This window comes from Rhamphochromis longiceps, linkage group LG7 (assembly GCF_057381845.1).
Source record: "Rhamphochromis longiceps isolate RC_006_pf linkage group LG7, R_longiceps_female_GT1.1, whole genome shotgun sequence".
In the NCBI taxonomy this organism is placed as follows: domain Eukaryota; kingdom Metazoa; phylum Chordata; class Actinopteri; order Cichliformes; family Cichlidae; genus Rhamphochromis; species Rhamphochromis longiceps.
Window position 1 is genome coordinate 56526999 of NC_140563.1, and position 59261 is coordinate 56586259.

Here is a 59261-nt window from a genome sequence, read left to right on the forward strand (position 1 = left end):
TTAGTGAGGAAGTCCACAATCCAGTTGCACAGAGAGGAGTTAAGTCCCAGTTGGTGGAGTTTGGGACGGAGTTTGTATGGCCGGATGGTATTAAAAGCCGAGCTGTAGTCTACAAAGAGGAGCCGTGCATAGGTGTTCCTGTGTTCCAAGTGCTTCAGTAATGTGTGCAGCACTGTGGCGATCGCATCCTCGGTTGACCGGTTCTCCCTGTGTGCAAACTGGTGCGAGTCCAGGGATGGTGGAAAAGCAGCTCTGATGTGTTTAATGACCAGTCTCTCCAGGCATTTGGCGGGAATGGGGGTGAGTGCCACAGGTCTGAAATCGTTCAGACATGTGACATTTGACTGTTTTGGGATGGGAACGATGGTTGCTGCTTTGAAACAGGATGGTACCAGTGAACAGGACAACGAGGTGTTATATATAGAGGTGAAGACGTCCGCCAGGTCCGCAGCACAGTCTTTTAGCACCCGGCCCAGCACTCCATCCGGCCCGGCCGCCTTCCTGGTGTTAATGCTCCGGAACACACGCCTCAGCTCATGAGTGCTCAGGACCGGAGCAGGGTCGGTTGAGGGGAGAGGGAACAGGACAGGGTCGGTGTTCTCCCTATCAAAACGGGCATAAAAGAGATTTAGATCCTTAGCCAGAGTAGAACTGTCGGCTGAGGGTGATGGTGTTCTTCTTTTGTAGTCCGTGATAGCCCTGATGCCCTCCCAGACCTGCCTTGGGTTTGTGTTGTTCTCAAACCTGGCCTCGATACGCCTCCTGTGCTGCTGCTTGGCAGTCTTGATGCCTCTTCTCAGGTTGGCCCTGGCAGCACTGTATGCCTCCTGGTCCCCGGATTTGAAAGCGTTGTTCCTTGTTCGAATAAGTTGTTGAACTCCGTGTGTCATCCAGGGTGGATTATTAGGGAACACACGGAATCGTTTCTAAGTTGTTACATTGTCCACACAGAAACAGATGTAGTCCAAGACAGTGGAGGTGTAACTGTCCAATGCGACACAAGCATATTAAACATATCAAGTCCCCATAAGGAGAATCATGTGCTAACGGTCTAAATGACTCGGGTAAAGTTTGTAGCATGCGTGCTTGTTGTTTTTGTCTGCGTCCACTTGTCTTTGCACTAGGATGATGTCGGCGTAAATGTGCAGTCATATTCGTTGTGTTCCCACTAGTGCTGTCAGCGTTAATCTGAAATGACATTAACGCCACAACACGGCAAATCTCCGTTAACGAGCTACCGCGGATCGCCCCGTGCGAGGGGCTGGACGGCGTCAACACGTTAACGAGCTAACTACGCTAACGCAGTAGTTTCCACCCATGTAATTGAGCATTGCGTGGCACATCCAACATACTGTTTTACTTTAGTCCATGACGTGCTTACCTTCAGGGTCATACTTCACATGAAGACCAAAATAGTTCCAAAGGCCAGATCTGAATGAGGGTGGGGGAGGTTCAATTTGCCATGTTGCAACGTGCTTAGCTTCTGTCTTGCTAGCTTGCGCTGCCCTTAGTGGATCTGCGCTCGACAGTGCAGCCTAGGCGGAGTAGTCGAATGCAGATCCACTGAGCTCTCAACACGGACAGCATCGTTAGAAGAAAAGTTGATAAAATAAATTAAAATTTTGTATTGTTCGATGCATATGCGTACCGAACCGAAAACACTGTATCGAACAGTTCAATATCGATACGAGTATCGTTGCACCCCTAGCTAGCAGTGAACAACCCCTCACAAACCCACTGGAACAGCAGATATCAGAGAGAGTCAAGTTACCAACTAGCTGGTTATTGAGCATTTAGCAAACAGAGAGCCAGACATTCCACCCATGAGTGGAGGCGAAGAGCAAAAATAGTATTGAAGGACAGACAATATTCAGCTTAATCAAAATTAACCATTAAACATGACCCCAGATTAAGGATAATGTCACTTTGCCTCTGCCGCTGGTAGCTACCAGTATGGAAAAGAAATAGTAAAAACTTACAAAAGACTTGCATAAGATGTGGCCTACTTCATTTACTCATGAAAGTGGCCACTTTCTCATTACTTTCATATATTGTTTTAGTAAGTATCCAAAACATACAAGTTTCATTTATATAACTTTTCAAGGGATCTTATATCTATTTTCACTCTTGTATGCTTTTCATACAAGTTTCACACAAGACAGATACAAACTTTATAAGATTTATATATATCGTTTCCATATGGGTAAGATATTCATCACGGCAATTTTTGTAAGCTAATCAAATGCTAATGTTGTGTTTCTAACCTCATAGTTGAAAAAGTAAATAAATGTGCATTTAATCCACACACGATAAACACAATTGGTAAAACAAGTAGTCAAAGTGCTCGCCACTGCATTGCAGTGAATTCTTGCATGTGTTGAGGCTGGCAACCACCCTAAAATTGAATTTATCCATAAGTGTCTTCAGCAGTATCAGTAACATCAAAAGTGTTACAACTGATTAATTTTTTATAAAATGTCCTAACAAAGATATATGTGTTATAGCTGATTGGGATCAAGCTAATATGAACTGCTTTGTATTTTATTGGGCTGTTAGTTTTACTGTAATGCATAATTTTAACAAGCTAATCATTTTTCTTATTGTAATCATTATCAGCACAGTAAATGCTAAACAGGTGTAGCTGAGTTAAGAGTGCGATATTGTTCTCTCAAACTTAATGAGTAGCTAAAGCAAATTATGGCTGCTTTGAAATCATGCTAGTACTACTTTGCTTTACAGCAAATTAAAGAAAAGATGTGTGACGACACTAAACAAGAAACCAGATCTTCAAGTTATAAGAGAAGGTTTTATTACCAGTGCTATTTACATAGAAATAATACAGCCTTGCCCCAATTCCCCCCCATAAATCTACACACACACACACACACACACACACACACACACACACACACACACACACACACACACACACACGAACAAGCATACACACTCGCAAGCGTTCAGAAAGACACAGACAAGCTCCCACTCAGTCCTGTATCCAAGAATATCTCCATACAACAGAAAAAAAGACACATTCTTCCTACATCTGAAACAATGTTGAAAGGAAATACAGACGATCTGAAAACAAAATTTCAAGTAGAGCTAACTCATTGCAGAAAAAAACAGCATTCCTCGTGTTAGATGTGGTCTGTTTGAGACATTTTGTGTAGAGATGAGATTGAGCTGAGAGAGTAAAGAATGACATGGAGTTGAAATTAGGAATTGAGAGACAAAAAATAATCATTCTTTCTTTTAATATGTTTTCACAAAGGCGGACTTTTCAAATAGCAGCTGTGGTGACACTTGGCCCTGATCGGTCTGAAATAAAATGCAGAGAATTTGTCCTTTGAAGCACAAAGATGTTCACACACACAGTGATAGACACAAACACACACACACAACCCGAGTCTGCCGCTTTTGAGCTTATTTTAATTCTCTGTGCCTTAAAAATGTGGCCACTAGATGGCAATGAGTGCTTCGGAGCAGACAGCGGTAATGTCACAGATGTTGTCTGCCCCCTCTTTTGTTTTCTCTCTTTAGAGGAAGGAGACCTCAGCTGTTGAAGGACATTCTCCATTATGGGTTCAATGTTCTTTTGAAAATCAATTCCATTAAAACATGTTTTTTAAAAGGGACAGTAACAAAAGGAAGGTCAGGTGAAGCAGTGTGCAGAGCAGAACTATCAGGGCCGCTTCGATGGGTGTGAGATTTGTCCGTGTGTGTGTATGTGTGTGTGTGTGGGTACAAGTGTCTGTATAATTGTGTTCGTGTTTTGAATAATGGTATAGACATCCTTCTTTTGAGCTATGATCAAGAACGCTTTGTGTGCATTAAGGGACTTATAGCTGAGACGTGGGCTAGAGAATGTCAGTGCCGTGCTGGAGGTGTCAGCGTGTCTATCAAGTGGCAGCTTTTGATTTGACATGTTGGCGAATGTTTAAAATAAGCTGCCTCGATTGAAACAGGCGTGTTTGTAGATGAACATTAAAGCATGTATCAAAACCGGCTCCTTTGTTATGCTGAGCGTGAAGTGGCATTGAAGAGCAACAGAATGGAAACTAATACTGCTTTGAAGCAATGTCTTAAAGAAGGTGGTGAGAAACTAAGAGAACTAAACATGTCCCCTTTGGCATTTCTCCCTATTAGATGATACCGTCGTTAACGTCAAGGGGAAGGCGAGAAGCATTTTTGCTGGGTGGAATCGCATTTTTTTTTCTTTTTAAATATATATATTTCAAGTCCAGTAATCCAGGAAGGGATATGCTTTGGAGTGTCTACTGGGCAGCAAATATTACGTTCTCCTACAAGCTATCCCATTCTTGATTCTGTCCATCAGTTCATCAGTTGTGAAAATCAGTCCATAAAAATCTGAGCTGTAATTTTCACCCCACAATGGGTTTTTTTTTGTTTGTTTTGTTTGTTTTTTTAATTCATCTCCTGAATTAACTAGGCTGACATTCAGCCTAGGCAATGGTCCCTGTGTTTTTGTCCTTTACCAAGCGGTGGTTTCTCCCATCTCCTGGCCTTGGTGGGACATTGGAGCGCTGTAACTGGAATTACTGGCCAAGGAGAAAGGAGGACTGGGCCCACCCCCGAATGCCTCCCCCGGGACAGGCTGAAGTGAGTTTGGTAAGCCCGGCTCTGGACTGGGAGTTTCCGCATGGGAGATCATGTCCGTGAACCTTTGGTCATCTGACGGGTGGTGGCCTGAACCCTCCATCGCTCCGGGACCAGAGCCCAGGATGTAGGGGGAGTCAGCTGGAGATTGAGCCTGTGATGATGGAGGGCCATGGGGAAAGAAGTCGTAGTTGCTCCCTGGTCCATAATAGTCACCTTGGTATTCTGTGGTGTAAGAAGAGAACACATGTGGTTAGACTTTCTATCAGATACATAAAACACTTACAGTTCCCCCAAGCAGTCTACATTTATACACACGGCTCCACCCCTACCTAAGTGGTGAAATTGATCATGTCCAATTCCCAACCAACCGGTCTCCAACAGCCTCATTTGAGTGTATAAACAACTCCACACCTCTCCACCTCAGTTCTCTCGCCTCTTACACAGTGCATTCATCTCCCTCTCCCTCATTCAGCTCGCAGCCATGCGTGTACCTCGATGGATTCCCCTACAGAAACTTCTGGATTTGGATGAGAAATTCCAAAATGAGATTCCAGCTTCCCTGCAGCCCTGCCATGTCCTGTCGGCTGCTTCTCTCTGTCAGGTCTGATGACAAACACCAGCGCTGTCGCTTGCTTCTACATTACTGGGTTGTGGTTATTTGCTGAACTACGGGTGGTTTCTCTACTTTAGTGTTGATCACTCAGCAAAGAATTATTTGATGGCTATTTTTATTATTATTCAACCAGTCCAAAAGAAATGTCAGAGGTCAACACCAGATGTCCCACACAGTTTGACATCTTTTTATTCATTTCATCTGACCAACACTTCACGACACAAAATCAATTTTGAAAAAGTAAAAAATAAAAAAGCAAAATTAGCAAGAACAGCTCAGATGTTAAAAGTTAGAAAAGGAGAATGGCATTAAAATGTCGTTAGAAATCTTTTTTTCATGCTATTTCTCCTTTTTATTTATACCTCTCTCCACTGTTTTGTCCACTACATCGTGCTTTCAGCATCGTGCTTTCAGCATCGTGTCAGCGTGACTCCATCTTGCCATGTTCCCACTGTGTTTGTATCCAGTGTCACGATAGCTAAGCCCCGATGACAACCATGATATTTAAAGGTTTATTATCAATGTTATGTTAATATTGTATTAGATTAGTATCATAAATAACTGTATAACTGCTCATTCTGTATGTTTTTGTACACATTTATTTCCCAAATCTCTTGCCACAACCTTGAATTTGCTTTTGGACTTCAACCCTCATGCAACCAAACTACCTAATTATGAAAATGACCGAGTGAGGTCATTCAGCATACCTGTACTCTTTCATTTATTTGACATTCTCAGAATTTCTAATGTAAATAATTATGGGTTTCAGTCATTTTTATGAATTAACAGCATTAACCCATTCATCTCCATCAGCACTTTGGGCATTGAGTATTCGCCTTAATGCTTCTGCAGTAGTTAATCTTTCTACTCTAGCTCTGTTAGCCAGGAATCCATAATTAACAGAAAAAAATATATTATTAAAAAATATTTTATACATAAACTACAACAAGTTGTAAATAGATCAACAATATGTGGTGGGAAAGATTTCAGTCATGACCCTATTCAGCCACTTGAAGGCTAATTAATTCCCAATAAATAAAATACAACAAACAGCAAAGTTATAGATTAGCTTATGGTTACAAGTGAATTTTTCATTACTGTGATAATCATGAAATGAAAGCAGGTCATTGTGACTTTTTGGACCGTTAGTCACATTATTAAAAAAAGCCAAATATTTTGTCATCAATAGAATTAATCTTTTGATTGCACAGATTTTTGTGCAACATGTTGTTACACCTATAAGAGTAGATTTACTCTTATAGTGCAGAAAGTGCAAACTAGATGCATCATACAGAATGGCTAAAAATATATCTGTTGCAGAACCTTCATGTTTAAAATGCTTCCTCTATAACACTCTGAGCCAGGTCGTGGTTCGTCTTGCCGAAAATGTCTGCACCTTCTCCTGGCGTTCACTTCAAAGCGAACAAAGAGCAAACAACTGACACATTAATAACAGATTTTGTTGCTTTCAAAGATGTTCTTCATTGCATACTTGGATAAATAAATATTTCCTGGTTAACCTATGACACTGACTGGCATGCTTATGCCTCTTAGAGGTTTCAGACATCTCTTTGTTTCCTCGCTCGTACTTCTACAGCACAATTTTGTTTCTGGTTCCCATAGTAGAAGAAGAGTTTTGAGTGTCAAAAATAAACAGTGACATCCCCAAAGACTATCCCTGTTGACTGCATAATTAAAACAACTTTCTAAGGGATTATCATCGCTTATAAGATGGTCTTTTGATCCAGAGTACCTGGAAATCTGCCAGTCGAAACACAAAATATGACCTTCTGGTCTCGGCTACAAATGAGAAACCTATACTAAATTTAAACATATCAAATAATGTAGCAGATATGAAGCCGGCAACCATTTACTGAATCAACCCTGCAAACTCCCTGTAACTTCTTTGCATGTAGTGTGTATGGTGCATTTAGTGTTTTAAACTGGCAACAACTATGGTCTTTAAGATGAACACTCGTCTTGCCAAGGCTATTATTAAGGGCAGCCCATGCTACTCTTGAGGTTGTCTCATAGATGTAATGCAATCACCAAAGGGCAGTTCCACTCAGCTTAGCTTAGCACAAAGACTTCTTTTGACCAGCTCAGCACAAACAGTGGAAAAGAAAATGCTAGCTCTGACTGAAGGAAACAAATCCACCCATAAGAATTCACATTAAACTGTGATTGCACGTAGTCATGCAATATAATAGCTTAATTCTACATGCAGAATCGCAACAGTAGTATATTGTCAGTATTTTAGAGACCACCCAAAATGTTGCAAATCGTGTTTTCAGGGGAGCTCATATCCTATATACAGCAGTCGACCTGAAAAAGGGTTTGTATTTGTACTTTTTGAGATTTAATGTTGCAGACAGGAAGATTTAATCTAATAACTAAGACAGACTATAGCTGTTCCCAAGGTTGTATATTGAGCTTTAAGCTAACCTGTTCCTTACATACAAGAAACTTAAATTATATGAATATGTGCCCCTATTATTAGAAAAAACAAAATGAATCGATCTTAAATCAACACAGCTATGCTTTCAAACAGGCACTGCAATTATTCTTCCACTACAGCCAGCACAGTGGACTCAGATGACAAGTAGCCACAGGCAGTGCTTGCACTGCAAAAAGTCTGGAAGGTGATTTTTAAAATGATTAAATATTAAGTGATTTTCTATTTCGTGTGTTGTTCATCATAAGCAATGACCAAAACAGTTTAGAAAGAATTGATTGGCTTAACAAATAGCCTGTTACTTTATACACTCTTTGCATCTACTAATCAACAATTACTACAAACCTTCAACTGCCTCCTGTTTCTCATTCCAAACTCCCAGAGTTGCATTAAATCTATTCGGTTTCAGCACCGCCGTGAACCGAGATCGATGACAGGTTTTATCCCCGTGCCCCAGATGCTACACTAACATTTCTCCACTCCTACCATATGTTCTTCTCGCTGCTATTTCAGTCGAAACGGGGAGGCTCGAGAACTAACAGGTTATACCTCAAGAAACATTCGGCCTAATTGTAAAATCTGCATTTATTTGTCGTAGTGTGTAATTTTGTTTTATTTATTTGTTATAAATTATCAGGAGGTATAATCAAAGGTTTTGCAAACAAGCTAATTGTTAGATTTCCCAAACAGGCTCCTGCTAGTTCAGCTGACCTTGGGGATAAGCAAAAAGCTTGTCTTGTGGTGTGTTCATGTGTGTGCGGATGAAAGAGAGAGAGAGAGACCAGGGTAGGTGCTGAGGGGAGTGTCAGCTCTGCAAACTATAATTACACTCATACATGCAGATGCATCATACCACACACACAGGCATCGCTCGCTCTGAACAGCAGCAGAGGAACACGAGGAGGCAGCGAGCTTAGATAAAGGCAAGCAGGCTGGCCTGCGCTGCCGTGGGACAAAAGGGTGTGAAAAGCAGAGTGCAAAGAAAGCGAGAGACATGAGAGCGAGGGATGGAGGTTTTTTGTCCTCTCTTTTCCCCTCCCACTCCCTGTGTTGCAGCCTTGATGGCTCCGGTTTATTGTATCCTCAATGCCAGGGCCCTTCAGGTAGAGGTGCAGGAGGTGCTGTATGGAAACAGCAGCTCACAGACTGTCCATCAAAAACAAACTGCTGATATGCATGACAGGTGCATCGGCTTTATTCCTGCAGTACAGTGTGGGGCGGCTGTTGCGTTAGCGCTGTGTTGTTATCTCGCTCTTTTGTCTTGAGATTATTTTCTTTTGAAGCAAAGGGTCTTTTTTCTCTTTATTTTTTTATGACCTTTAAAAAGCAATGTTTTTTTGACAATCTCTACACCAACTGGAGAATCTATTTCAGCAACAAACCAACTCCTTTTTTTATGAAACCTTTGGACTATAAGTGCAAATGCATGCCTTGTTTTCCCCTTGTGGCAGCAGAAATATTTCATCAGGGTGTTGTTCGTTGTAGTTATTTGCATTAGAATGGTCAGTATATTAGTGCACTAATAAGTCTAGCTTATCTTATATAGCAATAGCTAAATATATTCCTGTATGGAGGTATGTGTCTGGCTTTGGTTAAAATGAATGCATCTCTCTTTAAAATGAATAAATCTTCTATTCATTTTTACGTCCTTATCGAACTCACCCTTTCTTTCTTTGAACAAGTATTCTTCTCTCACAGCTGTGTTTTTAAGACGGAAGCTAGCTACTTTTCAGAAAGTGAATGACACTCACAAGTTGTGATCTTGGAAAGGGTTATTAGGTGCAACTTCATGCTGAATAAAAGTTAAGAGAGACAAGAAGGGAGACGTGTTTCTATTGCTGAATGGCACAGAAATCAATTCTCACAAATATAGTGGAGCCATTACAGGTGCCATTTTTGAAGTTCACCATTCTGAAAGGCCAAAATAAATAAATAAATAAATAAAAAAATCACACTTCAGTCATGCCACCCATGCTGCAAGCTTTGTTTGCAAAGTGTCCCACTGGAACATATGTGCTCCTATCTAGCATTTTCTCTCCTAGCTATGTAACAAATGTGACAGTTCAACAGGATTGAAACTTTATTTACATTCCTCTGGGCGCGCTGAGATAACCAGACTACAGAGCTGTGCTCGGAACAGTTAACAGTTAAAAGCTTCTTAGCTGGTTATTGTGTACCACACAAACTGAGTGCAGCGTGCACGAGATTAGACTTAGACTCAAGTCCTGATCATTTCATCTCTGAACAAAAGATGAGTGGATTCAAGAAAGTAATGTGAAAGCAAATGATCCAATAAAGTACACTGGGGCTCCACCTGTATTCTAATATATAGCAGATTTATGTGATATACTTGCAATGTGAAAAACATCCTCCAGGCACCTGCTTTCCTCAGAACTGCAGTTTGCTTACACAATATCACCTTTTTTTGAGTGTGAAACCAGGGATACAGATTATATTTGCTATTGCACTTGCTCCATATTGCGCATTAATATTGCAAGAGGTAAAGAACCTGCAGGTGTGGTATCTGAGTGTATTTAAAGACACAGCAAGAAGTGTGCACTAAATTTGTGCTAGCACTGCATCTGTTGTCACAGCGTTCATTTCTTACCTCCATAGTAACCGTAGGCTCCAGGTCCTAAGATGTCTGGGTCTTCCAGCCTGCCTCCCAGCGGCCTCATCCTCCTCGGGCCCCTGAAGAAGGCATGCCGTCGGGCGCCCAGAGCACTCAGCTGCTTCATTCTCCGTTCTTTGGATCTTCTGTTCTGGAACCAGACCTGAAACAAACCAGGGTCTGAGTTATCAGCCGATCTCATCTTTTTTCTTTCTTTTTTTTTTTTTTTTTTACAAATTTGTAGTTTATTGTCATCCTTTTTCAAATCACCATTCACTCAAACTGTAGTAAACCTTGCAGAGCTTGTAAAAACGCACAAATGATGTCGATGTGAGAGTAACACTGGGGTGTGATCAAAAACAAAACAAAAAAAAAAAATCTGTGAACCACAATTGAAAAGCTAAAACAATTACATATGGACCAACTAATCGTTTTAAGGGTTTTTCTTACTGTTAATGCTCAATGTTGCAAAGTTTGCACCACTTTCAAATTTCACAATTAAATTCAAATGAATTGATTCCTTTAAAGAGCTTTTATTCAGAAGCTGCAAACTATTTCCCAGAAATGACACAACGTACTTGCCTCCCAATTATCTGGCACCTCTGCACCCATTTTGAACTGTATTTACTGTACCACAATTAGCTGTGGCCTGTTTTCATTTGTATTAATTGAGGTGTAAATGCTTGAAATTCAGCTTCAAAAATGACTTGATGGGTTCTATGGGTTTTTAAAGTATAAAAACCCATAAAAATGCCATTAACAGAAAAAGTCAAAGAACTCAATCTCATATGAACATTCTGCAGTGCGACACAAGAATTACATAGGTATAATCAAATCGTTGTTTGCACATAATGAATCGGGAGGCGTTTTGTGCTACAGTGTTAGAGTTCATGTCAAAAAAGCACAAAAGGATCAAAATGAAAAATTAGGAAAGCCAGCGATGACTGAATAATAACAAGAAAGGAACAATTTCTGCTCCATTTTTCCAGTGATGATGGCAGTTTCCTGTTGCAAATTTCAGATGAATAGCAAAGTAATATCAACGGCCCCAAATACAAAGCCATATGAAGTTAAACCACTGAGATTAAATAAACTGTCTTTCAAAGACAAACAAAGGAGGGTTTCAAAATTGCAAAACGGTGCATCATATGGAAGAATGTCTTTGAATTATAAGCACATAACACATCTCGTTTCGCCTTTGCTTCACTGCTGCATAATGATCTATGTTCACACCAGCTAGGCTATGCCAGAGGGAGAATCCCACTGTGCTACAGATTAACAAAAACACACTCACAAAAAAAAAGAAAAACACACACACACACACACACACACACACACACACACACACACACACACACACACACACACACACACACACACACACACACACATATCCCCTTCCACACATACACCTAAAACTACTTAGGCTCTGCACTCTGTGCTCCAGCGGCAAACGCAACACCTGCTTATTGAGAACAATCATCTAACTGTAGGGTACATTTTCATGGAAATGCTCTCGCTTCCCTTGAGAGAGCGTTGCTTAGGGATTACATACGCATGCTGGAGAAGCAGCGTGGCTCACAGGGCTCCCTGCGTTGAGAGCAATGGTATTTAACACACACTGAACAGGGAGGAAGATGACGAAACGCAGCCTCCATTTTGGCTCCGAGCAACACACACAGGCGGAGGGTGCAGAGGTGGAATGGGGAGGTGGGGGGGGGGGGGGGGGGGGCTTATCGCAGCCCAGACTGACTGACTGATATATCGACTGGTTTGCTGGTTCATTGAATGATTGATTGATTCATTGAGCGATTGAGCTCTGTTGCTGCACACTCGCACATGCTGGCTGCAGTTTATGATATAGATGAAGCGGTGGAGAGGCACGGGCTGTAAGTGAGTAAGAGCGGAGAGGTGGGAAAGGGGAGGGTGGTATGTAAATCTGTGAAATCAGCGATAATTACAGTGAGTGCACAAAAAGCCACATCACAGTTGGCAGAGATGGTGCTAATCATCCTAACACAGTCTGCACCCAGGCATCAAGCATGTGTGCTTGCATGTGTGTCTGTGTGTGTGTTTTGAGGATGGCAGAGAGGTCCAAAAACAGTGTATGCTTGTGTTGTATTGCACAACATGTTTGTATGTGGGTTTCCTCTTACCTTTGGCAAAAACAAAGCTAACCTTTCACTAATTTCATGGCTGTGCATCACATGTTATTGCTGAAACAAACACAGTCTGCACCCCAAAAAAGGAAATTCTTTTACAAATAATGTATTTCTCATGCATCAATAAAATGTATTAGTGTAAGTTCAAAGTGTGCTTTGATGTTTTTATGCTGAAATTACAAGCAAGTAGGAGACTCTTTTTTATAGAAAAAATAAAGTGTGATTTATGATTTTGAATGCAGTAATTTAAAAAAAACAACTTGCGTTTAAATAAAAGTATCAAATGTTGTAACCATATTTCTATAAAAGTCAATCATAAATAAATAATAAAATAAGTAAGTGTGAACATTAAAAACAATGCTTTTCTGCATATTGTGAATCTACTGTTAATGCAAACATGAAACTCTCATTTTAGGCACCATGCTGCCTGCAGTTCCATATGTTGGACTGTTTTTTGGGGGGTTTTACAAGCTAGGAAAAAAAAATGCTACAGTACAAAATAAAATCAACCAAATCCATATATTTCATGAAATACTTCCACAACACAAAAATAAAGCCAAAATAAACAAACAAGGAAGACAGTTTACATACAGCAGGTGGTGGGGTTCGTTTAAATGTGGCATATATTCATCTAATAGTCCGCATCGTGTTTTGGCATTTCACTAATAGATGATGAGGCTTTCAATTAAATGTCTGCACATTTCAGTAAAATTAAAAAGTAATTCCTTTGATTTATAATGTGTCATCTGTCTCTAATCTGTCCGTGTCGCCGCAGATCCCTCCCTCATCTGAATCGAAGAAAAAAAAGTTCCAGCGATCCACAAACAACACAGCTGATCTTACCTGGATGACGCGCATGTTCAGCCCTGTTTCCTGTGCCAGCTGTTCTCGAATGTGCCGGGTCGGTTTCGGCGTGGCAACAAAAGCAGCCTTTAACGTTTCCAGCTGCTTGGCCTTGATGGTGGTCCGGGGCCCCCGCCTTTTGGCCCCAGAGTTCTGCTCCTCGTTCTCAATATTGTTCGTTTCCTTATCTGAGGACGTTGAATTGTCCGTCTCTTTTATGTCGTCCTGTATTGGGTCCTGCAGATCCGGCGATAAACTCCTATCTGTGCACGACGACACTGGGGGACGGGGCGGATGGGTGGGGGGACAAACAAGAAGGAAGGTCAGGTCACGATCCGAAATGTCAAGGTGGGGGGTGGCGGGGTGCGGTGGGTGGTGGTGGGGGGCTGTTTTAATCAGCCTTGGAGATGCACACAAGCGTTGCTGACTATTACGCATCCGAAACTTGACCTAATGGTAAATGAAATGCGTTTTTACGCCCCTCGGTGAATTTTTGTCTCCCAGTTTCTGTTTTCCCTTATTTCTTTATTTGTATATTTATTTTTCTTAAATAATATCTGAAGTATCAAACAAAACGCAAAAAACAAATGCGCAAAATAATACCAAAAAAAAATATAAAAATCCACAGTTGCTAACATCTCCAATTTACGCACACAAAAAAAGATGACATACGGGCATGCAGCCATATTACATTTGCGAGCAAATGAAGAGATTTATATTGGAGATCAAAACAAAGGGTTTATGAAAAAGGGACGCGTGACACCTTTAGTAAATAGGGTGTGGAGTGGAGTTGCTGCCCTCCTGAGCTTTTTATAAGGATAAATAGAGTGGAATGAGGAGCAGCACACACGGCCAGACCAACAGACTCATCCCCAGTGGACCCTGACGTATAATAACAGAAAGCTATTGTTCTTTGGGGGTAAATATTGAAAGTATTCATCTCATAAGGTTACTGTGAGATGCTCTCCGCGGAATGCTGCAAAAGCTCAGCATCAACTTATATTTAAAGCCGCCACTTCTGCTTTTCTTTTGTCTATTAAAATGCTGATTGCCAATTTATTCATCCGATTTCTTTCTTTCTTTCTTTCTTTCTTTCTTTCTTTCTTTCTTTCTTTCTTTCTTTCTTTCTTTCTTTCTTTTTAAATCGGTTCCACGGTTATTAAAATAAACAACGCCCTCAGCAGCCCTCTTATTGTTATCATTGCTTATTGTTGAATGGGAGACAAAAACGCAGCGCAGGCCTGGTGTCGCTTCGCTTACCTGAGTTCAAGTTGACTTCCTTTATGGCCCCGGAGCTCAGATAATCATCTTTGCACACAAACTTGTTCTCGTCTATCACATAGAGTTCTTCTCCCGTGGACAGCTGTTTGTTACACACCATGCAGGTGAAGCAGTTTAGGTGAAACACTTTGCTTCGAGCTTTGCGGACCAAGTCGTTCGGCGAGATTCCCTGCAGACAGCCAGCGCATTTAGTGCCAAATCGCCTGCACGGAAAACGAAAAATGAAGGTGAGATTGAGATTTTTTTTTTTATGACGGCAGCGCGTAAAGGGGTCTGTTAGAAATTACCCACATCCATCATATAATCATTAATACTAAAAAGAAGCTGGTATTAAAATAATATTAATTTAGAAGGAATAAACAGGTTTAACGCCTTTAGTTTAGCAAGTGATATAAATGTCACTAACACATAATAATAATAATAATAATAATAATAATAATAATAATAATAATAATAATAATAATAATAATCCACTGTAACGTTTTTAGTAAATAAAACGTAACAGGTAATTACTCAACCAGAGCACCTCTCTCTATGAGAGTGTTGATAACATAGCCATTAAAATCATTTAGAAAAAGACTTTAGAGAAAGGTTTTTTTTTTTTAAAAAAAACCTTCCTAATTTTGATTGAGGTGCTCTGACAATAACCCCACGCAAAACGTATTAGTGACAATCAACACATTGTACTCGTGGATATATTATAGGATTAGGCAGAGTAGGAGCATCTTAGCGTGCAAATCTTCTCTTAATCCATATTCACCCGCGCTTAAATAGCACTGGGTGGGAAGACTCATCGATTTGATACACAAATAGCCCAAAAATAAATTCACTAAAATTCCCCCTCCTCATTTGCCGGGGTGAGTCCGTTTTTTCCCCTTTCTCTCTTTTTAATTACTCTCAAAAGAAGTGCGATAAAGCACATTTGACTGAGTGACGCTTACAGTATTTCTCGCCTGCCCAGATGTCTTTACTGATGGAAAGAGTTTGAACAGATGCTTAAGGCTCACTTTGGGCCTGCTGTAGCTGGATTTTAAGTCCGCCTGTCGGGGGCTGGTTAAGCCTTTGGGTGACTGCAGACACCCTTGTTGTGGAGCATTGTTTTAACACTGTGCTTGCCTTTCCATTCACTTACAATGGTATCGCATCACTATCCACTTTTCACATGCGTGACCAAGCCTCCCCCAGCGAAAGGGCACAACTCTACTTACACAACAAATGGACACATTAGGGTGATTACTGTTTCGCCTAGCTAATGGCTGGCCATTTAAATCCACCGCTTGATGGGACCTGTGGTAATATGACGGCCAAGGCCGCGCGAGGCCAATAATAGCCCCGTCCCAACAAAGGCTGATGTGTCTTACATGTCATTAGACAATTTGGGAGAAAATAACTGACACATACAAATGAAAATGATGCTAAGAGAGTGACAAACAAGGGCTTCACTTATCACTCAATTACCTGGAACACTTTTTGGAAATTGTGAACCGGTTAATAGCCTAATGGGTGTTTGAAATAAAAGTGTTGTCTGGAGCTGGAAATAGATTTTTTTTAAAGAAAAGAAAAAAAAATAAGCACAGAATACACGAGGATACAGAATCAATATATTTATATGTCCATTCTTTTATAATAGAGGCCCCTTTTGACGCCACACGGTTCATATCATTTCCTAAAAATGTCACCACACAGAGATAGGTAAAAATCATGCATTTTAAAAATTACGGATATTATTAACAAATAAGGGAAAATGTATACTTTTAGATTTATCTTAAATTCCTTTAACCATAAAAAAAAATCCAAGTACGGGTTAACGTGGCCTATGACCTGAGTCCAGCGCACCGAGCTCGACTTTATGTGCCAGGCTTTAATTTGTATTTTTCTTCATCCTGTTCTTCTATTATTATTTTTTTTATCAATCTTTAACCCCAAAATAATTTCCCTTATTGTAAAGGTGTTGACGAATGCTTGAATCAAAGCGTGATTTCTTTCTTTCTCTCTCTCTCCCTCTCTTTTTTTTTTTTGAAGACCTCTTGATTCCAAATTCAGTTACCTGAAAAAGTCAATTTTGCAATAGAGCTTTCCGTCTCTGGAGAAGCACTTCTCGGTGAGGTTGCAGTTGCACTCACAGCACTGGACGCACTTGGCGTGCCAGGCTCTGTCCAGCACGTTGAGGAGGAACCGGTCCAAGATGGGCCGTTCGCACCCGGCACACTGGACCATCATATCGCCGGCCTGCAGGACGCCGAGTGCCGACCTACCCACGCGGACTGCGCTGCTCGGACTTGGGCACTCCGAGTTTACGCGGAACAACGTCTTGGCTCAGAGAGGTGTGCTGTCAGGCGAAAACTGGAGGGACCTGTCGTTCAAAGGCAGCGGAGTGACAATCCCCGAGAACTGCTGTAGTCCTGGTCCTGTTTGGTCGCTGTCCTGCTACTTGTCACAATCCACAAATCCAGAGGAGAAGAGGGGAGAAAAAATTCAGCTGCGCCAGCTGATGGACTGCGTAATGGCCAAACCAGACATGTTTTCTCGCCAATTCAATGTTAAAACATCATTTTTTAAACGTGTTTACTTCTAAATAATTTATCCCTTTTGCTCACGCTTTGTTTGGGGTCCAGTAATTTCCTTCAGGCTCACCTCACGTCGCCACTTGCACGTCCCTGTGCCTTGGTTATCACGAGGTTTTGCCAGCGCGACGCGCTTCCTGCGCTGAGATTGGATGACGCCCTTGTTAATTCCCGTGCCAGAAGAGCCAATCAGAGCGCAGTTGTTATGGTTACACGTTCATAGCTGTAGCCTCCGAGCGGACCCTGAGCAGAAAACACCTAGGCCGTGGATGCAGGGTGTTTGTAGTGGCGCTGATAGAGGCCAACAGGCATGAGGAAGTTTCACGGTGGGTCACGGAGACGGCACTGGCTTTAGAAGGGAATGCATCAGTTGCAGGTTAGACTATGAACGTCAGAACATTTTACTGGCGATGAACGTGAAAATGTCAGTGCATAGGTACAACGGGCACGCCTCTGAAATGAATCGGACTAGAAGTAGCTTGTTGGGAGAGGGAGTAGCCGAACAAGGCTGTGCTGGGCGAAGACAGGAGGAGGAGGGGGGACGCGGGCCTTTTCTCATGCAGAAAGCTATTTGCAGGGAAATGCGATGGATTAGCAGGAGCTCATCAATAGGGAGAGCGTGGTCACCCGGCGCTTTAACAGAGTGGCCACCAATCGAAGGGAATTTCAATATTTACCAACAGCCTCGTTTTGTTAGTTGCAGTTAAGCAAACATGCGATGCGCTAATTCGTGTTGGGTGAGACTGTTTTAAGCATAATGGGGCCTCATTTGAATGAAATTAGGTGTGAATTTTGGCTCATTTTACACGACTGAAGGCCATTCAAGATAACATTTAGAGGAACAGACAAACAACAAGGTTGTTAGTTTTAACAGAGGAAGAAAGGAAAACTGTTAGGATCTATCTATGAAATATACTTGTATCAACATTTAGGTGCTTTTACTATGAAAGGTTCTAAGAAGGTGTTAGCTTTAAGATAACGAATATTTACTGATTGCATAAAATTTAAAAGAGTATTGATAATATTTTTTTTAAAAATAGGTCACAATATTTTTTATTTCATTTTACCAAACAGGCATCATGATGGCAGAAGCTATGTATAAAAATGCTTTCTTTCTTTCTTTCTTTCTTTCTTTCTTTCTTTCTTTCTTTCTTTCTTTCTTTCTTTCTTTCTTTCTTTCTTTCTTTCTTTCTTTCTTTCTTTCTTTCTTTCTTTCTCCTTATCTACCCTATTTGTTTTTTTCCTTACTTCAGTTTCTCTTTTTACTGTCTTCCTAAATTGGTACACTGATGGTGTGTAGAGCGTTTAAAGGAACCTCCGGCCTTTCAGCTATGACACGAGGTATAATTAGTGTTAGTGTTCTAAGCAAAAATTAGTGTTTTTCTTATCAAAATGATGCCACACATCCAAGTGTGGATTTACTCTACAGGTATCTGTGGTTTAACCTGGCCAGATCTGGTTTTTGTAGAGATGAGGCTGAATAAGTTTCCTGAATTACTCAAGCTTCAATGACCTTTAGCCCACAAACTGAGATGGAGTGTGTGTGTGTGTGTGTGTGTGTGTGGGGGGGGGGGGGGGGGGGGGGGTCAGGGAGGTACAGACAAAAAGCCCACAGTGGGGAAAAGAGCATGTGAGGAAAACCTCTAGTTTGAATGCAGCTGTGCAAGGGTATAAAGAAGCTCTGTTTGCTTTTGCTTTGTTCTGCTCTTCTGTGCACGCTAAACACCACCCAAAGAGTGAGACACTCACCTGTGGAGAAAAATGAGGGAGCTGTCCATGGTACCAAAGGCAGCAAGCACCAAGGACAGCAGCAGGCTTCCCTTTTTTCCCCCAGTGAGAATCAGCTGACCTTACTAACAATCACGTGGCATCAAATTTAAGGACGCATTCTTTGTGATCCTTAATTGCTTCCTTCTCCACTGTCGTGCAGACAGCAGTCATATCACCTCATTTAGCTAATGGCAAAACACACATTTGTCTTTTATAAAGTAACTTAAAAAGCAGCCCACCAACAGAGCAGCAAAAATGTCCTAATAAAACATTAACTTTGAATGAAAAAAATGAAAGACAAAGTAAAGTTCACTTACCTGCACCCTGGAATTTATTTTCATCACATACAAAGTTTAGCAATAAAATCCCCCTTTTTGTCTTTTTGCCTGCATAAAAAAAGGCTTTGTGCATGGTAAAGTGCTGAAGGACTGATTTTTGTCATTCAGCGCATAAAAAAGATTGGAATACCTTTCAAAATCAGACGAGAATAATTAAATAGAAATTTGGATGAAGCGTTTAATAATAACATGTTTACTTCTGAAATTATTAGTTTGTTTTTAAAGGACAGGGTGGGGTTTGTTTGCGCGTTGCAACTGTTTATGCAGGCTGACAGACCATCACAACACATATTTTTCAAGGACCAACATCTGAAGTGGTTTGAACATCAGTCACCTTTCTTTACTGAGAGGTCTTCATAAAATATCTCTGCCGTGCAGCATCCAGGTCTCTCCCTCTCCGTTGTTTTATTCATAATGCAGGAGGAATAAAGGCGATAATTTAAACAACACAAGTAATGTCCACAAACCCTGAACCTGGGATTTTCTTCAGTCTCGGTTCCTACAGCACTGAAGAATCTACGTGTTTGTGCTGATTAAATTTATGAAAATGTTCTTAAAAACAGGCAAACACCCCATCAGGTTGAAGCAGCTGGATCATTTTTTAGGTGCTTGCTTTGCACTGCGAGCTGAAATGAAGTCTTAAATTGAAGGGAAGAAGTGGTGGATGGGAATATAAATCTAGAACAGGTACATAAATAAATGGGAGACATGGGGAGGGGGAAAGAAATTCAGCCCTCACACCCAAATTCAGACCTCATCTTCAATGCTCCACTCCCCTCCACTCTGCACCATCGCAGCCCAGACACCTGAGCAGACCGCTTCCTCCCCTCTCCTACCTCCCTCCTATGCATGCGGTGTCACCCCAACCCCAAAGGCGCGCGCACATGTACGCTCAAGACCACCTCCAGGGCCCCTCTTTGGCAGGGCCAGTCCCAGGGGAGAGGTTAGTATGATGGATGTCTGATTGGTAGCCCTCCCTTAGGGCCTCCCTCTCCGTCACCTCTCTGCGCTCTGAATTAAAAGGCCGTTTGTCTCCTCTGAGTCCTCAGCTGTAGAGCGCCGGCCTGCAATTTCACAGCACTCAGAGAGAGAGAGGGAGACCATTACAGAGGAGGTTGTCAGGGGAGCCATCAGAGCCCGGACACGCCTGAGGGACTCTCTCGCTCCCCTCTATCTTCCCTGCTCCTGTCTCCTCCTGCTCGGCACCACCAACACCTCTATCCCACTGGAGGCAGCCAACCCTGCCCTCACAGATAAATTCATATTCAAGCATGTATGCACCTATGTGCATATAAGATTGCATAATTGAATGCACACGTGCTTGACACGCATCACCGGGGGCATTGTTATTTTTAAATCTACCACTCGGTCTTGGTTCTTAAATAAATTAACACAATCAATTATTTAAAAATAAGTACGAGAATAAGAAAAAGAACATCACATTCAGTCTCTCAGAAAAGCCACCTTGAATTCATTCATAGTCTGAATTCTTTCCCGCAGGATTTGCTGCCAAAGCCTTACTTGTTTTTGTTTTTTTTAGTTTAAATTGTGGTGGCTAATGTTAGCCAACTTTAGATACTGCTGTATAACTGACATTACTGAGTCAGTTTGACTCCATCATATGTGATGTTTGACAGTGTTAAATATAGACTATATAAAAGATAGATGTACAAACCAGTGGATGTAATGTCATCCACTGGTTTGTGAAGCCTCTACTTGAGCAATTTGTCTGTCACCATCTTGTTTTTGGGAAACCAGATCTCAGAAGTAACGAGTAGATCTAACAAAGAAATCAAGGACACCAAACACTCATTTAACAGTGACTTGTCAATCCTACAGTAGGCCCACCCTAAAAAAAATACTGTGCGCTATTCATCTAATAGCGAATATAATTTATATAACATACATCATGTTATATTAACTATGATTTGAAAATACTAATTGAGATATTCAAATCATAAAGGTAAAGTAAATAATATCAGACCCAGATGCTCTGTCAATCTTTCATGTACATTCTGTGTTTTAAGGGCTACTTGTCATATTTCTTAGCATACCTTTGAAAAGTTTCTCTTTCAGGGCATTCGTTTAAGTTGTTGTGTGGAAAAGGTCATGCTTATTTGTAGAGTATTGTATAGTTTTTTTGTATAGCACATTTAAAACAACAAGCAAAGCGTTTCACAGGTCTTAAAAAAACACACACATATGTCAAGGTTTAGCTCGAATTAAAGGCCAGAGAGTAGAAATAAGTCTTGAGCAAATAGTTAAAAGTAGAAACAGTTTGAGCAATTCGATTATGAAATGGTAAGGCATTCCCGAGACTTTGGCAGCAATTGAAAAAGTTCAGCCACCTCTGACAAGAGTGTGGACATGAATAAGATCAGGTCTTAAAAACAATCAATAAAATCTTAAAATGAATCATAAAATTGACAGGAAGCCAGTTAAAGTGATGCTAAAGCTGGAGTTCATGTTTTCTCATCCCAGTTAAAAGGCGAGCAGCAGCGTTTTGTACCAGCAACCTATATACAAACAATTACAGTAATCCAGCCTTGTCATAATAAGAGCATGTATAAGTCTTTGAGTCCTTATTAAAAAGATATGGCTTTGGTTTGGCCAACAATCTCAACTGGAAAAAAAAAAAAAACAAACTCTCAAAATCTGAAATTCAAAGTTTCCACTTCCACGTGGTTAATTTGTTGTGAAAATTGTCTGCATGTATGTCATACACATGTATTTTCCTCCAACTGAGAAATAAACCATTAAGATCCATTAAACTACCACATGTATATTTATGTATTTGTGTGTGTATGTGTAGCACAGGCTGTGTGTAATTTCAGTTGAATTACTATTTTAAATTGCTTAATAAAAGCTCGATAGTAGTTTTTTTGTTTGTTTGCTTTTTGCAAAAAGACAATAAATGCCGAGGACTGTATTCATACATATTTATAGGTCTAGTGAGTATTTCTGGCAGAACGATGGCATATATAGGGTTGGCTCGTTGTAAAATCCAGTGATCCTTTTCATTAAAATGAAAGAACACATAATTCTGGAGTAAAGTCAGTTATTCGTGTAATTTAGCCATTTTTTTCTCCGAGAAAATGAGGACTATGCTCTAAGTAAGAAGCTACGCCGGGCTTTGAGGCATAGATAATACAAGTAGGACACAATACATCTTTATAATATGCCTTTTTTGAACTATTTAAAAAGATTGAAAAATGAACATGCGCATTATTCGAAGCCTCAGAACTCAGACCAGGCAGTACAGAATTAACATTTAGAGTCAGAAAAATCTTCCCCCCTGTGAATTTCGCATGGCTTCATTTTGCTGTTTTGCTGTTTGGTGTTTTTTAGTCCCTAAATACGATCGTTATATTTTCCCCTCATACACCTTTCAAATTTTCTGTTCAATTAAAACTGCAAAGAATTTGTTTTGAAAGAAGCACTTGGAATTAGTTTTGTGTGTTTTTGTGCTCAGCAGGAATCTGCACTCATACTGTATGAATGGATGTGCTCTGTTTGAAAGGACAGGCAATAATTGGAAAGTATCATCAAGGAAAACAAACACAGCCCACAAATATAACCTTCTCTATTACTCGGAATAAAGGAGTAATTCAAACAAACAGATTCACCTTTCACCCCGTGGGCACTAAATCACCCGTGTTTCTGCATACAGACAAACAATATGCACAAACTTGACGCGGAATGCTACGTGGCTCTTGTGAATGGATAATTAGGGCATTATTCAGCTCCAGGTGAGCAGGAGTCACAAGTTGATGTGTGCAACTGTTCATCAGGTTGAATTTCTTTCCCGCAGTCAACCATGGTGTAAAGTGGTGTGACTTTATGCGGAACAGAGTAAAAAGACAGGTGGCTGGTTCTGGGCATTTGCAGAGAGTAAAAGCCTGACTGGATGGCTCACACTGTGCCGAGTTCAGTCCCCTTCATTGAGATATAATGAGGGAGATCACCTTTCACTGTGGGCCATCCTAATGAAGTAATGAATGGGGGTGTGCATTGCACCTTTGCCCTCACCTACTCTATTAATCAGAGTAGGGTCACACATAGCCGCCAGGATCCAACCTCCCCTATCTGGCAACACTAATGGACCAAGCGATGCATTGAAGGTGCTTTTAGTTAAAGAGCTCTGGGTAGTGACCAGGAGAGGAGAGGAGAGAAGAGAGGAGCAGAGAGGAGAGGAGAGAGGGTTGGCATTTCCTGTGAAGAGAAAAAAAACTGGAGGAAATAAAGAGTGGGAAGCAGCTGACTTGGAGAATGGTTTGCACCTCCAAGGTAGTGGGAGTGAGGTGTGTGCATGTGTATGTGTGAGACAGAGAGAGACATGGACCTTTAACCTCATTTGAGTCACCCTGAGGAAGGATCACGAGGGTCAGAAAGCTATCTGGACTGCCCACAGCAGGATCACCAGTTGACATTTACTGTATGAACTACAAAGAATGACGATACTGTTAGATCACATGAAAATTGCTTGGATTTTTATTTATTTATTTTTTTTGCGGCAGTAATCTACATTCAGCAAAATAAAGTGAAATTAGCAGTTCTCATTGCATTCTCCATACTTAGGTAAGACTGACATATGAAAACCTTTACCTTTTGGCTTTTGTTTTAATATTTTTTAGTGGGCAAGCATTTCTACATTTTGCCTTATTCTTTTAGCATTCGTTGGACTGTTGGTTGCCTCTATTTTTACCTCAGATATATTCAGATAGAAAGCTGATCTTATATCCTGTTAAATGACAGGTTCAAGATTTTCCAAACAATTCAAAAGGTGCCCATATCTGCTTAAGATTAGGTTTTGATCATCGTGACTAGTCCTATTCGCCATACTGGCCATAAAGCTTTATTAAAAAAGGTTTATTAAAGGTAATCTTCATCATTATTGGCTTTAATCACATCATATACATACACCATTAGACATATTCTTTAGATTTTCATTATATCAATTTATAGAAAAGGACACTGGAAAAAAAACAAAATACTGATGAATAAAGGTTTAAGAACCAGCAATCTTTCAAATGGCCAGCAGGGGAGCAATAATCTGATTGCAGGAAGGTTTTGATTGTATTTACATATGCCATATACTTTAATATGTATAGTTGTTCAACTGCATTTTAAAACAAATATCAAATCAGCGAGTCAATGCAGGTATCTAGACATGGTCAAGATGACCAGCTGAAGCTTAAACTGAAAATCAAAATGGGTGAAAGGTGATTTAAAAGACTGAATGTGGCATGATTCTTGGTGCCAAACAGGCTGGTCTGAATATTTCAGAAAATGCTGATCTCTGATTAGTGAGAATAAACTGAAAAAGAGAAAATATTCAGTGAGTGGCCATCAGTGGTCAGAGGAGAATGACCACACAGCTAATGGAAAGGCACAGCAGATGAACCAGCAGATGATCACACTGGGTCACTCCTCTCAGGTAAGAACAGCACCAATTGTGCATTGTTCAAATGCCATAGCCTACCTGAGTATTGTGGCTGACCATGTTCATCCTTTTATGACCACAGTACACACATCTTCTGATGGCTGCTTCCAGCCATGTCACAAAGCTCAACTCATCTCAAACTGCTTCCTTGAACGAGTGAGCTCACTGTACTCAAATGGCCTCCTCAGTCACCTGATCTCAACCGAACAGAGCACCTTTGGGATGTGGCAGAAAGGGAGATTCCCATCATGGATGTGCAGTCTGCAAATCTGCAGCAATTGCTCAATACTATCCTGTCAATGTAATCAAAAGCTTTGTGGAATGTTTCCAGCAATCTATGCCATAAAGAATTAAGATAATTCTGATGGTAAAGCTGGTACTTGAAATATGCACCCAATAAAGTGGCCAGTGAGTATATATGATGAGTTTTGAATCTATGAACTTCTCCATTTCTACTTGCTACTCCTTGGGCATGCATAGCATCATTAGATTGTAGGTCACATCTGCCTCAGATTGTTGCTTTATTATTGCTTTTAGAAAGGTAAGACAGCAAAGATTAAAAACAACTCAAGGCTTCAAAACAGGAGTCCATAAATTGGTTGGTAGAGTCCATCCTTAGTATACTCTTTATGGATCAGACGCATTCCATCTCTACTTTCCATCTGATCTTGGTTATAATAGTTTTAATCTGGCATGATTAGAAGGATTTCATGGTGACAAAATCTGTCCACAGACACACATGCACACACAGGCTCAGTGTAAAAACAATACCAGCTTTACTGTTTCTGCTGGTAAGTGAAAAAGCCTTGAGATTACCTTGATTAGATTAGAGATTAGATAACGCATTTGCATTTTCATATGGACTAATGATGTGGTGTGCTTTCTGGATCGCTGCCTCTCTGCTGGACCTTACTGAAAGCATGACATATAAAGGAAAACACACCCTTAATTTGGCTAGTTTGGCTTTACAGACATGAAATTATGTTGTTACAGTTGTTTAACAACATCCATAATTGTTGCTGGTTTTAATAATAGGTGCAATAACAATATGTGTGTGCATTCAATTCAATTCAGTTTTATTTATATACCAAATCACAATACCAGTCACCTCAAGGCGCTTTAAATGGTAACGTAAAGACACTAGAATAATAACTTAATTATTATGTCTTCGATGCTGTGTGGCTTATACAGTTTCTGGGAGTCTTAGTTTACTCATTCTCTAATCTCTATATAATAATATAACTGACACTCTGGTCACATGTTTTCTTTAGTCACTTTCCTTATCATAATGCATATATTAGACAAATATTGGGACTGCTTTCTTGCATTGCAATATCTCCAAATTTAGAAGCATCTTGTCTCAGAGTGATGCTGAATATACTAGTTTCTGTAATTATTACTTCTAGGCTGGACTACTGAAACTAATTTTTATCAGGTTATTCTAAAAGCTCCCTGAAAAGCCTCTAGTTGATCCAGAAGGCTGCACAGAGAGTACTGACAGGGACTAGAAAGAGAGAGTAGATTTCTCCCATATTGGCTTCTCGAATTTAAAATCCTCACATACAAGGTCTTGAATAATCAGGCCCCATCTTATCTTAAAGACTTCATGGCACTACATTACCCCAATAGAGCACTTCACTCTCAGATTGGGGGCTTACTTGTGATTCTTAGAGTATTTTAAAGTAGAATGGGAGACAGAGCCTTTAGCGTTCATCATCAGCTATTGAATCATGTAACATCTTGTTTTTAACAACCACAATAGCCTAGCTGCTTTGGCTTTTACCTTATGAGCCTGTGTGTGAATTGAGAACTAGGCTCAAAGCGCATGTCAGAAAAGAAGATATAATCTTTAAAAGCAGGCATGACAGTGGGTGAGTTGGACTGACCCACTTTCCAATCAAATGGAAGCTGAGTGCCCAAGTGGCAGAAGAAAAAAAGAAATCCACAGTTAAGTACAAAACTGCAGTTTCTCAAATAAGAATCAGAGTGGGTCTCCACAGACACTAATGTTAAAATCCCCAGCTTTAAAGCTGATTGGTTATGCTAACATAGACCGACTTGGATAAAAACACCTTTTAAGCATGTTTCTCATTAAACAAATGATCATTTCATTTAAAATTACAGATTCATACGAATGCACCATGGTTAGTCAGCCATTAGTCAGCCATTGCTTCTAACCACAGACTGTTCAGAAGATGGATGTAACTCCAGAGTCTGAAAATGAGTCAGAATGCTTTAAACATGTATTGTTTTTGATTGCCTATAGGGGCAGCACATGTAGTTGCAAAAAGACTAGGTTGTTTGTGGAAAAATAAACCGTAAACAGCTCTTTGACCTCCATAAACACTTTTCTGATGAATTTATGAGCACACTAACTACTTCCTGGTCATACTGAATGAATAAAACATGAAGTTCATTTTGTTAATTATGGTCATTATTAGAATCAGAGAAGAGAACGATACAGAATTTACTTTTTGCTTTATTTGCTTTTCTTTAACCAATGAGCATGCAGTGAAATCCCCCTTCCTTCACCTTTGTTTTCAAAGCATCATGATAGCAGCAGTGAACCCACTCAGTCATCCACTCAAGCAATAGCTAAAATGCTAAACTTGAGGCTTCACAATCTAAAAGCGTCACAGTGGCTATGTCCATCTTCTATACAGAGTGTATGATATTGCCCCAAGCAACCCCAGACTAATGTACAAATGTCCAATCCAGATTAAGAAAATATAATTGAATTTTTCTGTTATTCATTATAAGGGCAGGGAAGCAGTGCAGGGATGAGCACTGTTTCCTCTCAGCAAATGTACTCTAGGTTTAAATTTGCTAATCTAATTGGTGATTCCATACTGGCCGTAGGTTTGGAGGTGACTGTGAATGGGGTTTTTTGTCTTTATTGGTTTGTGCCCCCTCCAAGCAACCCCATAGTCAGACAAGTGATCTAAAAAATGCATGTACTGTTCATTTTGCACACATTGCACACATCAGGCTAGAGCTAAATATAGCCATGATGAAAAGAATAGTTACATAGTCATGCTAGTTTGGAGATTGGTAGTATCTGCCCTCTTCTAGAGGAAATGACATTTGACGTCTGGCGTGATTAAGCTATTTCAATGTGATAACGCAGTTGTAGAATGATTTATAATATCTAGTAGATGGACATGCGTACCCAAACCGATATGGTCTCTTTTTTAATTCTATCAACTCTAAAATCATGTAATGTGATTATCACAGAGAAGCATATTTGCTTCTCCCCCCCAAAAGCACAAGAGTTGTGAAAGAACACATTCATCACGAGTCAACAAAGACTCCACAAAAACAGACAAGAACACATCTCTGACTGAAAAAAACCCTTTTAATCAGCTACTCATAGCTTTTTTCCCTTCAGCTGAATGCCAGAAATGTTCAGTGTTGTGAGTTTTCAGTGAAAGCGTTAACTGAATGCAACTTTTTGTACACTGGAGAACATTTCTCAGAAATAAGTTTATCATGTAATCTTTTATGACCGACTGGGGGAAAAATAGCTGATTGCCATTGATTATTTGGGCAAAAATACGGATTATATAATAATTACAAAACATGTGAAATTCTTTCTTTACTCTCATTAAGTTATCAGATCCATTCATATTTCCCCAGCTGCTCTCACTGTATTCCCACTTAATTTCCTTTTCAAATATCCATTATAATAAATTATACATTAATCCACTTACATATACAAGCTTCCCCATTGGTCAGCTGCATACAGAAGAAGATGTGTGAATTGGACTGGACTCAGCATGACAAAGTGGGAAGGCTGGGCAGAAAAAGAGGAGATGGGGGAAGGGAAGGGGGGGAGGTTGAAATAATCTCAGCTATGTATGTGTTCTCAGCACCTCGTCCTCCCCTGGCTAACCGCATCGGCGGCCACTTGAATTAGCGGCGGAGGATTATGGGCAGAGAGCCTCATTAATCTGGGCAACAAACAGTGGCCAGTGTGAATATTTGCACGCAGAAATTGAAAAGATTAAGTCCTATTTGACAATGACTGGCAGGCTCTGCGCTGCAAGAGGCTACTGTTAAATATTCATATCCTGGACTCCTTTTCCTCTGTCAGCTTGTCACATGTGTGTTTGTTTATGTGCAAATGGAAGCAACATGCACAGACAGTAAGGAAGATTCTGGGATTTTTGTCAGTCATCATGGGCAGTCAGGCCTTCAAATTGAATATTTCTTTACATCAAACTGGTCGAACTTGAGCATCTAAACAAATCTGCTGAATTAGTTTTGATTAGACTGTTTAAATCATAACTTGTGTATTTTTTTGACATGCAGAGGAAATATGTTGTGGCTATATAGGCAACACCCAGCCTCATCCTTCCCACACACACACACACACACACACACACACACACACACACACACACACACACACACACATTAACGACCAAAAAAGAGGATGGGGTCTGCTGTAACATCCCATCATCCTGGCCGCCTTGTCAGCCTGGCAGGAGATTCCCTCCTCCAAACGTTCAGCAAATACACCTGCTATTCATTTCCTACAAGGCAGAGAAGGCTTGCCAGACCTGACAAAGCTATTTACCCACCTCCAGCCCAGCCTGTGCAGACGCTATCGCTAATGTTTTCCCTTCTGCAGGAGATCAATATGTTTGGAGGCAGACAAACAACCCTGCTCTGCCAGGCAGGCTCTTCCCCGTTTAGCAGGCCACCACTGGGGGCCCTGACAGCAGATGTACACAAGCGAATCAACAAGCGACGCTTCTCCAGAGTCAACACTGGACACAATCAACAGTGCAGGATCTACAGTGCTAAGAATTAACACTGCAGCCCATATGTGCCATACCAAGGATCAACACTCATCCTCGCTGGTGTGCCAAGTTATGTCAGCTGCCAGAAAACAAACCACAGAAGGAATATTGATCCAGGCGCAAGCCAGGGGAATCGCTGAAATTTAAAGCTGTTGGAATGAACATAAAGCAGGAGAGTATAGTCAGCTGGAGAGCTGCTCAGTGCGAAATGCTTAGGACAGGAAAAGCGAAACGATTCAGACAGATTCAGAGGAGCACATAACTTTTCACCAGATAAAATAGGCATATAAGCTTGGGCAAACAACAGCAACAAACCCAGACAATACAAACAGAAAGAGCTAGACTAAACCAACATCCAGGTCTCCCAATCTTCTCCCCTGGATAAGCCCTCATCCTCTCTAGGGCCTCCCCTCTCCCACTCTCCTCCCATCATGTTTCCTGTCCTCTCATTTCACCCTCTAATCTTTACCTTTCTGCTCCTCTTGTCATCTCTCTCTTTTCTTGCTTCTGCCAGTTTCACCTTCTTTGATTTCTTCTCGTCTACTTTCTTTTTTTTTAATTTCTTCTTTTGTCATTTCCTCTCATCTTGTTTCTGTCATCTGTTTTCTTGTCCTCTTCTCCACTTTCCTGACTACTTGTTTCATTTCTTTCCCCATTCTGTTTGATTTATATCTTCTTATTTACACCAATTTTCATCTCTTCTTCTTTCGTATGCTCTCGTTTCTTCTCCCCTCCTCAGCTCTTGTATCTTCTTGTTTCCTCCTCTTCTCTTGTTTTCCTCTTCCTTTTTCGTCTCCCATTTATTCTTCCCAACTCCTCTGCATTTCCTCTGTTCTGCCCTTGGTTTCATAATTTTATTATTGCTTCCACTCCTCTTGTTCTTTTCCTCATGTGTCCCAGCATCCCATTTTATTTCTTCTCTTTTTGTAACTTCTCTTTTTGCTTTCTTTTGTCCACTCTTCTTACCTTTCATCTTTGTTCTTCCCCACTTGTTTTAAAATTTGTGTTTCTATTCACCTGATTTTCTTCTTCTTTCCCCTCCACTTGTTTCCTTTCCTCTCCCATAGTTTCTTCCCATCTTGCTTCCTCTCCTCTGCTTATGATTGTTCTCCTTTTGTTTCGTTTACTCTTCTCTTATTCCCTCAACACCTGTACCCCTTCTTTGTTTCCTCCATTCTCCAACATTACTTCCTCGTTTATTTCCTCATCTTGTATTCTCCTCTCTTCTTTTTATTCACTCAGATAAAATCCACCTGTGTTTTTTTCAAAGAGAAAGAAAAGCATTACCTTCTGCAGGCTGTATATCTGCAGGAAAATCTTACTCCAGTTTGATTGTCACTGTGGTATTTTACATTGGTAAATGTCCATGAGGAGGAGAGGAGCAGCCAAAGCAGCTCATTTTGATGTGCGTGCGTGTGTGTGCTGAAGGTCCATGGTGATCCACAGATAGAAATATGAACAGAACAAGTCAGTTCTTAATGCATTTGAATATTCTTTTCTTTTTATGGCACGTTGAAGCAGCTGTGTGCAAATGTGTATGTGTTTAAGGTGGTCATGGCATGGATTTCTGGTTTTACATGTGTGTGTGTGTGTGTGTGTGTGTGTGTGTGTGTGTGTGTGTGTGTGTGTGTGTGTGTGTGTGTGTGTGTGTGTGTGTGTGTGTGTGTGTGTGTGTGTGTGTGTGTGAGCAGCAAAGTGAGTGTGTAAAATTGTTCTGTGTTGTGGAGATAACACTGGATCCCTATCAGCTGCATCGGGGGGCTTAAGTCCCCAGTGGGTGTGAGGGGAGAATGAATTTTCCTCACTACTCTGCATATTACAGGATTACACTGCACCTTTAGATATGCTTGGGCTGAGCCTATCTCTGCCTTATGGCTATACGCATGTAGATTATTGAAATAGACTGTCACACAGTGAATGAGCTGAAGGAACACCACAGGGACTGCACCGTGTCCTGAAATGAAACACCAAAGTGAGATAACCGTGATAGGATTTTGGTTTTTCTGACATTGTTTGGAAAGAATAGCGCTTTATAATCTGAGGGTCTGACATTTTTTTTTTTAAGTTTTTAGTTTTTGTACACAAAAATAACCACAAATGTGATTCCCTACTGCCTCTCTTTGTTCACTAAGGGAAAAAGACTCAGCAAAGTGCCTATAAAAAGTAATTCTGTGTTTATTTTGTAAAGGTAAATCTGAGCTGCAGCCAGGGCCACTGCAAAGAATTTCAGGGGTTCCCTTGTAAACAGCTCTCCTAGGCCCCTGAAACGGCAATTTCTGGCATTATCCAGGCTCGTGTTCGGCTCCGGGCCCCCCCCAAGCCATTCAGACGCCCACCTTGAGTTTACATCAGGTGTGACCGAGTCTTTCATCTGTTACAACTTGCCTACTGGTGCCACATGCAGAGGATGTGTAGGCAGCAAATATGTAGGCAGTTATCCTGCCTTATGTCCTCTGAGTTTTATCGTGGACAAAGGAGGGGGAGGTGGAGAGAGAGCAAGGAGGGGCCATCTCCTTTTCTCTTTTTTTTTTCCTTCAATGCCTCCTTCACTCAGGCTATCTTCACCCCCCTCGCTGCCTCTGGCTAATTACTCCTTTTTTTCAAATGCAAAGCAGCGGCAGTAAGTGAGATGATTTCTCGGCGGCCGCTTTAGGGAAAAAGCGAGGAGAGAGGAGAGAGGAGAGAAAGAAAGCCACAGCGAGAAAAGAGGAGCCAGAAGAAGACGAGAGAGGCTGAATGGAAGAAAGAGGTGACTTTCTTTCCTCGGCTGGCAGGGACCTTTGAAGTTGGGCAAGATGGAGAGGCGAGGGAGGGGGTCTTTCTGTGAGGGGACAGAGGTAAGAAAAAAGCAAGGGAAGATCGTGTTAACGAGATGGCCTCTAAAGACGAATTAAATGGTGGGAGAAAAGAAACACGATCAGGCCTGGTCCTACTTATAGACTCCTCACAGACTCACTCTTTTCAACACCGCGGAGGTGTTCCAAAGCCTGAATTCCTTAGCTCAGCTCTTTAAAAGGCTTGGAGTGTGGGGTGTGTGAGTGAGGGCCTGCTTTGGGGGCAATAGGATCTAAGTGTGTGTGTGTGGGTGTGGGTGCAAATGTGTGCACAGGAGGGTCACCCGTCCTTTAGTCACACATCCCAGCTCCTCAATGGGGAGGTCAGGGACTTACACACCGATGGAGGGTCAGAAGTGGCAGGGATTACACGTCTGCTCTAAGTCCCCCTAGATCCTAGTGTTTTCACTCCCTCTCGCTGTTTGTTGTTTTGTGGCGAAGCAGACGGAGGAAAGAAAAGGAGACGGTCGGGGAATTAGTGTAAAGCTCAGGAGATGAATGGGCATCTTATTCGCACCTCTTGTAGGCTGTTTTTCAGCAGCACCCCCCCCCCCCAAATAGCCCTCCCATTCCTTGTCATAGTGAAAGCACGTTGGGGTTGCCTTTGTGCAGACAAAAGGAGACTCCCCTCCTGGCTTTCATGCTCCTGGTGGAGCAACAAGAGGATTTGGCCTGCCGTGCAGCACCCGGAGCTGTTCCTGCTATGATTGGACATCGGCAGGAGAGAGCTCTGCCTCTCCTTTCTTGATTAATCAAGTGATTCCAGTGCGCTCAATAACACCTTTTTTTTAAGCACACTCTTTCTGTGTCTCCATAATCCTATCCCTCACCCACCACCCCACCACCACCTACAACACACCCTTACAACCTACATCTGCCTTTTTTTTCACCCAACAGAAGAACTTTTTTTATGAGCTTCAAGTGACACTGTGCTTATCTGATGTGTGGGTGTTTTATTATTATTTTTATTATTATTTCGATGTGCTTATCACCGCTGACACGTGAAAACATTAACGGGATTAATTTAGAGGATTTTTACAAGAGTTGCCCAAGAGTTGACACAGCATGTCATTCAAAACACAAGTGGCTTCAACTTCAACTAATTTTTCGATGATATTAAGAGAAATGATTTTTTTTGTAAACAGCAATCCACAGGATGAGACTATTATTTGAGCTTTTTGGATACACATCTCTCCAGCTCATCCATCAATCTGCTTTTGTGTATATATCTATTGTGATTTACGTGCACTGTACCGCAGTCACACTGGAAATATTATTCTCCTATCATTTCTGATGCTGCGTCGGAGTATTGGGTATATTCTGTTCAGTGCAATTAAATTTAGCGTATAGTTCAGTTCAGCTGAAATCAAAAGCTAATATACTCTGACAGCTATCATGTGCTCGTATGAACTGCGTTCAAAATAATAATAAAAAAAAACTCACAGAGGGTTGAGCACTCGCAGTTACAAATGATGTTTATTTATTTTAAGTGGCTCACTTGGTCACTGTGTTCAGTCCACTTGAGCTACAGTTTCAGGATTACAGACAATATATGAGAAACTATATATAGAATGTGTCAACTGTGTAACATCATGTGATTATGTGGTGATGACTTATTCAGCTGACTTTCTCCAAGGAGGGATGACGCCGCTGCAGATGGTGAAATGCACTGCAAAGGAGTATTTTGCACTTGTTCAAGTTTAGTTCCTGTTGCAGAATTTGTGAATATCAATTGTTGGATATGATAAACTTGGACACAAGCTGTTTCTTAGCAACACAATTTCAGTGACATAATGATAGATCTGCTCTGTTTGCTGAGCTTGCTATGGTCGAGCTGCTGGGGACACTCAACCCCAAGCACCTTGGAAATAAAACAGCATTATAGGAAATAAAGAAAAAAGGTATTAGAGAGTTGCTTCATCCAACACCCATCAGCTCCCTCCCAATAAAAGATTTCTTGTTAAAAACTTCCAAAAAGCATACGCCACCCCATCCATTTTGAATTGATTCAAAGGTTAGATGCAAGCTTTAGATGCTTTGGGCACCCCAAACTACCTAAAACGTATGCACTCGCACTGTATTGCGGCGACGACACTGTATTGCAGTGTCCTGTATGAAAACTCAGAGCTATCTACATTACTATAACTATGAGTGAAAGTCATTGTCCTAAAAACCAAACTGACCCTTTAAATTAGCCAATTGGTCTTGATGTAGCACCATTACAGCCTCTGCACAAAAATAACACCTGATACTGTAGATGCTATTATACTGCATTAAAGTCAGCACTTTTTAATATCTGACCCCAAAGGAAAATCTTTTTGTCTTGGAGAACATTTGTGTCAATTGCTATATTTATATGGAGCCCAGCATGTGATTAATATCTTTAAAAAAATTAAACCAAAAAAAACTCCACCCCACTCCCAACAAGCAGGCCAAAAATAATTCAACCAGGTTATTTCTGGCTATGTTCTTTCTTGTGTCCTCGGTTTTGACATAAATGTGTGGAGGGAAGCTACAGAGCTTCTGCTCTGGAGAAAGACAAATGTGAGCTTCTGTGCTGAGCTGTGGTTGTTTTGAATAAACTGAGAGACACATAATAATACCAAAGCTGCAGTGAAGATAATCTAATCTAATCATATCCGTCTTCAGATAATTGCTCAGACATGCCAAAAATAAGACAAAGGTTGAACACAATAAATTCATGATTTTTAAGCATGCCACACTGTTAGGTCATGTGCATCTTGCAAACACCAGAGTTTGGGCACTTAGTGAGGTACCTTCAGGTTTAACTCTGGGTTTTCAGGGTTATGGAGGTGCTTCACTTCTCACCAGGGTACATCGTCATGGTAACATAGGCTGCAGGCCTAACCTGCTCAGATTACGGTTGAGATAAGAGGTCAACATGCACAAAATCACCGTCCACGGATCAACAAGTTCTCTGGAAATTAGTGTCATCACTCAAGATCTGATGGAGCAGAGGTAGTGAAGGTGGACAAGTTTAAATACCTGAAGTCAACCATTTAAAGTAACGGACAGTGCACAAAAGAGGTGAAGATGAGAGTGCGGACAGGGTGGAGTGGGTGGAGACAAGTGTCAGGGGTGATTTGTCACAGGAGGATAGCAGCAAGAGTGAAAGAGAAGGTTTACAAGATGATAGTAAGACCTGCTATGATGTATGGGTTGGAGACAGTGGCACTGACAAAAAAGACAGGAGGTGGCAGAGTTGAAGATGCTATTTTTGTTAGGAGTGACCAAAAAGGACAGCATTAGAAATTAGCGCATCAGAGGGACAGCCCAGGCTTAGTAGTTTGGAGACAAAGTCAGAGAGGAAAGGATGAGATGGTTTGACCATGTGCAGACAGGAGATGGTGGATGTATTTGGCAAAGCATGTTGAGTATGGAGCTGTCAGGCAGCAGGAGACGAAGATGTCCACAGATAAGATTCATGGATGCAGTGAAGGAGGACAAGCAGAGGTTTGGTGTGCCAGAAGAGGATGCTACGGTAGATGGAAGTAGAGGATCCATTGTGGCGACCACTAAAGGGAGCAGCTCAAAGAAGATGACCCAATTATCCAGTGGACCCAAGGAGTCTTTAGCTTTCATCGATGTGCATCATGATTCTCAGCAGGTATTTTATTGCCTGCTGAGAATCTTGATGGTGTCATTTCCTGTGGGAGAATTTTAAAGACTCTCCTAAAACAGAGAACACCAAAGCCTCTTGACCTTTCATGGCAATCTGCATTTAAGACTACTCATCATTTCAAATTCTTTTTCTTTGTCCTCAATGTCACCAGGACTTCAGTTGAAAGAATACTACTGAAAATGTTTGACTCACTCTAAGAAATGTCTATGAAATATATTCATTTAATCGAGTAAACTACTGTATTTATAGACACACCTACCTGTGCCTTAGTGACAGCCAAAGTCTACTAATTGACACAGTTTACGTTTTAGCCTGACTTTCTTTCTGCCTTTTAATGGATTTCATTTGTACAGTGCTCTCTGGTCCTATAAACCACTCAAGTGCTTTTCACATTACACATTAGCATAGTGTGTTTTTTTTAATGCTATACCTACATACTGTCATATACTCCCTGCTATACACACTCTACCTTTGACTACAACAGTTGTGCTGCTGTAGAACAATCAAATTAGCGTACAGCGATCTTGAGTCTAGGCATTTTCCTAACATATCAAACACGTTTCAAGTAAAATTTTATTTTATTTTATACATTTTATAATTGACAGAAATTGCACTACATACAAAGATGAAATTAGGCTAAACAATGGTAAAAGTAATAGTAAATGCCACCACTCAGTCATTCATGCTGGCTCGTTAACCCTGCCTATACCAGTTTCAGTATCTCCATGCATTGTTTCTGTGCTCCATATAACTATCAGGGATGCAGCTTGCGCTGGTGTATAAAGTGAACACCTGTCCGGCTGGAAATCTCTTTGTAACTCAGCGATGCTGTATCTGAATTCCTTTTGCCTTATCACCTCAGCAGCTTTGTATCTAGTTGCAGAAATTTCAGAGAGTAGGTGGGTGGCTGCTATAGATGCTACAAAGACAAGAGAAAAACACACACGGAGAGAGAAAGGGGGGTGAGAGGTGGTGATAAACAGAGTTGGGTGGGGGGTGCCTTGCAACGATAAATCAAGTTCCAGACTAATCTATTTAGCATGCTCTCACCATTATCCTGTCAGTGAAACAGCTAATTAATTAACTGATTCCACAATGAAGAGGTTTTGAATGAGCCCATTTAGATAATTACTACAAGGAGCCGATCGGGCCAGTCATTTACAACTGTCACACAGGTTCCTGCTTTGGCAGCTGCCCTTCACTCTGGCCCTGGTCTTCATTGTCACAAACATCCTCCATACTGCATGGCAACGCCATCGATGTGATGTCTGAGCACAGATATATGAAACATAGGTAGATTTTTTCTTAAATAGTGTGAGTTCAAATAAACTAAAGTCGCACCTCACTGAATCGTTTGAAACCCTAAAAGTGAGAATGTTAGCATTAAAAAGGCAACGAATGAATCCCAGTATATTTACACCTTTCTTGTTTCTGTTTTTGCCAGAATTGTTGCTGTTTCAAAAGCTGACAATTGGACATTTTATCAGCATGCAACAAGGGAATGCAGCAAAGTACAAAGTGAGACTGGGGATTACTGATGAGCACATTTAATGAGAAAAAAAATCCAAAAGATACATGATGAGATTTCCCTTTTACAAATGACAGCCAATGACAATTATCAGCATCATTGGCTGCAAAGTTAATAAAAGCCATTTATGTTCTTGTTTTTCATAATGCAGAGGTTGGAACCTTGTCTGGATGCCTTGATTTGAAAATGAAATAATTCCTTCCTTTTATGCTAAAATGATGCTGATAATCTGATTGGTATTTTCAAAAGCTGCCAGCAGCCACTTGCCCTCAGTGAGGCTGTTTATCAAATCTGACTGAGGTGAGAAATAATTCAAAAGACCGTGAACCTCTGTGTCCTGCTTCTCTCTCACAGATATCGGTGTGACGGTTAGCACTGTTGCCACACAGCAAAGATGGTCCTGAGTTTGAATCCAAGCTGGAGCCTTTCTGTGTGCGTTTAGAAAAGTTTCCCCCGTGTCTGTGTGCGTCGTCTCTCCAGATAACCTGGCTTCCTCCCATGTATGGGTTATGTTAACTGATAATATGTCTTAGCTCACATGGACTGGCAAACTGCCCAGGGAGCACTCGTCCTCTTGCTCTGTGACAACACCTGGCATACGTCTGTATTATCTCTTTTTACACAAACTAATGACATAAAATTCACAAATGATAACATTACTAATGATTTTTAAACATTATTTCTTCTTCCAGTACTGTTAACAGTAAAACAACTAATATTTACATACTTTACCATTTATTACTGATGATGATTAAAGAGCATTAGCATGTATTGCATTCTACTTGTCAACAGTGACATTCTGATGACATTGACACAGAACATTTTACTACATTCTGTTAATGATGATCAAATGTTTGCGTTAACCTTGTAATAAAGGTTTCATTACTGATATGTGTGTCTGTTCTCATTCCCAGGGTCTCAAATGATGGTCTGTCAAAGCTGGCGCTTTAAAGATAAGGACAAGGTGTCCTTTTGCCAACACTGCTGTGATGTACCAGTCATGGCAATACTGACACCAGGCTCACTTGCAGCCTTTCACATATGGGTGCTTATGGAGGATGCCTATGGAGGACTACTAGGAGTTTTTAATGAAACACCATCTTTTCCTAAATCTAACCATGTACTTTGAGAACCTAGTCAAACCTAGAAACGCAGAGAACAAAAGTAAAAAATAAGTCAAACAGGACAGAAAACCAGTGGTCTCCCAGAGGACGAGCTTGATATTTATGTCACTGGCACATCACCTGCCTACTTAAATGCTCTGTAAAAGAACTATTATAAACACACTTTTAGCCTTGTAATAGTCATCAAATAGACACACTACTTTTTTTTTTTTTATAGACTGAAACAAAACACCGGTATAATAATGATACATGGTTTATAAATTAATTATTCAAACAATTAGTAAACATTATTTACTCTCTTTACAACGTTTTTCATTATGATTTATGAAAAACGCTCATTAGAAAGCGTTGCCCAATCATAAGCAAGTTCAACCAGACCTTTTTTCATTGCCAGAACCAGTCCTGTAGTTTCCTTCAATTCATTTTCCACTCAAAATACTACACAGGAAAATCAGAGACTATAATATGTAGCATGGCAGTCCTGCCTTACAATTATGAAAGTGTCTAGATTACAGTTTTTTCACAGTTGTTTTGGATTTGTTGTTGAATTGCAGTTGAAGTTGTCAAAGCAGCTACTACTTGTGCATGTCAGAAATAGCATTTCTTGATCTTTGGAAATATTTTCTAATTATTTAGGGGCTGACCAGCACAGTTGGTTACAATTTGAACAATTACTGGATCTAAATATATATTTGTGAGCAAAATAAATCATATATCTATCATTTGAGTTAAACTTATGTTATGGTATTTCAGTGTGTTGTGTCACTAGATCCAAAATAGTCCACATCTGCAGAGGATGTGAGTCAGATGCAAGAGTTGAATGTAATACTTTTAGAAAGGTATTGCATTACTCGACCTGTGTCACAGATTTTGAAGTAATGTATTTCAAACTAAAGCCACAGTACTAGCACTGTGTTGCAAATACATTATATTTTTTACATGCAGTCTTTTATCACTGTGGGCATGGCCTAAACCAGAACTGGTCTACTTTGTCAATTATAAACATTTTTTACTTAGAATTCAGAGCTGCATTATGATAAAATTGTGAGGTTTTGCAGGTATAAATCTTTCTCTTCTATTTTCTTTTTTTATATAAACAAACTTGCAGTTGAAGTCCTCGATGTACTAAAGCGTCACACCAAAGAAACATGACAAGAGCTGATTTGGTAGACATTGTACAATCAGGTATTTTTTCCAGTGTAAACAGACTAACAGATAACAGCACGTGAAAAAGACGTTGTATGCTAAAAAAACAACAACAGAAAAAACCCACCATAACTATTCTAATCCGAGAGGGTCAAATCTGAAGTGGTCCACTCTAATAAGGAATTAAAGAAAAAAACAAGTTAGGAAGGAAGTTAATTAGCCGTGCAAGACGGGACACCGATACTTAAGCTGCTATCTTTTTAAATTAACAATTACTTGATCAATTCGGTTTGATTAAAGGAACATGATTGTCATTGTCATTGCTTCTTTCTTCTTCTTTTTTTTTGCTAGTGTACAGCATCTCATTACTACTGCAGATTGCATTTGAAGGCTTTTCAGCACATCTTCAAACAGAGTTGGTGGAGTTGTGGATAGCTTTGTATATAGGTCTTATTCCAGTCCACTCCTTATAAAAGACATGTCTTATTCATTAAAACTGAGATTTCAGTGTTAAGAATTACTTTTTATACCTGAGACAAATTGACTGGTGAAAAGACGATGAAAGAAAAGGTATTGAAGTTAAGCTTACACAGTCTTTAATTGTTCCAAACTCTTAACCACATTCAGCATGCATTTAAATTTTAATGGTTTGCTCGAGCTTGTTGTGGTCATGTAGGTTGATGAGGGGAAAAACTGTTCTACACCCCTGGGTCACTCCGGTCACATCACCCAACTGTCCACATATTCACACTCCAGTCCTCTTCATAGTGTGGGAAAGCGTGAGTTAAATCCAGACCACTGCTCTGAGTACAATGGCCCAAAGGTGGTTATCTCATTGCCTGAGTCACTGATCAGGGTTTTGTCTTGTCACCTTTTTTTCACTCAAGCAGCATCAGACAGCTCAATCCACTCCATCAGATCAGAGCTGCTCTCTCCATATCTCTCCTTTCCCTCCTTTTCTTTCTCTTTCTCTCAATAATGGTCAATCCCACATCAATACGCAAGGCTTCTTTCACTGTGTCCATTCCCCAAGGTGGCCTCATTACCCTAGGGTGTTTTGTTTGTTTGTTCCTTGGTTAAAGAAGCTGAATTGAGCAGCCGGCAGGGGTGGATTGGAGAGAGAGAAGGGCTAAAAAAAAAGGGGGAGGGGGAATAAAGATGTGGTTTTACAAGGGAACAAGGGGCAGAGGACACAAGAGCTCCTGTGGCTCTGGAGAGGACAGATCAGCAATCACAGGGCAGGAGGCCATGGGAGAATGCTTGCATCAGTGATGATGATAATAAGAATGATCACAGGCAATATGATGCTGCCACTGATGATGATATATGTTGTGCTCTGTAACGCCATATGTACACGTTAAAGTGAACACACTGAATGTTGTTTTAGTGACTCCCAGGAATGCTGTCAGCTTGTTCATATGTGCAGGTAAATTGCGTGACCAGGCATGAGTGTTTACTTCAAGCATGCTGTCACAGACAATCTTTGAAGTGCTTTCCTAAATACTAGTCATAGGAGAGAGCATTTACTCACTACAAATACAGCCTGCTATTATTGCTCTAGTTTTACTGTTATTCAGATAATAACTCATTGATTAATTAAGTGAAGTGAAAAATACACTTCGGTTTAGAGAAAGGTATAGTACGTCAATCCTGATCATAGACTGTATGGAAAATATGGACGTATCTACCCTTGTTTTTGTGTTTTGGATTATTTTTTTATTTGTTCAAAAAGGCGTTGGCATACTTCGACAAATGGAGAGTTTTGGAAATTTATGAGCTGTTGCTAGCACTTTTCAGAAGATGCATTTTTTTATTCACTCAGTGTTCTGAGTACTATTTGCCAGGCATATCTGTCCTTTGTTGATCATCCCAGACACTGAGACAATGTTCCACATTTTAATAAGCTTATGTTTAACAAATATGTTGCTCAAAAGGAGATGTGCATCCTTACTAAAACCCAAAGAGAGCAACAACTGAAATAACAATTAATTATTTAAGTACTTTTTGTAATAGAAAAAAAGGGAATAGGAGTGTAAAATGACAACTTCATAATCTCATAAAATCAATATATTTATGATTTTTGTATTTACTTATCATGTTAGTTGAGAAAAACACAAAATAAAGTACATGTATTTGTTCTTTATAGAACTGATAACAAAACTGTAATCGTTTTTTTTTGTTGTTTTTTTTAGGGTTTTTGTGTTTTGTTTTGTTTTTTAAAACTAAGATATATAAAATTTTCAGATTACCTCTCAGCATTAGTAACACAACCGGTATTACCTCACATAATCACGCTCTTTGCTCTAACGCATTACGTATGGTGGGATTGGCCACTGGACCAAACAGAAACTCCATGTCAACACACTTTACAAGGACATGTTGCATAGAAATAAAGTCCCTGTGTACAGTTTTCATGAAGATACAATTTAACTATGGAGGCCAAACACATTTTTTCATACAACGCTGTAATCGGGCTTTTTAGCATTTAACATGGGAGTCATTCCTGGAGCCAACCTCTAATGGCCATTAGAGGAACATCAGTTTTTGACATTTCCAGATTCATTTTCATGCATGATTTTGATGCCTCGTAATGCCTCACTTCCACAAGAAGTAAGCAACATTTGTCAAGCAAATATTTCCTGTTACATAACCCAAACGTTTAAATGTGGAAATTGATTTTATCATTGGAAAGTCTTATAAAAAAATTCAAAGAGGTGTCAAATAGTATTAAGGTTAAAAATTAAAAAATGAAATAAAACTAAAAATAATACATCACAGTTGAAATCCAGGATAACAAAGATAACCAAAAAGCAAAGCAAGTGGTTATAGCTATTATTTCAAAAGGGATAATAAGACAGGGTACTTAATTCACCTCTTTATACGTTACACAGTGAACTGTTTCAAAACTTTAAACTGACCATCCAAGTTGTTAACATGTATCTTATATTTCTGCTGATTTCCTTTCATATTTGTGAATCTGAATAGAAAATGACATATTCACACCAACCCACACACGCACACACTTTACACTTAGCGAAGGACATGAAGGCCGATTAATTACTAGGAGTAGGTCATTTTAAATCTGGTGGAAGGACAGCCTGTTGTTCCTGCAGAATGGGTTGTAATTAAAGGAAGCCGAGCTGCAGCAGGCAGAAAAGGCCACACATCAGCCCCTCATGGGCCTAAGATGCCACTGATGGGAATTTATGGTTCCCCCTCGCATGTGTACGTGCCCACTGCACCGCTTCAAGCCTTCTAAATCACCTTGCAGCCTGGAAATAACTGTTAAGATGCAACAAAAGTGAGCACCCTTTATAAAAAAAACTGGAAAGTTTCCTATGTATAACAAAAAAAACATTAGCTGTACATTATGCAAATATAATATGTGTTCACTAAGAAGAGGTCACTAGGAGATAACGTGAAATATAGTCAATAGGTAGCAGTCAATAGAGGCAGACATCGTGCGTCACGTCCACAAGAAGTACAATTTAGTATAGACAAATATGAGAATGCTCTCTTCCCAAACAAATAGTGAATTGATTTTATGACTCCTCTCCAGCGGGGGAAGGGGATTTATTTGAACAAGCCTAAAGTGTCTACAGTACTTGACTAGGCAATGAAAACGGGACACTACATATTAAACTATTTTTCTCTCCCTTTCCATAAAAATAATATTTTTTTCTCATTTTCTACTTTTCTGCAACATTCGTCGTCATTACATCCTGCCTCAAATACACATCTTCTTTTTTCTTTCGCTCCCTCCCTTTTTTGTCCCCTTCCCCTGAACCGCGCACACATCTGCCCGCTTTTACCTCTCTGGGAAAATTTTTAACACCTCGATTCCTCTCTTCTGCCGCTCAGTTCTTTCCCTATCACTCCATAAAACACTCCTTCTACCCGCTGCTTTCTGACGTCTCTCCTTCCACCTCCATCCATCTCCTCCTCAGTCCCTCCCTCCCCTTTCCCTCTCTATCCCCTCCCGACTACCCTACCACCACCACCACCACCTCTCTCGCTCTCACAGCCGTTCACTCCATTTTTCTGCACATGAGATTTGCCTAACAATAAGTGGCTCTGCCCAAGGTCAGATAAGAGAAGCACAGCCCAGGAAGCAACAGCCACTGTTTCTTTCATCCCTTTTTTTTCTCTCCTCTCTCTTCTCACAGCTTTCGAATTATCTCTGCAGCACATAATAATAATTACTGAGGACGGCAACATAGAGATAAGAATGCAGGAGCTGAAATGGCGAGAGAGAAAGAGAGAGGGGGGGAGGGAGGGAGAGAGAGAGAGAACGAGAGAAGGGGGACAGGTTAGAAAAACTATAGCAGCAAGAAGAAGCATAGTAAAGGTATATTAGAGAGGCTGTGAGGCATGAGAGAATGAGGATGGAAGGTAGAAGTCAGATGACAATGTAGAGACAGGCACGAGGAGAAGCAATAAAGGAAAAGTCCAGGGAAAAAAAGAAAAGGAAAAAAAACATGTTGGTGTTATTCCATATTTTTTTCACCGTCCAAAAAAATCCCACGACTAGACTAAAATCAACAATGTATTAGTCCTTTTAAAATAACTTCCCAGTGCTGGCCTTAAGCTATAAGGCAATTGGTTCCTACCGAAGACATAAAATGAAAAACAGCTCGCTGATATATGATTTAATTTCCGAAAGTAAATTTCCAAAGCTAGGGACTGTAATTTTTAACATATACTGAAAAGCAAGGATGAATTATAGAATTTGTTGGGGAACATTTTCCACTACCAATTAATGCGTAGTTTGTGCTCTGTTGTGAGTATTTACCAGTTCAATGTGACTGGGATTTATGTCCATATTGACTGATTCTGCAACTTATTTAGCTCCGGTGCAAATGTTACATGCCAGCAGTTATAATAATGCAACAACATGCTACTAAATGCGGCAGAGTGGCTGACTGATCAGAGTGATAACAACTGGTAACAACTGAGCTCTATGACACAGAGGAATGGGACACCGTATATCAACATAATCACGACGTCATTGTTGGTATGGGTCATTTTGGAGATTTGTTGCCACCTCAAACATCTTGTGCACGTTGGCGGTATTTCCCCACTTTGTTGTGAGCAGTGTTTGGTTCGTTACTCAATAAAAGTAATGTATTACAGATATTACACAGAACACTTTTCTTTAAAATAATCCAGAATGAATGACCTGAAATGAATTGTCTCATAATTACCATTTATCAATATAAACCTATAGACTACAGTCCCACACATCAAATCCCTATTCTAATGAGAACATCTTATGATCTTTCTCTTAGTATTTAGATATGAACACAAGTATCACATAGATATCACCAGTGATTCTACTGTACAAACATGAAGAGGTAGAAACAGACACTGCAGTCTGACTGCTCATTAGGTTGTTACCTGTTAAAGTTCAAGGTCTGGCTGGTGGGCTAGGGTCGCATTCACTCAGCTAACATCCCTCTGGGTTCTTGGCTAGTTTAGCATGAGCATGGTGTCTGTACATTTTCTTGCAACGACTACAGTTTTTGGAATAATCCCACTGTTCTGTTCTGCATGCAATTAACACTTTACCATCGCACAATTGTTCTGTTGTGGAATAAAAATGAATGCCTATATCCACACTCACACTGCACTGCTACTTTCCTCCTCCTGCACACAAACTGAAATCAGCTGATTGTAGCACATGTGCAAGTGGAACCGATAAGAGGAATCAGTAGGCAAGCAGACTAACCATTCCAATGAACTGAACTCCTGGGACCGTTTTCAGTTCTCATCCCTAGCCTATCTGGAAGCTTGCCGTGTAGTTTCTGTGAGTGAAATTGTATTGGTCAACAAAACTGCTAGCATATACAGATAACTCAGCACTCCACCCACTCCACTCCTGTCCAAATATTGTCACTTCATCTTCAGAGATTACACAAATCCGAGTGGGTGACAGTGCAGTGGCTACATCCATCCTTTATATACAGTCTATGGTTGACATTTAAGTGATAAATAATTCTAGCAGCTATATTGCCCTTAAGATTTGTCCATCAGCAGTAAAGGCGTAAATAGTGTTGCTTTATTTTGAAGCCACAATAACTGAAACAGAAGGTTTGGTTAGAGAGATAGTTGGGTCAACAAAATGATGGGTTTTGATATAACAGGCTGACAATGTCTAATAATTATATTCACCATTTTTCACCATCTTAACTAGGCAAATGTTTTTTTCTTTCTGATTCAAGTTCTTTGACTGTTATTCTTCTGGAACTGTGATTTTTAGATGCATTGGAAGGCACTGAGAATGGATGTTGTTCTACAATATGGGAGGAAGCTGAGAACGCACTTATATGTGTAGCACATGTTTTTTGGCATTTAATTTGGAGGACTTGTTTATATGGTAATACACAGAAAACATGACTTAGTAACACGAATAAACTAAGTATTTAAGTAATCATTTTTTTAGACTCTTTCATACCCAGACAAATTTCTTCATTAATTTCTGGCAAACTTCTGCCCGTGTGTCATCTAATCCAAGCGAGAAGTAAATCCAAGCAGACACAAAACAAAGGAAATTGCTTTCTCTCTTTTTAATGCTAACATGTGGTTCCATAGCATTTCTGCACCTGTGACAATACAGCCCTCGCTCTCTCATCAGACCTGTGCTCTGCAGGGGTCAAATTGCCATTTTGCCTCACGATGAAGTGTCTCCTAAATTGATTATATTTTCTCAATCACTCTGAAAAAGAAAAAGAAAAGAGGGCAATTTCTCTTCATGAGTTGTTACACCTGCACACACACTCATCTGCCTGGCTGACTGCTGGGTACTGGCAAAAGCTATAAACATGTAGAACTTGCAGGGTGTCAGTCAGAACACACATATTAAGAGTCTCAGAAATTCTGATTATCTTGGCTCACAGGAATGATTTCAACAAAAAGTCAAGCAAACACAAGCACCTACACAAGCACACATACACAAATTTGTTCCTCGAGCCATCCTGCCCTGCCTAACCCCTGACCTCCATATCGCAGGGAGCAGGGTAAGCTTCAAAGTCCCTGAGCTGCTGCTCCCATACCCCTCCACACACACGCACACACAAACGCTAACTGCCACTGCTCGCCACCTCCACCCACCCATGTCTCACCCCTCAGTACTCCGCCCCCAACCCCCAGAGGACCTGCTATCAGCTGGGCTGAGCCCTTCTGCACCAGCCTGATATCCACGTAGGACTGGAGGGAGGGGCACCAGCAGGGGTGAAGTACAGAGAGCTGTGATTTACAGTGAGAGACAGAGAGTGAATAAGAAGCAGTCTTTCTGTATTTCTATTTGTTATCGTGGCTCTGTCTTTGTGTGCACCTTCCATATGTGTGCGTGTATGTCCTTCTTTCTCTGTGTGTAGCGATGATTATCACTAATGTGTTATTACTTGAAATGATGGCAGATTAGCCCCCACCTCCACTGGCCAAACCATCCCAGTTCCACCCCCTCTCACCATCCATCCACTGCCCCAGTGTCACCTCTCAGAGTGCCGGCTATAGTAATGCCATTTTGACCACTTCTTATCTCCCAGCTCAGGCCCTGTCACCTGGGTGACCCATGAACTAACCATCAAGACAGAAAGAGAAGAAAGAGGAGTAGGAGGGGTTTAGCAAGTTTGAATGGATGACTTAAGAACATGAGGACAGAAAGGCAGGGTTTAGTGAGGGCGGCTTCTCTACTTCTAAAATAGCAGTGTTAGCAAAAAATGTTTTTGTTTGAGAAAAAGATCCAGCACAGTTAATATTTCTTCACTTTCGAAAAGAGAGCCAAAGAGAGATTTGTGGAAACATTCAAGCCTTTAAATGAAGGTCTCCCATGTCAAAGTTCACTGTCTTGGATTGTGCCAGAGCACTGTACCATAAGATTATAGATATATAAAAGATGGATGCAACCACAATGGCCCTCTTCCTATTGAAAAAACAAAAGTTGTATCCAAGATGGCCAACTTCTAAATGGCCACCATGGTCACCACCCATCTTGAGGAGTTTGCCCCCTCACATATACTAATGTGCCACAAACAGAACTTTAATATCACCAACCATTCCCATTTTATTACAGTTTATCCATATAAATGGCCCACCCTGTACTTCTCATACCTGTGGTGTTTCTGTGAAAACCTTTAAGGTTAGCTATGCATCATCAAGGGCTGCACAAGACTGAGGCAGTCAGCAGGCTGTACAGCAGGTTGCAAGACTCACTTCAGAAATTACAATGCTTTGAAATGCTTTTTATCATGACCATCTACTTTAACCTTTGGTGTCAAAATGTGAGACTTTGCAGACTTTCCCTTTATAGAGCCACATGAAAAGTACAATTAATGCAGTCTTGACGGTAGAGTTTACGTTGTTCCCTTACTGGTCTCCCTGTGTGTCCTTAAGTGTTATTCATTCTGTAAAGCTGTTTTTTCTTTGTGTCCTTATTTTAGTTATTGCTTCTCACTTTCCATTTTATTTTGACTGTCTTTTATCTCCTGTGTATTTCATTTAATTTTGCTTTCCTTTTTATCGTTGTCTTGATTAGTTTCAGCCAGCCCTTGTTCCCTAGCTGTGTCCACTTCCCCTAATTCTCTTGGGTGTATTTATAATTTTATTTTTTTTTTAGATCTTTCTGTTAGCTTCGCCTCATGTGTTCACTGAAGAAGTTTAGGTTTTTGGTGTTTATTTTTTTCTCTGTGAACATTTGCTTCAGTATCATGGACTGCTGAAAATAATACATCCTAATTAATGCATAGTTTTCAGTTTAACCTGATTCCGAGTTCCCTGAGTAATTTCTGGGGACAGCTCTGGGAATTCCTGAGGAATAACAATTGATTGGCACGAGTCTGGGCTATGACTGTTTTGTGACAGTTGGTCAGAAACATGCTCATGAGGTCATTTTGTGGTGGTGTTTGTTCTGTTCCTCCTTGCACAAAGAAGTAGATACTAATCCTTCAGCTGGGTTGATGCTCTTCTAAAGCCCTACCTAATTCTCCCTTGTAACAGCCTTTCTCCTGGTATCTTTACCACACTCTTGAAGACACAGCAAATATTCTTGCAACAGAAAATATGGATGTTCCACCCTGGATGATCCAGTGTTTTTCTGGCATCCAATCATCTGGAATATTACCAGTTTTTCTTTTATAGTGTGGCTGCCAAAACTGAAAGAAAACTGGAGACTGTCACAATGAGGTTTAAATGTGACCGTATCTGTGTTTGATATGATATCCCTCTAAGTACCACTAAAGTCCTAAAAATTAGAACTAATTATGCTATTGCTGAACAGGTTGATTATGCATCCAAGATATTTATCTTGGAATGGGTTAGAAAAGATTAAATAGAAATAGAACTCATTGTGATCTTACACAATTACAACAACAGCAACATGGTGGGAGATTTCAGGCAATGTGGACTTATAGAAATATCATAGCCAGTTCTTCCAGAAAATACTGAGAAAGATACAATGCTCCTGGGGTCTGCTATGAATTTGACAGTGACTGTACATATGTACATCTGATTTGCATACTTGTCTGTGCAAAATCCAACACCCTCCTGTCTGATTTGGAGGCAGACTTTATCTCTATGTTTTTTCTCTCCAAATCTGCCAATGACTGACTGTTAACCCTTCAGAAATTTATCATTTGGCTGCATTGATTAAAAGATGAGTGAACTTATTATGCATTAAAGCATCATGTCAAAGCCCTGGCACGGCAAGATAGCGGCCTTATCTCGTCTCTACCTGATAAGAGACAACATGGGAGAGAGACAGGGCAGCGGCAGCAGCAGCAGGGTGGAGGGGGAGGCAATGAGCGGGTGGAGAGGTAGGCGAAAGAAGCAGAGCTGGAGGAGAGATACAAGACAGGAGGCTGGGGTAAAGGGTGGTGGGAGGTGGAGATGCAATTTAATGGAGAAACACAAAACTGAGGATATAGAACATTTAGAGCAGATGGAAGAGAATGAAAAAATTGAGAGGGATAGCACAAAAATCTAATGTTGCCTCTGTCATAACATTAACCTCTTAACTTTGATTCTTATATTGCTTTTTCTGTCTGTATTTGAATTTTTCTCTGTTTTAATTTTTACTGTCCAGTGGCAGACTGGCAACTTGTCCCGAGTGTAACACACATTTTGCCCTAAGACAGCCACAACCTCAGCTGGCTAATCATAAGAGATGGATGAATGGATGGATGGATGGATGGATGGATGGATGGATGGATGGATGGATGGATGGATGGATGGATGGATGGATGGTCTAGTGGCTTATCTTTCTTTTTCCCTCTCTCATTCTCTCTCCCTCTCGCTCTCTCTCTCTTCAGAAGGTGTAGGGAGTCATGAGGGAGACAATGCAAACACAGGCCCTCTGAATAGAGAATGGGAAGAAGACAGCTGTTGGAGATGACAGCGATGGCTGTTAAAACGCAATCTGTCTCTCTTCCCACCAGCCTGTTGCAGACACACACACACGCACGCATTCATCTGCATAGACTGTGGCTCATGTCTTTTCACAGAGGCCAGGATGTCACGGTGACACTCCCAACTGTCAAACATGAGTGTGAGAGCACACACTTCACAGCATGTGTCATGACGCACACATATGTAAATGCGCAGTATGCGAACAATGAGCACACGATGAAACGTGTCTCTATGACACACCGGTGTATAGAAAAGGTATAACAATGGATTAACATGGCACAAGCATGAGAGGGTAAGTGAAGGCTATGTGAATTTCGTACCATATTGATCACTGGTGAAGGAAATATTAAACAATTACTTAACTCATTCACTGCCAGCCATTGGCCATTTTAAAACAGTGACTTGATATGTGCAGACTTCAACAAATTTACACAAGGGCAAAACTTTGAAGCTAAGACCAAAATAGTGTGCAAGTTTTGCTTATTTGTGCACAGAAGGAATGGCATTTAACTGGAAATATTCCTAACTACAGAGAGAGCAGGTTAAACATAAAACAGTGAGAGTGGGAGAGACTGGTTTAAAGTCTATTAGTCAGCCTGCAATCAGCACAAACAGCTAACTGATGGGATTCTGGGGTGGACAGAGCAATGTAAACGGGCAATTTGCTCTGTATCTGGCATCCTCATCCCCCCCATGGAGGAGTAAAGAGGTGTGAGGGAGGGGGTGCAAGGAAGAGGAAAAGCAAGAAATTGCAAGTAGCGACAATCCTCTGTCGTTTTTGTTGGTGTGTGTGTGTGTGTGTGTGTGTGTGTGTGTGTGTGTGTGTGTGTGTGTGTGTGTGTGTGTGTGTGTGTGTTGCAGTGTGTGAGCAGTATCTCAGACTGCATACTCCACTGACAGCAGGAGATAAACATAGGCCTGTGCTACTGACCACATGATTTATCAACATGAATTTCACCCCCATCCACTATCTCCCTCCTTCACTTTCTCACTCACTATGCAGACTCAGGTGGAGCTCGCATGAAAACGCACCAGTCCACTCATTAACTGTCAAAATGCACTAATGAGAAATAAAGAGACTGTCTGAATTTTCTGGATTGAGGAGAATGAGCAGCACACCAGCACACACAAAAGAAGAGAATGAAAGAGAGACAAAGAAAAGGAAGGGCAAGGCAGACAAAGAAGAAAATGTCAGAACAAACTTATTTTACAAAGATGACCAAAAAAAGAAAAACAGAAGACAGCATTAATCCGAAAGTATTAAAGATGAGAAGTGTCACAGACGTTGTTAAATATAAAGAGAAGGCCTTGCATTAAAGCTGTTTTCTTGCAGTCAAAGAAATATTCAGAGCTAGTGAGAAAACCTTGATGGGCACTCACTATTATGTACATGAATCTATGCACGTGCACATAGACGCACACACACCTTGCAATTAGACTGTTCCCTCTGCTCGGTTTGTGCGAGGGGGCTCTGGTGTTGAAAAGGGTGTTAATACCTTGTCTTCCTGCATCCTCACTCCTTCCTCTCCTTCCTTTATTTCGTTCCTGTTACCCCCCTCAGCTTCTCCCCCACTTGGAGCACGATTGGGGCAAAAGGTGCCAGACACTCTGAGCCAGACCAGGGACTAACTCTGCTGGAGAGGGAGAGGGAGAAAGAAATAATGATGTAAAGAGGCTTGGAATTGTGCGCGTGTGTGCGCGTGTGTGTGTGAGCCTGCGTGTGTGTACAAGCAGTTTTCCATATGTCTGGTTCGAACAAGTGTTAGCCTGTTTACTTACTGTTTGGACTGTGTTGATTGTCCCCCTCTAACCTTGCTTTGCTTGATGAGAATGACTTTACAGAAGTGCTAACTAGAACCCAAATGCTAGCCTACAGATAGCATGTCTCCCTCCACAATCTACTTTCTATCTGATAAACCATTCAAAGGAAAGCTGAGCAGTGATGGCAGTGAAGAACGTTACACTGATTTGGACCATTAGAAAATCCCACCTGTGTTTCCTTTACAGGCATAATTTTTCTCTGGGCTAAGCTTTAAGATGACCCGTTCTACTCCTCAGTTTGACATTTATTTTTCTAGGATTCTACTAGAACAGCTTTGTATGACTCAGAGTTCAACATAATCCTTATTTATTATTTATCTTATACTAGGCTTCAATGCAAACCCACATTGCAACCTATGTCTGAAAAAAGCCATTTAAGCTCTTTTCCCTTCAAGGCCACCCTTGTTTTAAATCAACATCCTGTTTAAACAGCAGTTAGGAAGGGGTTTTGTGCTCACAGTCCGAGCTGTGCTCGAGATGACCATATTAGTGAAATCCTCTCTGTTTGTCAAGACTACTAAAACTTGTCTGAAAAGGAGCATTTAGAGCAGCCTGAAGCCTGAGAGTTTGGCTCACCAAGATCACTTCTACATACGCTGATCTCTTTATTTGAAACTTAAGCAGTGTTTAATATGAGCATCCACCACTGTAACAGGATATGTGACAGAAAATTAGCACAACAGGTTCAATTAAAGCCTTGAAAGGGACTCCAAAAACTGTTGTCCCTAGGTGTGGTTGCACTTGTGCATATTAAATTAACAGTATATCCTTTTCATGGTTCGTACACTGTCACGAACTGAGCTGCAGTTCTCAGTCTAGTGTGCATGATTAGATTTTTTCTACCTAGTACTCACAAATATTGAAAAATAGACACTATTCAGGGAAGCTAGAAAAAAAAGACAAAAAGAAAAGTCCAGTTAGTCTATTCTTGGATCTTATCCTTTTCTGCACACATGGCATATTGATCAGGATTGTTTTTAACAGACTGCTGTGAGGTCCATTAACCTATGGTGATGACAAAGCATTAAGAGGCTAATGTGTCCCTAGGGACTATAAAGGGCCAAAGAAGGATGACTGGGACAGTTCAACAGACAACACTGCTCTGCTCCTTTTATTCGGAGTATTATTAGTTTAAAGCAATGATGCTGATGGCTTAAAGTCTCTCAGGAAGATCTAATAATAAGATTTCTGTGCCTGTTATACAGTAAATATCAATGAAAAGCACTCCATTGTGTTTTGTACAGTTTTATGTCCATATTTATGTGGATTTCATGCTTTAGCTAATGAATTTACACCTTAACTGACCAATAACATCCCTTTTTGGCTTTATTATTTACAATCCAAACACACTGATGCTGAAATTGTCAGAACTAGCCACAACTAGCCAGGACCAGCTGTGAATTATCCAATCAGTGTGGAGCCAATATGTATCACATTAGTCATAAACTTTTTCACAAGTATATTTTTTTTAATCTAAATAAAATGCAGAGGTAACACTATATAACCGGGTTAATAAACAGTAAATTAGAAGGTAATTAAAATTCATTAATTTTATTAGTTAATTTACTTTTCACAAACAATGAAATAATAATCCATAAAACCATAAAAATTGTCAAATAATTGGTTTGTAAAACAAACTATCAGAGTAACTCTCTGAATAATTATTTAAAATATACTTGCTGTAAAAGAAAAAAGCATGCTGACATATAACTGATGATGCATTAATGGCACAAATCGAAAGACTGGGATCTGGGGCCTGCAGTTTGTGTCCTTTTTCATTCACTGTTTAGTTTTTGACATGTGAGGAATTCAGTTGCCCTCATGTGCCACAACATGTATTTCAGGGCCAACACTGAGGAACACCTTTGATGTTGTAGAAAACAGAGCATTTCATTTCAAAAATCACACTAGTAACAATAAAAAATATATAGATCATGGTATATAACACATTATGTGCAGATATCATCAGAACGCTATCTCCTATAAGCTGTGATGCAATAATAATATATTCAAAAAGTAATTAGTTTTCATTTAAAAAGCTGACCTACAGTTAAACTATAGCATCAGTGATGACTGCTAAACAATATTATTGTTTATGTACAAGTAAAATACAGTAAAGTACAGTAAAAGTGCTATTTACTACAGCTTACATAACTATCAGTTCGCTGTATACTGGCGCTGGTTACTAATGTTGAATGAAAAACTGATATGAAGCATGAGACACTGTCTTTGTTTAACCTTTGCCAGCAAGAGAGTAGCTTTAGGCCTCATATTTCCAAAGATAGAAACGCTGAGCAACATAGCAACACTGCTAATTATCCTGAGCAGTCAGATAACTAGGCAAGTTTAAAAATACAAGAACAGGCACCACTTTAAATATGAAGAAGTCATGAAAAAAAAAATATAACAAATATATATATATATATATATATATATATGTATATATATATATATATATATATATATATATATATATATATATATATATTAGGGGTGCAACGATACTCGTATCGATATTGAACCGTTCGATACAGTGCTTTCGGTTCGGTACGCATATGTATCGAACAATACAAAATTTTTAATTTATTTGATCAACTTTTCTTCTGACGATGCTGTCTGTGTTGAGAGCTCATTGGATCTGCGTTCGACTACTCCGCCTAGGCTGCACTGTCAAGCGCAGATCCACTGAGCGTAGCACAAGCTAGCAAGACAGAAGCTAAGCTCGTTGCAACATGGCAAATTGAACCTCCCCCATCCTCATTCAGATCTGGCCTTTGGAACTATTGTGGTCTTCATGTGAAGAATGACCCTGAAGGTAAGCACGTCATGGACAAAAGTAAAACAGTATGTCGGATGTGCCACACAATGCTCAATTACATGGGTGGGAACTACTGCATTAGCGCAATTTGCTCGTTAACGTGTTGACGCTGTCCAGCCCCACGCACGGGGCGATCCGCGGTAGCTCGTCAACGGAGATTTGCCGTGTTGTAGCGTTAATGTCATTTCAGATTAACGCTGACAGCACTAGTGGGAACACAATGAATATGACTGCACATTTACGCCGACATCATCCTAGTGCAAAGACAAGTGGAAGCAGACAAAAACAACAAGCACTAGTGATGTGTCGGTGGCGAATGAAAGGGGATCTTTGACGTGAACGACACGAGCCGGCTCCCTATCGCAAGCCGTGGGATTTTTTTTCCTTTTCTCACGCTCTCTCTCTCTCTTTTTCCGCTTCACTCAGCATGTGAGCCTTGTGCTTTGCGCTGGGAAGAGAGGGGAGGGGCGGTACTTACACTCGCAGTAGCACAGGAACAGAGCGGGAGGAAGAGAGAGAGAAAGAGAGCCAGGGACAACAACGTCACATTAGAAAGGTATAGTAATCATCCACATCCAATAAAGGATTCAGAAAGTTTATTCATGCAGGCCTATATGACAGAGAATGTGCATCTTCTTTTTGTTTTCATATTTTAATTTATATTTAATTGTGTTGTGGTTTGCAGTGTTTTGTGTTGTTTCAGTTTAAATTTGTTTAAAAGGAAAAAGCTGAAAATTTAAATAGTTAAAAGTTGAACTGTGACTAGTTGGTTTTTGTATTATATGATTTAGGCATGGATATGATTTATGTATTACATTTTATGTGGAGTGAATAAATAAAAGTATATTTACAGTGGCCCCTAGAGACAAAGTACGTATAAACTTCAAAACACGTATGAACTCTGAAGTACGTACAAATCCTAAAGCATGTACAAACTCCACAACACGTAAAAACTCCAAAACAGGTACAAAACATAACAGAAGTTGTATAAAAGGCCCCAAAGTTCATATAATAGTTTTACTGGTGTTTATAAGTTTATATAAGTTCATGTAATGTTCCGTCTTCTGTCAGTTTGGGCCAGCCCACCTTCTAGTGACATCATCCGGTTAGTAAGGTGGGCAGTTTAATGGCGGCTGGGCAGTGTTGGTCCGGAGGGGGTGCACTGATTCCTGGGGCATGTTAGGTGTGCGTAAATGACAAGTGAGTAGTGACCTGTGTTATATTCTGCCCTTGTTTGTGTCAGTACTGTAGTACGTTACTATGGAACGCCAGGACTGCCATAATGAATTAATTAAATACACCATTAAATAATTAATTAAATGTGGCAATAATTAATTAAAATTGGAATTAATTAATTAAATAAATAGTTATGACACATGTAATTAATTAATTATTGACACATTTAATTAATTATTTATGTATTTCACATTTTAATTAATTATTGACACATTTCATTAATTATTGACACATTTAATTAATTATTTAATGATATATTTATTTATTTCATTTTGGCAGTCCTGACGCCTGGCTCTCGTCATGAAATAATTTTATCTGTCAGCCTCACCCATCAAACTCAGGGGGCGGGGTTAACGCTGCCCATGCAGCTTCTCTAACATTTGATTGGTTGCCGTGCAAAGTAAGTCAAAACAGGTCGATCCTAGAAAATCGATTGCTTGTGTAGACTTGGGGCAGCCAGTTATCCCAGAATGCAGATCAAATCACAAGCAGCAATGGTGGTGGTGTAGTTTTAAAATACCCCGTTTTTCTGTCACCAGCTACACTTTTAACAGTGTTTTAGCCGCGAATGTCGCGACGTATGTCTGGTCAGGTTGTCAACATAGAACATGTTTGCAAAAGTGCTCAGATGTTTTCAGAGATTTCACTAGCTCTGCTAACAGTTAGCATGCAGAGTGCACCGAGGGGGTTACGTTAACCGGTTTGTTTACATATTCCACTCTCCGTGTTCCACATGTTGCATTCGCAGATTCTCATTTTCACCGAACGATCGTCTCTTTCCGCCTGGTCTTGTGTCTCTGTGCTTCTGTAACATAAAGAACGAGCTGACATTTTTCTCACGAAACCAGCGATCAGCTCAGCAGACCCTCAGTTTACCTGCATGCATCCTCCTCCTCATCTGTCAGCTGTTTAACACCTGCTGCTAATTCAAGAAACACGCCTAGTTACCTGGTGATAGTCACAGTTTAACTGGGCAGCCGGTGCTCGATATAACGCAATGTCAGCGCATTTTTCTGCACAAGATAAGTAAATATAGTGTTTTCCCCGAGCGCAGAGCTGCTGGAGCTCGTTTCCTTACAGAGCACTTTATAGGCGAACCAGCTTCATCAGCGGCTGATGTCCAATCACCGGCACACAGCTTTCAAACCTCAGCTGAGTTTTAGCTCTCAGTGGTTAAACGCTGGACTTCATTCACTCAGGTTCTGTCTGTCGGGTCACGTTTACTTCGCTGTTTTATTTACAACTGAGCAAATCGGTTTGGCTGAGGTTAAAGTTACGTTTCATAACTGCATAGTTTCACAGACGTTTAATGGTTCACTGGCACATGTGTTAGACTGAACTATCATCTAAATATCATCTGTTTTTTAATAGTTATTCAACTGTATTCTAAGCACCAGCTGTCTGTTAGAATGTGATTTTTTTTCTCTCTCTGTTGGCAGAGGTATAAAAATGCGCAGGAAAATCTGACATGCATGGCGAACTTCACCGACGATATTTAGGGAGGAATAAACACACATCAAACATAAATGAACCATTTGTCTGTCTCCATAATTGAGAGAATTTTCTCTTCTTATGTCAACACTCTCTCTCTTTTTTTTTTCTTTTTTTTTTCTTTTTCGGTCATGTTATGTTTACCTGTCAAAGGCTTGTTACAAACTATGAAACACATTGTGCAGACTTCTGGATGTTAGAAGAAAACTAATACTGCTCATGAATGAGACTAAAGGCAGGAAGGTGTCCTTTAAAACTAAACATGTTAATAGGACCTCCCTGTTTATATCATAGTTTATGATATAGCACGTGTATTTCAGTAATAGCCTGCTGAGGCCACTATACGTGCTGGCCTCATATCAAATGTGAAGGCAGACTGAGTCTATGTTTGACGTTTTTTATATCTAATCTTCCTTTTCAAACATTTAAACAGCAGCGAGTCTGCAGCTGAGGGAATACAAATTCAAATTGTCGGAACAGGTTTGCTCGTTTCTTGGATTCATTTGGTGATTTATTAAATGTATAACTGTTATTCTAATCTGCTGCTGAGTCTCTTACACTTTTCTTTATGCTGTATATTTTCACGTCTCTGGAATAGTTGGCAGTTAGATAGTCAGCTGGGAAACTTTGTGTTAACTCATGGAGCTGAGGATATCGTGGATATGCTGACCTCGCTGCGTGGTGTACAGAGCGAGGTCAGCATGATTAATATTCACAATAAAAATATTAGCCGAACATCATGAAGTCTGTATGTGTTTCATAGTGTCGAACAACCTTTGTACAGTTAAAGCCAGCAGTTACTACATGACGGAAACACCAACGTTATCTCTTTTATGTGTTTATACACAGGTCACGCTGATTACTGAACAAAAACCCAAAGATCAGATGTTAAACAGATTTATTTGCTCTCTCTCCTCCTTAAACATGTTTTTAATGTTAGTTATAATTCAGAATTGGCGACTGAAACACGTAGGACACATAAGAACATCAGGAAATAAAACATCGATAAATATAACCTCAGTAAAAGAAGTCAGCGGGGGTTACTACAGCTGTGTACCGGGGCCTGCGCTTTGTCGGTGGGATTGCTTGCGAGGCGAGCGGGTCTATCCCACGCTTTGCCGTGAGACTGGGCAGACATCTCCGAAATCATCGAAACACTTTTGCAAAGAGGCTGTATCTTGACAAACCGACCAGACACATGAAGATTAAACCACTACATTCTCGGCTAAAAAAATATTAAAACGGTATTTGGTAACACACAAACAGGGTTTTTCAAAGCTCAGTTCTGTTAGCTTCCACATGCCGGCTGTTGTGTGCTAGAAACAATGGCCACCAGGCCAAAGCAATGGTTTTGACTCGATCAGCGTTAACCCCGCCCCCTGAGTTTGATGGGTGAGGCTGACAGATAAAATTATTTCATGACGAGAGCCAGGCGTCAGGACTGCCAAAATGAAATAAATAAATATATCATTAAATAATTAATTAAATGTGTCAATAATTAATGAAATGTGTCAATAATTAATTAAAATGTGAAATACATAAATAATTAATTAAATGTGTCAATAATTAATTAATTAAATGTGTCAATAATTAATTAAAATGTGAAATACATAAATAATTAATTAAATGTGTCAATAATTAATTACATGTGTCATAACTATTTATTTAATTAATTAATTCCAATTTTAATTAATTATTGCCACATTTAATT

The 59261-nt window shown here is 40.3% G+C and overlaps 1 protein-coding gene across 1 annotated transcript; it reads right to left on the minus strand.

Annotated features, from left to right (window-relative positions):
- Window positions 1-2796: 2796 nt before the first annotated feature.
- Window positions 2797-17595, minus strand: lhx5 (LIM homeobox 5). The gene is made up of 5 exons (XM_085414463.1): window positions 16633-17595; window positions 14565-14788; window positions 13305-13582; window positions 10297-10462; window positions 2797-4842 (listed from the first exon to the last, which is right to left on the minus strand). The coding sequence occupies exons 1-5, from the start codon at window positions 16803-16805 to the stop codon at window positions 4493-4495; spliced, it is 1191 nt and encodes a 396-aa protein (XP_085270589.1). The 5' UTR covers window positions 16806-17595; the 3' UTR covers window positions 2797-4492.
- Between the last annotated feature and the right edge of the window lie 41666 nt (window positions 17596-59261).

Excerpts from the sequence above, each read along its gene's own strand:
- lhx5 (XM_085414463.1), bottom strand. The coding sequence starts at position 16,805 with ATGATGGTCCAGTGTGCCGGGTGCGAACGGCCCATCTTGGACCGGTTC. Across the intron at positions 14,789-16,632 it reads TGCAAAATTGACTTTTTCAG|GCGATTTGGCACTAAATGCG; the intron begins GTAACTGAATTT and ends TTTTCCGTGCAG. Across the intron at positions 10,463-13,304 it reads TGAACATGCGCGTCATCCAG|GTCTGGTTCCAGAACAGAAG; the intron begins GTAAGATCAGCT and ends GGTTTGTTTCAG.